The sequence below is a fragment of the Erinaceus europaeus genome, chromosome 11 (genome assembly GCF_950295315.1).
Source record: "Erinaceus europaeus chromosome 11, mEriEur2.1, whole genome shotgun sequence".
In the NCBI taxonomy this organism is placed as follows: Eukaryota; Metazoa; Chordata; class Mammalia; order Eulipotyphla; family Erinaceidae; genus Erinaceus; species Erinaceus europaeus.
In genome coordinates this window covers 70,104,846-70,176,934 of record NC_080172.1, presented here as the reverse complement: position 1 = coordinate 70,176,934, position 72,089 = coordinate 70,104,846, and the positions used below count along the sequence as shown (strand labels likewise).

At 42.9% G+C, this 72,089-nt stretch overlaps 1 protein-coding gene across 1 annotated transcript; it reads left to right on the top strand.

Annotated features, from left to right (window-relative positions):
• Positions 1–24,596: 24,596 nt before the first annotated feature.
• Positions 24,597–49,024, top strand: ACP6 (acid phosphatase 6, lysophosphatidic). The gene is made up of 10 exons (XM_007528673.3): positions 24,597–25,255; positions 33,046–33,171; positions 33,292–33,422; positions 34,220–34,299; positions 39,479–39,566; positions 40,622–40,751; positions 42,236–42,336; positions 44,571–44,666; positions 47,479–47,644; positions 48,825–49,024. Exons 1-10 carry the CDS (start codon positions 25,037–25,039, stop codon positions 48,966–48,968), a joined length of 1,281 nt encoding a protein of 426 aa, XP_007528735.2. The 5' UTR covers positions 24,597–25,036; the 3' UTR covers positions 48,969–49,024.
• The last annotated feature ends 23,065 nt before the right edge of the window (positions 49,025–72,089 follow it).

Sequence of the window (72,089 nt, the reverse complement as noted above, 5' to 3'; positions counted from 1 at the left end):
CCAGCATCACTTACTCACTTCTTCCCTCACAAAAGCTTCCTCTGATGGCTGGTATCCCGTGTCTGAGAATACAAGGTCCTGCTAAGCTGATGAGGAGAGTAGTGCTCTGGTAAACAAACAAAATAAATAATAATAATTTTAAAAGTTGTGTAGATGATGGGAGAGAGGCACTTAAGGGGCACCCCATCACCCTGTGATGGTCTGTGGATAAGAGTAAAAAACTGGCAAGGGCCATGAGGTGACTCACCTGGTAGAGTGCACATTACCATGTTCAAGCCCCAGCCATCAGGTATGAGCACCTGTAGCGCAAGCTTCACAAGTGATACAGTATCTTTCTTTCACTCTGTCTCTTTCACGCTGTCATTCTTTATGTTTCTCACTCTCTATTGAGAAGAAAATGGAAATTAGTTGCTCAGATAACCTCATCAATGTGTTCTGGAACCTCACTCAACTCTCTAGAGCCCTGCCCCACTAGGGAAAGACAGAAATAAGCTGGGGTGTGGATCCACCTGTCAATGTCCATGTCCAGCAGAGAAGAATTATGAAAGCCAGAACTCCCACCTTCTGCAACCCCAAAAAAACTTTGGTCCATACTCCTAGAGGAGCAGATGTTAGGGGAAGATGACCAAAGGGCTCTGAACTCCAACTCCATCAGGACCCAGAGAGAGAAAAGGAAAAAAGGACATTTGGAAGTAGTAATAGGTATAATTGTGACTTAGAAAGGAAGAGAAGGGGAGTCGGGCTGTAGCGCAGCGGGTTAAGCGCAGGTGGCGCAAAGCACAAGGACTGGCATAAGGATCCTGGTTCGAACCCCGGCTCCCCACCTGCAGGGGAGTCGCTTCACAGGCGGTGAAGCAGGTCTGCAGGTGTCTATCTTTCTCTCCTCCTCTCTGTCTTCCCCTCCTCTCTCCATTTCTCTCTGTCCTATCCAACAACGACAACAATAATAATAACTACAACAATAAAACAACAAGGGCAACAAAAGGGAATAAATAAAATAAATATAAAAAATTTTAAAAAAAAGAAAGGAAGAGAAGGCAGGACCATAGGAAAAAATGGGCAAATATATATATACAGATAGTTACAGAAATAATAGTCAACTCATATTTGCAGCCTTGAAAGAACTACTGTAGCTTCCAGTGGAGGGAGTGGGGATAAAGAACTCTGCTGGTAGGAACATTGGCGGAATTATACCCATTATTTTATAATTTTTTAAATCAGCATTAAATCACTAATAAAAAAATTTAAGAGGGAAATTGGCTACTGAGAGTGGTAGAATCATCCAGGCATGGAACCTCAGCAAGAAATCCTGGTGGCAAAGGGAAAAAAATGAGTAAGGGGTTTGGACAGTAGCACAGAGGGTTAAGCGCACATGGCACGAAGCGCAAAGACCAGCGTAAGGATCCTGGTTCAAGCCCCTGGCTCCCCACCTGCAGGGGGGTTGCTTCACAAGCAGTGAAGCAGGTCTGTAGGTATCTTTCTCTCCCCCTCTCTGTCTTCCCCTCCTCTCTCCATTTCTCTGTCCTTTCCAACAACAATAACAACAATAATAATAACCACAACAATGATAAAACCAGGACAACAAAAGGGAAAATAAATAAATATTTTTTAAATGAGTAAAAGCTGGTTTAATCTACTGGAAAACTACCCAACAACACCACTTTAAAAAGTTCGCCATCTGGTCCACTATCCTAAGAAAATAATTTAGAACACATAGAAAGACTTTATTGGGGATGGACTGGTTAAGTGCATGTGTCACCAGAGCAAGGACCCAGGTTAAAACCCCTGTCCCCACCTCTAGGGGTAAGCTTCACAGGCAGTGAAACACTGCTGCAGGTCTCTCTCTCTCTCTCTCACCCCCTTCCCTCTCAATTTCTCTCTGTTCTATTGAAAAAAGTAGAGAAATAGGGAGTTGGGCGGTAGCGCAGCAGGTTAAGTGCACATGGCGCAAAGTGCAAGGACTGGCGTGAGGATCCTGGTTCGAGCTCCCGGCACCCCACCTGCAGGGGAGTCACTTCATAGGTGGTGAAGCATGTCTGCAGGTGTCTTTCTCTCCACCTCTGTCTCCCCCTCCCCTCTCCATTTCTCTCTGTCCTATCCAACAACGACATCAACAACAACAACAATAACTACAACAATGTGAGCTCAGACCTACAGAGATGCAGAGGTTGCATAGGCCTCTGTGCTGAACATGGACCCCAAATCAAATTGATGGGGCTATAGTTAACAATAAATACTTATATACTTTTTTCCATATTTGGGAGCTACTCTCTTCCCTGATCCAGCTTCCTAGTCCTTTTTCCAAATATGACACCACCTCCCCAGACAGTAGTTTAGGTTGTCTGCATATTAGATGTTAGGCACAAGCAAAAACTAGATGGGTCATGGACCCCTTGGGATATACCTAGAATAGACCTACTAGCTTTTTCCAAAATGGAGACCCCAAATCTCCATCCGCAATATTCTCGCCTTTAGGTTCATGATTAGTCAACAATTTGCTCTGCTTTCTATCTTAACTCTTTTTCAGCCACCAGATTCCAGATGCTAGCATGATGCCAACCAGACTTCCCAGTGTAGACAACTCCACCAATGTGTCCTGGAGCCCCACCTCCCCAGATCCCTGCCCGACTAGGGAAAGGGAGAGACAGGCTGGGAGTATGGATCCACCTGCCAATGCCCATGTTCAGCAGGGAAGCAATTACAGAAGCCAGACCTTCCACCTTCTGCATCCCATAATGACCCTGGGTCCATACTCCCAGAGGGATAAAGAATAGGAAAGCTATCGGGAGGGAATGGGATATGGAGTTCCAGTGGTGGGAACTGTATGGAGTTGTATCCTTCTTATCCTATGGTCTTGTCAGTATTTAAAGTTTATAAATAAAAGCTTTTAAAAAATTAAGATATAAAACAGAACAAATAATCAGGGACCAAATGGTAAAAACATAGCAGATGAGATTTGGGTTCTCCATTTTGGGAAAAGTTAGGAAATCTGTTTTAGGTATATTCCAAGGGGCCCATGACTTTTCTAATTCTTGTTTACGGCAGACAGCTAACATGCAGGTGAGCTAAAGGTATTGTCTGTGAAGGTGATGTCAGAGTTGGGAATAAGACTAGAAAGCTGGATCAGGGAAGAGAGTAGCTCCCAAATATGGGGAAAGTATATAAATACCATTAACTATAAACCCCATCAATCTGATATGGGGCCCATATTCAGCACAGGAGGTTATGTAATCTCTGCAACCCTGTAGGTCTGAGCTCTTATTCTGTACTCATAACTAGGAACATTGTAGGCTGTTGGGGTCTGTTTGGCCCCTATCTAGGCCCAGCAGACACTCTGTAAGCCTGGGTCGAGTTTCGCTGATGGTCACTAACTTCCTCAGAGTGACATAGCATTTCCTGTAGGCCATGCCTGAATTCACCTCTGCCCTCCAGCTGATGATGCATAAAGAGCATAGGCCCCACCGACGGTGACGCCACCTCATGCCACCTCATACCACCTCTAACGTCATCTCACCTTACCTTTCCATCCCTGCCTCTACCCCCTGCCTATAAAAAATGGCCTTTTCCTCAATAAAGCGAGTCACTGCCTTGACAGTACTCCCGACTTGGTGTGTTTTCTTTTCTCAAGTCATCAACACTCTCCCTCCCACTCAGCCCCAGAAGGGGGTCCGGCTGGTCCAGATCACCCTCCTCGCGACTACCTGTCGGGGAGAACCCGACAGTAGGCTGCACTCATTATAGGATCAGTCTTCCTTGAGTGGCAGAGTTTGTTGACCCAGTCTCCCTTTGGAGAATGGAGTAATCCCTACCATTCTTGTTCCACATGGAGGGCAAGGTCCTGGAGAGGCCCACAAGTGGGTCCACGATGTTGTTCCTGATGGAAATGACCAGACTTCAGTAATTTTTGTCTGAGCCTGACAGCTAACATGCAGGTGAACTAAAAATATTGTCTGGGAAGATGGTGTCAGAGTTGAGATACAACTTGAAAGCTGGATTAGGTAGGGCACCAAAGTAAAAACCCTGTGGTGAGGGGTAGACATCTGCATGGGATGGGAGTGGGTGGGAGGGATGGGTCACAGTCTTTTGGTGGTGGGAATGGTGTTTATTTAGTAAAATGTAGTCATATAAATCACTAGTTAATTAATACGAGAGGGGGAAAATTAATTGTATGTCTCGAAGTTTTTCAAAACACAAACTGAATCTTTTCAATATATAGGCTGTGTAATTGATATGCAGACTCAAAAGCCTAGACCAAGTAGACCAGAAGCAACCAATAGCAGAGCTATATACAAGATACTGGGTACTGTACAGCAAACCCTAACAAAAGGACTTTTCAAAGTTAACCCAATTACCAAATAATGTGATGATAACATTAACTATCGATTGTCTTTTTGAACCCTAAGACAGCAGGAACCTCACATCTCCACTATAGAGCCTCTACTTCCCCCAGTCCTGGAACCCTTAGATAGGGCCCACTTTCCCATATGCCTCTCCCAATCCATATCAAATAATATTGCATCTGCTGATCACAACCTAACCAACACAACGATTGCCACCTCAACATGCTTCACCTCAGACTGTGTCCAGAGACTTCACGTGTGGAATGACAACCCTTCAGCTTCATTACTCGGGTGAGACCTTTCCTTTCATAGTATACTCTAATTCCATCTCAGGTGGTTCACTTTCTAACAAAGTCCCAAAACCTAGATATACACTTCTGTGAGAGAGAGCATATGTTCACATGTATCCATAAACTACTGCAAAATATATACCTGAAAGCAGAAGTACACTAGAGTTTGCAGTGAGTACCCCCCTAACACTTCCTCTCCACTATTCCAAGCTTTGGGTCCATGATTGCTCAACAATTTGTTTGACTTCGTATGTTAACTATCTTTTCAGTCACCAGGTTCTAGATGTCATCAGGATGCCAGTCAGGCTTCCCTGGACTGAAGACCCCACCAATGTGTCCTGGAGCTCCGCATCCCCAGAGACCCATCCTACTAGGGAAAGAGAGAGGCAGACTGGGAGTATGGACTGACCAGTCAATGCCCATGTTCAGCGGGGAAGCAATTACAGAAGCCAGACCTTCTACCTTCTGCAACCCTCAATGACCCTGGGTCCATGCTCCCAGAGGATAGAGAATGGGAAAGCTATCAGGGGAGGGGGTGGGATATGGAGATTGGGTGGTGGGAATTGTGTGGAATTGTACCACTCCTACCCTATGGTTTTGTTAATTAATCCATTTAATTAATCCTTTCAATTAATCCTTTCTTAAATAAAAAAATAAAAATTAAAAAGGAAAAAGAAAGCTGGATTAGGGCAGAGAGTAGCTCCCAAACATGAGGAAGGTATATAGATACCATTAACTACTTATCTCATTGATCTGACCTATGGGTCACATAATATTCTTATTTAGCACAGGAGCCTGTGTGACCTCTGAGTCCCTGTCTGCCTGTCCATGGTCACAGCTAGGAATATTCTAGGCTGCACTCATTTAGGACTAGTGTTCTTCAAGTGGCAGAATAGGCTGACCCAGCCTCCCTTCAGAGAGTGGGTCCATATCTTTGCTGTTCTACAGTGAAGGCAAGGTCCTGGAGCATCCCACAACAGGGATTATGATGACCAGTGATGGTGGAGAGAGGGATCTATTAGAGGAATAGGCCTATCATATATATGTGGGAATCCCAGGATTCCTGACTAGAGCCTCAGATGATGGGGTTGGCTGGTACTGACCAAAAAGGCTATCATTAAAAAGTGAGCCAGTTTCTTGCCCTTATACAGTTTTGTAGTCCTTCCTTTATCTAATGAGGATAGACTTTCTATCCGTTGTTACCTCACTGAGTGTCATTTGTTATATCCAGACTGGTATTTGGTTGATGGGATCTGACCTCAAGTTGGGAATGGAGTAAACCTAGGGTTTAAGTGGGATATAAGCTAACCTTAAGTTTTACTGCATTTTACTTGTGTTTTTTAAAAATTTTAAATTACATTTATTTATTTATTTATTTTTAAATTTCTTTATTGGAGGATTAATGTTTTACATTTGATAGTAAATACAATAGTTTGTACATGTATAACATTTCCGAGTCTTCCATATAATAATACAAACTCCACTAGGTCCTCAGTCATCCTTCTTGGATCTGTATTCTCCCCACCCCAGAGTCTTTTACTTTGGTTCAATACACCAATTCCAGTTCAGGTTCTACTTGTGTTTTCTGAATTTGTTATTGAACTTCTGCCTGAGAGTGAGATCATCCAATATTCATCCTTCTGTTTCTGACTTATTTCACTTAACATGATTTCTTCAAGCTCCATCCAAGATAGGCTGAAAACGGTGAAGTCACCATTTTTTATAGCTGAGTAGTATCCATTATATATATATATATATACCACAACTTGCTCAGCCACTCATTTGTTGTTGGATACCTGGGTTGCTTCCAGGTTTTGGCTAGTACAAATTGTGCTGCCAAGAACATATGTGTACACAGATCTTTTTGGATGGGTGTGTTGGGTTCCTTAGGATATATCCCCAGGAGAGGAATTGCAGAATCATAGTGTAGGTCCACTTCCAGCCTTCTGAGAGTTCTCCAGATTGTTCTCCACGGAGGTTGGACCAATTGACATTCCCACCAGCAGTGTAGGAGGGTTCCTTTGACCCCACAACCTCTCGAGCATTTGCTGCTGTTACTTTTTCTGATGTATGACATTCTCACAGGAGTGAAGTGATACCTCATTGTTGTCTTTATTTCTCTGACAATCAGAGACTTGGAACATTTTTTCATGTGTTGCTCGGCCTTTTGGATCTCTTCTGTGGTGAATATTCTGTCCATGTCCTCCCCCCATTTTTGGATGGGGTTGTTTGTTGTCTTGTTGTTGAGTTTGGCAAGCTCTTTATATATGTTAGTTATTAAACTCTTGTCTAATGTATGCCATGTAAAGATCTTCTCCCATTCTGTGAGGGGTCTCTGGTTTGGGTAGTGGTTTCTTTTGCTGTGAAGAAGCTTTTTAATTTGATATATTTCCATAGGTTTATGCTTGCCTTAGTCTTCTTGTAATTGGATTCATTTAACTGAAGACGTCTTTAAAATTTATGCAGAAAAGAGTTCTGCCAATATTTTCCTCTAAATATATGATAGTTTGTGGTCTAACATTCAAGTCCTTGATCCACTTGGAATTTACTTTTGTATTTTGTGAAATATAGTGGTTCAGTTTCATTCTTCTGCATGTTTCAACCCATTTTTTCCAACACCATTTGTTGAAGATACTCTGCTTTCCCCCATTTAATAGTCTGGGTACATTTGTCAAAGATTAGATGACCATAGGTGTGGGTGCATACTTCTGGGCTGTCAATTCTATTCCACTGGTCAGTGTGTCTGCTGTGCAGATGTCCCCTCAGGCTAGTGCCACTTCCCACAAGTTAATATGGTATCCTCAAGTGCCTTTTTCAACCAGTCCTGTCCTAACACGTCACTCCTGGTTGTTGCCCTATAAAATCCTCCTACTTCCGCCCTATCACTCTCTCGCCCATTTTTTTTTTTTTTTTAAGCTCGGTGGCGGAGGGGTGGTATGCATAGCTCCACGTGGCCCAAACCACTGCACTCGGACCCAACCCTGAGGGGCCCGTGAATAAAGGATTGTGTTCCCTTTGCGCTTGGATTCTCTCTCCTCTGCGTCCCGCCGCCACAAAGCGACATGTGTCTATTCATGTTCCAGTACCAAGCAGTTTTGATGACAGTGGCCTTATAATACAATTTAGGATCTAGGAGTGTGATGCCTCCGGTTCTGTTCTTTCTTCTCCAGATGGTTTTGGCAATTCTAGGTCTTTTCTGGTTCCAGATAAACATTTGTAGCATTTGTCCTATTCTCCTAAAAAATGTACTTGGGATCTTGATAGGGATAGCATTAAATTTGTAGATGGTTCTGGGTAATATATTCATTTTGATGATGTTAATTCTTCCAACCCATGAACATGGAATATCTTTCCACTTCTTTGTGTCTTTTTCAATTTCTTTGAGTAGTGACTCATACTTTTCAGTATACAAGTCTTTCACTTCCTTGGTTAGATTTACTCCTAGATATTTTATTGTTTTTGTTGCTATAGTAAAAGGAATTGATTTCTGGATTTCAATTTCTTCTAACTTAGTGTTTGCATAGAGGAATGCCACTGACTTTTGAATGTTAATTTTGTAGCCTGACACCTTACTGTATTGCCGGATGATATCCAAAAGCTTCTTGCTGGATTCTTTAGGTTTTTCTATGTATATTATCATGTTATCTGCAAATAGGAAGAGTTTGACTTCTTCTCTTCCAATCTATATGCCTTTAATTCCTTGCTCCTGCCTGATTGCTATGGCAAGAACTTCCAACACTATGATGAATAGTAATGATGATAGTGAGCAGCCCTATCTAGTATCTGACCTGAGGGGAAATGCTTCCAGTTTTTCATCACTGAGTACGACGTTGACTGTAGGTTTGCTATATATAGAGTCTACTAACTTCAGGAAATTTCCATCTATTCACGTTTTGTACTGTTTTGATCATATAGGGATGTTGTATTTTGTTAAAGGTTTACCTTGCATCTATTGATATGACCATGTGGTTTCTGATCTTGCTTTTGTTGATGTGGTAGATCACGTTGTTTGATTTACATATATTAAACCAACCTTGCATGCCTGGGGTAAACCCCACTTGGTCATGATGAACAATCTTTTTAATATACTGCTGTATCCGGTAGACTAGAATTTTGTTCAATATCTTGGCATCTATGTTCATCAGAGATACTTGTCTGTAGTTTTCTTTTTTGGTTGTGTCCCTGTCTGCTTTTGGTATCAAAGTGATGTTGGCTTCATAGAAGCTGGAAGGGAGTATTCCAGTGTCTTCAATTTTCTCGAAAACTTTTAAAAGTAGAGGTATTAGTTCTTCTTTGAAGGTTTTATAGAATTCATTTGTAAAACCATCTGGTCCAAGACTTTTATTTTTGGGAAGATTACTGATAACTGTTTCAATTTCATTAGCTATGATGGGCCTATTCATGTTATCTACTTCCTCTTTACTTAGTTTTAGAAGTTGGTAGGTATCTAGGAAATCGCCCATTTCTTCCAAGTTCTCTAGCTTGGTGGCATATAGTTGTTCATAGAAGCCTCACATGATATGTTGAATTTCTGCAGTGTCTGTTGTGATATCTCCTCTTTCATTTATGATTCGATTTATTTGGGTCCTCTCCCTTTTTTGTTTTGTGAGTCTCGCTAAAGATTTGTCAATTTTGGTCACTCTTTCAAAGAATCAACATTTACTTTTATTGGTCTTTTGTATAGTTTTCTTTTTTAAAAAAATATTTACTTATTTATTCCCTTTTGCTGCCCTTGTTGTTTCTTTTTATTGTTGTAGTTACTGTTGTTGTCATCGTCATTGGATAGGACAGAGAGAAATGGAGAGAGGAGAAGAGAGGGTGAGAGAGAGACACCTGCAGACCTGCTTCACCGCTTGTAAAGCAACTCCCCTGCAGGTGGGGAGCCGGGAGCTCGATATGCGGTCCTTATGCCGGTCCTTGTGCTTTACGCCACTTGAGCTTAACCCGCTGCACTATCACCCGACTCCCATGGTTTTTTATTTTCAATGTTATTGATTTCTGCCCTAACTTTAGTTATTTCTGTCCTTCTGGTTGCTTTAGGGTTCCTTTGTTCTTCTTCTAGGTCTTTAAGATGTGCAGTCAGGTTGTTTACTTGTGCTTTTCCTTGTATCCTAATGTGTGCTTGTATGGCTATGAACTTCCCTTTCAGTACTGCCTTAGTTGTGTCCCAAATATTTTGATAGCCTGTGTCTTCATTTTCATTGAACTCTCGAAACATTTTGATTTCTTCTTTTATTTCCTCTTTTGACCCAGTAGTTGTTAAGTAGTGTACTGCTGAGCTTCCACATTTTGGGACTATTACTAATCTTTTGTTGATTGTTTAGTGTTAGTTTCATTCCACTGTGGTCTGAGAAGATGCTTGGGATGATTTCAATGCTCTTGAATTTGCTGATGCTATCTTTTTAACATATGGCCTAACATATGGTCTATCCTTGAGAATGACCCATGTGGATTTGAGTAGAATGTGTATTCCAGTTTCTTGGGATGAATGACTCTGAAAATGTCCAATAGTTCTAGTTTATCTATCTCTTCATTTAGCTCCCTTATGTCTTTATTGATTTTCTGCCTGGATGATCTGTCAAGTTGAGAGAGTGGGGTGTTGAAGTCCCCTACTATGACTGTGTTGGTGATAATATATTGCTGTAGCTCTTTCAGTAGATGTTTGATGTATGATGACTTCTCATTGGGTGCATAGATGTTAATAATTGTTAAGTTCTCTTGATTGACTGATCCTCTGAGCATTAAGTTGTGTCCATCCCTCTTTTCAAAATTTATTTTTTAAAAAAATCTATCGTGTCAGATATGAGAATAGCTATTCCTGCCCTTTTTGTGGGTCACTGGCTTATATGACAGTTTTCTATCCTTTCACTTTGAGTCTGTGTTAGTCTTGTTGAGTTAGATGGATTTCCCGTAGACAGCATATTGTTGGATAGTGTTTTCTGATCCATCTTCCTATTCTGTGCCTTTTAATAGGTGAATTGAGGCCATTGACATTTATTGATATCAAAGATTGAAGATACTTTAATGCCATTCTTGTAGATTTTTAGAGTGTTCTGATGTATGGCATATTCATCGTGGTCTGTTTATAGGAGAGCTTTCAGAACTTCTTTCAGGGCAGGCTTGGTGATAGTTGCTTCTTTCAACTGTTGCCTGTCTGAGAAGGTTTTGATGCCTCCATCTGGTCTGAATGACAGTCTAGCAGGATACAGTAGTTTTGGTTGAAAGCCTTTCTCATTGAGCACTAGATAGATATCTTGCCATTCTCTTCTGGCCTGTAGTGTTTGTGTGGAAAAGTCTGCTGCTAATCTTATGGGTCTTCCTCTGTAGGTGACTCTTTGTTTTTCTTTTGCAGCCTTCAGGATCCTTTCTTTATCCTTATTCCTTTCCATTCTAAATAGGATGTGTCTTGGTGTCTTTAAGTATGGGTTAATTCTGTTTGGGACCCTCTGGGCTTCTTGAACTTTTATGTCTTTGATGGTTTCTAGACTACAGAAGTTTTCAGCTATTATGGCCTGAAGAATGCTTTCTTCCTCTCCCTTTCTTCTTCTGGTAAGCCAATAATGTGTATATTCTTTATTTTGCCACCATCCCATAGGTCTCTGTTGTTGTTTTCAGTGTATCTTAATCTCTTTTTGAGATCTCTTACTTCTTTTTTAGTTGTCTCTTAATTCATCCTCGATCTTGCTAATTCCATCTTCAGCCTCATTGATTCTATTCTCTCTCCCCTCTACTGTTTTCTGGAGATCATCTATTTTGTTACCCTGTTCTGATACTGTTTTAGCCTGTTCAACTAGCTGTGTTCTTAACTCAGCTATTTCAGCTTTCAGCTCTCTAATAACCTTGAGATAATTGGTGTTTTGTTCCAGAGTCTCATTTGTTGTTTCTGCATTTCGGAAATTACTTTTATATATTTATTGGGTAGAGACAGGCAGAAATTAAGAGGGGATGGAAAGCAAAAGACAGAGAGACACCTGCAACACTGCTTGACCACTTGCAAAGCTTTTTCCTTGCAGGTGGGGACTGGGGGTTCAAACCTGGGTCCTTGTACATTGTAACATGTGCACTCAACCAGGTGTGCCACTATCTCGCCCCACTGAATTTTATTTGTTTGATGATCATAATAGAGGTTATCATAGGGAACAATGATTGTCCTTTAGTTGATATATATCCTTTTGCCAGTATATCTCTTGGGCAATTGTATACAGTATTTCTTCTAAAGATTACCAAGCGGGTGACATTAATGCTGTTGCTGTCAGATTAGGGGATACCTCTTACTTTCTTTTGTGTAGTTAATTGAGTAGGTAAAGTAATTGATGGAAATGAAGTAGTGGGTATTTGGAGGAAAGTGTCTAAGCCTAAACAGTAAATACTTCATTAGTCATTTTATGGTGTCTTCTTTAGGTCTTTCTACTTGCTTACTGAACTTACTATTACTCTAATCAGAACAGACTATTTAGCACTTTGACTTTGAGGTATATAGTTTCCCCTAACTTTCATTTTCTTCCTGCTTAAATATTCACCTCCTTGCATCAGAAGTAAGGATAATTTTGAATTTGGGGAGAGATAAACTCCAATTAAAAAAACTTTTTTTAAAGGTCCAAATTAGATTCTGTCTCAAGTAACTGGTCCCAGACAGGGTCTTTAGAAACAGATGCTAAATTGGACATTGGGAGTAAATAGTCAGTATCTATGAGAAGAAAGTAGAAGGAAGAGGATCCAGTAGAGGAAGAGACTCAGGCCTGAAGGAAACTTAGCCAGCCCCCCTGGGGACCCTAACTAGAGCAAGCCTGGCTTGTGAGCATGTCCCAACTGAGTCAGAATGGCTTGGTCTTCACACTTTCATCTTTCTCACTCACTGTGTGAAGACTGCATGAGAAAATGCTGGAAAAGCTGAGACCACTCTGGACCCGGAAATAGAGGTGAACTGTAGGTGTCATTTTTTCTACCTGAGCTCACATGAGTCCTTCCTAGGAAGCTGTATACTTCTCTATCCACTATTGTCTTCCTGTGTCAGGTTCTTACACTCTAATTTCCTTCTTTCCTTCCTTCTTCTTTCTTTTTTTTTACATTCATTTGTTTATTTGCCACCAGATTTATCACTGCGGCTCAGTGCCTGCATTACTCCAGTGCTCCTTGTGGCCATTTTTCCTATAAATTCTTTGATAGAGAAGAAAGATGGGGGTGGGGGGGTGAGAAAGAAAGAGGGAGAGAGACAGAGAGAAGGACAGATGCCTGATGCACTGATCCATACCTTGTGAGGCTTCCCCTGTAGATGATCTTGGGCTTGAACTCAACTTCTTACACATGGTAATGTGTGTGCTCTACCAGGTAAAGCACCACCCAGCCCCTACACTCCAAATTCATATGCTTATTTATAAAATAAACATGAATAACAACAATATCTTGTTCTCTTGCCTCCAAGATTACCACTGGGGATTGGTGACTGCACAATGAATCCACCACTCCCGGTGGCCATTTCTTTCTTTTCCCCCCTTCCTTTATTTGACAGAACAGAGAGAAATTGGAAGGGGAGGGGAAGAAATAGAGAAAAAGAGAGAGAGACACCTGCAGCACTGCTTCACTACTTATGAAACTTCCCCCTGGCAGGATGGGACTGGGGGCTAGAACTCTAGTCCTTGAGCATAGTAGCATGTGCACTAAACTGTATTTCAGTGTCTGGCCCCTAACACAGTGTTTTTTTAATGCTCTGATATAGGGCTAATATGACTTCCCTAATTTATGGGAAGTAGTGAGTCAAAGAAAATACTGAGTGGTAGTTTTTAAAAGCTGTGCATAGTCTTTCCTGACATTGCTCTCACTACATCTCAGTAAGACTGCTTTCATCTAAGATAGTTGAAATGTGAAAGAGGTAATGTTATCACTTCCTTTCCTCATACATCTTTCTTCCCCAAGAGCAACTCTTCTGTGCATGCTCTAATGTTATTGACAGTTATTGCTCTAATGTTGGCAAAAGTCCCTTTCCTCACTGTGATATCCACCCCAGCCTCACCTTTAATTATTTCCTTCTCTCTTTTCTACAAGTAAAATGTCAACTGGGTAAAGCTGAAAAGTTATTTATATATTATATACACATGTCCTAATGACTAATGACAACACAAACACATTTCCAAAGTGATCCCCAGATATAACACCAAAAGCCAGACAACAGAAGGAAAAAAAATGGACTTTGTCAAAATTTTTTTTAAATGTTTGTGTATGAAAGGACATCATCAACAGAGTGAAGAAATACCCCTAGAGAATGGGAGAAAATACTTGCAAATCTATTAAGAGGTTGATATCAGGATATACAAAGAGTTCCCACAACTCATGAACAGAGGTTGGGCACTGGAAAACTCAAATAGGCACACATGTTAATATGCACAAAGACCTGATTCAAGCCCCTGGTCCCTATTTGCAGGAGGGAAGCTTCACAAGCAGTGAAGCAGTGCTGCAAGTCTCTCTCTCTTTCTCTCTGTCCTTTTCTACTTCTCTGTTTCCTCTCAATATCTCTCTGTCTTATCAAATAAAAGGGGGGGAAAGATGGCCACTTGAAGACATTAGATTAGTAGTGCAGACACCAAACTCCAGTGATAACTCTGGTAGCAATAAAAATAAAAGATTAGGAGAGCAGGAGTTGGGTGGTAGCACAGGGGGATAAGCGCACGTGGCACAAAACGCAAGGACCTGTGTAAGGATCCAGATTCGAGCCCCCGGCTCCCCACCTGCAGGGGAGCCGCTTCACAGGCGGTGAAGCAGGTCTGCAGGTGTCTCTCTTTCTCTCCCCCTCTGTCTTCCCCTCCTCTCTCCATTTCTCTCTGTCCTATCCAACAATGACGACATCAATAACTACAACAATAAAACAACAAGGGCAACAAAAGGGAATAAATAAATAAATATAAAAAAAAAAGATTAGGAGAGCAGCAGCAGCTGTTTCCTCTCCTCTCCCGGGTCAACTAGGAATACCAAAAGAGACCACCTGGGACTGCAGCAAGACAGGACTAGAACGACTTCAGGAACCCACCAAATCACCGGTAGAAGGAAATGCCTGTACAGTTGTATACTCTGCTGTGTTTTGATTCTTCATGGATTCTCCTCTACTGTCTGGAGTCCATCATCTCATTTCAATCTGAGGGACTGCCCTTAGCATTTGTGTCAGGGTAGGTCTGCTAGCAATAAATTTTGGTTTTATTTCTCTAAAAAAAAAAAGATAAAAGATTAGATTAAAAATATATTTTTAAAAAACTTAAGAACAGAACCAATTCTATAGAGCTTTTTTCAATAAAAAATTTCTCCAGGGGGGCCAGGTAGTGGCACACCTGGTTGAATGCACATGTTGCAATGGGCAAGGACGCAGGTTCGAGCCCCCAGCCCCACCTGCAGGGGGAAAGCTTTGTGAGTGGTGAAGCAGGGTTGCAGGTGTTTTTCTGTATCTTTCCCTATCTGTCTCCCCCTTCCTCTCGATTTCTGACAGTCTCTATCCAACAAATAAATAAAGACAATAAAAAAAATTTTTTTTTAATTCTCTAGGGAGTTGGGGGGTAGTGCAGCGGGTTAAGTACACGTGGTACAAAGAGCAAGGACCGGCTTAAGGATCTGGGTTCCAGCCCTGGCTCCCCACCTGCAGGGGAGTCACCTTCACAGGAGGTGAAGCAGGTCTGCAGGTGTCTGTCTCTCTTCCTCTGTATATCCCCCCTTCTCTCTCAATTTCTGTCTCTATCCAATAACAAATAAATAAATAAAGATTAAAAACTCCAAAAGAGATACCTAAGTGTACAATAAACACAAGAAAGGATGCTTGCCATCACTAACCACTGAAGAAATGTCAACCAAAGCCACAGGAAAAATTCCACTTCACACTTAATAGGATGATTATTGTTTTAAAAAAGAGGAGGAGGACTTCCAGAGGCACGGCTATGGAGTAGCAGCAGCAGTATTTCACTCTCCCCAGTCAAGTAGGAAAAGCAACGAAAATCACCTGAAAACGCAACAAAAGTGAGTACAGACACGTGTGGCTCATGAACAGAAAAGGAACAAGGATGAAATTTCCAGGACTAATAGGCTGCACCAGGTAGGCACCAAACTGGGAGAGTGACAACTGAGGCACAACACTTCTGGGTCTCAGTCAAAAAACAACTCCAAAAGAAAAGGAAAGAAGAGAAAAGAGAAGAAAAGAAGAAAGAAGAGAAAAGGAAGGAAGGAAGGAGAAAACCACCTAAGCCAGGTGAGTACAGACATGTGTGATTTGCGGACAGAAAAGAGTTGAGAAGCGAGATTCCCAGGACTAAAAACCAGTGCCTAGGGCATCCAGGCACCAGACTGGGAGACTGGTGGCTGAGCTGCAACACTTCCGGGGCTGAGTCTAAGCAACAAAGGACTGATAAAAAGAAAAATCAGGGGAGTCAGGAGATAGCGCAGCGAGTTAAGCACAGGTAGCACAAAGCGCAAGGACCTGCGTAAGGATCCCGGTTTGAGCTTCTGGCTCAACACCTGCAGGGGAGTCGCTTAACAAGTGGTGAAGCAGGTCTGCAGGTGTCTGTCTTTCTCTCCCCTTCTCTGTCTTCTCCTCCTCCATTTCTCTCTGTCCTATCCAACAATGATGACATCAATAACTATAACAAGGGCAACAAACGGGAATAAATAAATAAATATTTAAAAAAAAAAAACACCTAAAAATTCACCAATTTCCAAACTGTGACTTCTTGGGTTTCCAATGCTATTGTCCCACAGAAGCTGGAACAGAAGCAGGGAGACCCTATTTTGACATCAGGGACACTGACCCAGCCTGGTGACTTAGGACAAAATCTCCCCTCGCCCATTAAGATATATAAACAGAGAAATTGAGCACCTTAGCCACAGTGCCTCCTGCTGGCACAACAACAAAAGAATACTAAATGCAGAAACTGAGAATTACATAGACAGTAATGACAGAAAACCCAAACAACCAGACAGACACAGATTCTGTAATTGCTTCTCTGCTGGACATGGGCATTGGCAGATTGATCCATACCCTCAGAAAACTGGCAAATTTTTAAACTTGGTCAGTTCAAGTTGCAGAAGAGGAGGAACTTGAACTTAACTTGAAGTTATCATGGAAATTATAGTAATTCTTATCTGGGACTAATGTTTAATTCCTGACTGCCATTGTGTCACTTAAAAAGTGAGTACTTTTACTACCTCTGAGGGACAACCTTTGCCTTTTCTAGGAGCAAGAGAAAATAGCCCCTTGTTGTAGGTTTAAAGAGATTCTGGGAATCAAAAATGAATTTGTTCTGAAATTCCATGGTATTAATTGTGATCAATCAATGTAAACTTTATATGTAGAGAAACATGATAAAGGGCCACAAACTTTGATAACTTTTTCTTTTTTTATATTTACTTCTTCTTCTTCTAGCGTTTGCCCTTCTTCCGTAGCCAGTTAATGGCTTTGAAAGTGACTGGGATCCATGTGGATTCAGTCGGCTAGGAAGGATCGTCAGTTTCCCCAATGAATGGGGTACTCACGGGATGCACCACGGGAAGGTCGATCCAATGCATCCCATATATTTACTTATTTATTCCCTTTGATTGCCCTTGTTGTTTTATTGTTTAGTTATTATTCTTTTTGTTATTGTTGTCATCATTGTTAGATAGGACAGAGAGAAATAGAGAGAGGAAGGGAAGACAGAGAGGTGGAGAGAAAGACAGACACCTGCAGACCTGCTTCACCGTCTGTGAAGCGACTCCCATGCAGGAGGGGAGCCAGGGGCTTGAACCGAGATCCTTACACCAGACCTTGAGCTTTGCTCCACCTGTGCTTAACCTGCTGCGCTACCACCCGACTCCCAAACTTTGATAACTTTGAGGAGACTGCTGGTAGTGGGGTCATTATCTGCAGAGATAATTTTTAAGCTTACAACAAATTGGGGTTCATTTGTGTGTTTTAATATTTCTCATTTGTCTTTTGCTCCATAGTTCATCTTTTTTAAGTGGAGACTCCAGGCATATTAGTACTAATAGTCTTCTGTTCACATTACATTAGTTGGAAAATCTTGCTAACTGTTCACATTACATTAGTTGGAATTATTTTTGTATTAGAAGCTATACTTAGGTTGTTGGCAATGTCTTCTTTTTCTTGAGGGTTCTAGAAGTAGCGAAAAGAGCTTTCTAAATAAGCTCACCAACACTAGATTCAAAATTTGCCTGAAGCATATCTATGGTATGTTTTGAAATGGGAAATATATATATTTCCAGAACTCAATAATCACATCAACAGAAACACCAGCACTGAAGGACTTTAACACAACATGGAATAACAGAGCAATGGACCACTGAGAGTGATATTGTGAATCACTGTTCCATGGGCAACAGGGAGCCAATAAAGATGTTCAAACAAGGGAATGACAAAGATGTATAGATTATTGACACAGACACATCCTTTTAGAGTTGTAAGAGCAGCGGAGAATACTAAGCATACCTCTCTCTGCCAAAAGGCCAGCAACTTCAGCATAAGTTACTCCAATGCACAGAGGAGGCTGATTAATGAGGGGAGGAAAGATGGCTGACAAGCATGGAAGGCATCCTTTGCTTTCCCTCACCACCCACCTGCCCTTTACAATTTTTTTTTAAGTAAAAGCAATTCTCTGAGCCTCCTGTGAGGAATTGCCTTGTAGGAGTTGTTTGTATGGAGGGTGGAGAGTTTTGTTTATATCTGGATTGAGGAATGAGAGTGGAATTACTATTGCTGGTGTAAATGCCAGGGGCAAGCTAGGAGTCAGCAAGTCAAATTTGAGGACAAAGAAAACAGAGTGGGAGATAGTGCGGGAGGTCACAAAAGAAACTGAAGACTGGGGAGATACCATAATGGTGATATAAAAGGACTCTCAGGTCTGAAGCACCAAAGGTCCCAAGTTCAATCCCCAGCTCCACCATAAGCAAGAGCTGAGCAGTGCCCTAGAAACACACATACACACACACACACACATACACACCACCACCACCACCACCACCAACAACAACAACAACCAATATTATCTGTACTTCTAACCCAGGAATGCTGAGACAATTCTCTGATGTTTCCAATTATTTAGGTTAACAAATACTTCCTCCTCTTCCTCCTGCTTAATTGACTTCAGCCAAGTTTTCTGACATTTGGAACAGAATGCGTTCCAAAATAATACGAAGAAGAAGGAGAAGGAGAAGGAGAAGGAGAAGGAGAAGAAGAAGAAAGAAGAAGAAAGAAGAAGAAAGAAGAAGAAGAAGAAGAAGAAGAAGAAGAAGAAGAAGAAGAAGAAGAAGAAGAAGAAGAAGAAGAAGAAGAAGAAGAAGAAGAAGAAGAAAAAAGCTAGGGATCCATCATTTGGAACTAAAGTGATGACAGGAAGGAACTCACTAGTGAAAGGGGAAAAGACATGTACCCCCTGTACTAAGTAGCACACAAGTAACAACTCCCCTCCACAATGTAAGCTTAATTCCTTGTATCTGTGGGTCATAGTGTAGGTTCATATGTCAGCCGGACATGGGATCCAATTCAAAATTGCTCAGGCTTGGCCACTTAGTATCTGTGCATTCTTGGCTGAGTAGCGCACTTCTTTCTTCTCTAATTTCCATTTCTTTCCCTGTGAAATGGTGACAGAAGTGACCACTTACTTGAGTCATTATGAAAATCAAACAGTAAGAAAACAAGAAAACAAATGACCCCATCCAAAAATGGAAAGAGGACATGGATAGAATAGTCACCACAGAAGAGATCCAGAAGGCTGAGAAAAACATGAAAAAATGCTCCAAGTCTTTGATTGTCAGATAAATGCAAATAAAGACAACAATGAGATATCACTTCACTCCTGTGAGAATGTCACACATCAGAAAAGGTAACAGCAACAAATGCTGGAGAGGGTGTGGGTCAAAGGATCCCTCCTGCACTGCTGGTGGGAATGTCAATTGGTCCAACCTCTGTGGAGAACAGTCTGGAGAACTCTCAGAAGGCTAGAAATGGACCTACCCTATGACCCTGCAATTCCCCTCCTGGGGATAGATCCTAAGGAACCCAACACATCCATCCAAAAGGATCTGTGTACACATATGTTCTTGGCAGCACAATTTGTAATAGCCAAAACCTGGAAGCAACCCAGGTGTCCAACAACAGATGAGGGGCTGAGCAAGTTGTGGTATATATATACAATGGAATACTATTCAGCTATTAAGAATGGTGATTTCGCCATTTTCAGCCTATCTTAGATGGAACTTGAAGAAATCATGTTAAGTGAAATTAAGTCAGAAACAGAAGGATGAATATGGGATGATCTCACTCTCAGGCAGAAGTTGAAAAACAAGATCAGAAAAGAAAACACAAGTAGAACCTGAACTGGAGTTGGCATGTTGCACCAAAGTAAAAGACTCTGGGGTGGGTGGGTGGGTGGGTGGGAGAATACAGGTCCAAAAAGGATGACAGAGGACCTAGTGGGGGTTTTATTGTTATGTGGAAAACTGAGAAATGTTATGCATGTACAAACTATTGTATTTACTGTTGAATGTACAACATTAATCACCCAGGGAGTCGGGCGGTAGCACAGCAGGTTAAGCGCATGTGGCGCAAAGCACAAAGACTGGCATAAGGACCCCGGTTTGAGACCCGACTCCCCACCTTCAGGGGAGTTGCTTCACAAGCAGTGAAGCAGGTCTGCAGGTGTCTATCTTTCTCTCCCCCTCTCTGTCTTCCCCTCCTCTCTCCATTTCTCTCTGTCTTATCCAACAACAATGATATCAATAACAACAATAATAACTACAACAATAAAAACAAGGGCAACAAAAGGGAATAAATATTTTAAAAAATCTAAAAATATATTTTAAAATTAATCCCCCAATAAAGAAATTTAAAAAAGAAAATCAAACAGCATTTGCATATCAAAAGATTGAACATAGTGCTAGCTAGACATAAGATAAACTCAACAGTAAACAGTGGTAAATCACCGCACATTTCTAAACTACATATATGTATAAGTTACAACAATACATTTCTTTTTATTACTGATGCTTTTTTCTCTTGCCCAGACATGCTGGAAGTAAAACAAAGGAGATAATTTAAGCTTCTGTTCTTCTCCTCTCTTTATCTGCTTCTTGCCCATCTTTTAACTTATTTTGATTTTTTTTTTTTTAAATTGTGCTAACATTGGCTTTCACTACAGAAGATGTTCCAGGAGTGCCTTTCCACATCTGGAAGAGGTGACTTTTGGTGGAAGGCTGACCTTAACTGTGAAGATACCACTGTTCTGTTCGAGGCCGCCCCTCCAGCTTTCTAGTTATCACACCTTCTCCTACCTCCTTAGAGACAATACCTTGTCAGTTATCCTATGTCTCTTTTTTAAAAATATTTATTTATTTATTTATTCCCTTTTGTTGCCCTTGTTTTATAGTTGTAGTTATTATTGTTGTTGTTATTGATGTTGTCATTGTTAGATAGGACAGAGAGGAATGGAGAGAGGAGGCAAAGACAGAGAGGGGAAGAGAAAGACACCTACAGACCTGCTTCACCGCTTGTGAAGCGACTCCCCTGCAGGTGGGAAGCCAGGGGCTGGAACCGGGATCTTTAAACCGGTCCTTGGCTTTGTGCCACTGCACTTAACCCGCTGCGCTACCGCCCAACTCCTTCCTCCTCCTGCCCCTCCTCTCCTTCTTCTTCTTTTAATATTTTAATTATTTATTCATGAGGAAGATAGGAGGAGAGAGAAAGAACCAGACATCACTCTGGTACATGTGCAGCCAGGGATTGAACTCAGGACCTCATGCTTGAAAGTCCAATGCCTCATCCACTGTGTCACTTCCTGGACCACCCTGTGTCTCTTCTTAATCTTGCCTCTCCACTGGCAGTTGTCTCTCATTTCATAAAAACTCCTGCTGTACTAAAACAAATCCCACCTTGACTCATTCCCAGCAGTTCTCAGAGTGGATCTGAGGAGAGTCACCCAGGCTGCCTGTTGAAAATGTTCTGGGCTCCACAAACATCAGTCAATGCATCTTGGTGCCCTGGAACCTGCATTCTAAAGGGCCATCTCTCCCCAGTGGTTCCAACTGACCACATAGCTGGAGAAAAACTCTTCTCTAGCAGGCTCTCAGGGGGCCCAGCAAACCTTTGATACCTGCTGGCACTCACGTGGAGTGGCTCCAACCAGGAGGTAAGCCTCTGGCCTTCCCACTACTGGTTCTAGTGACCACGTACAAAGAAAGGAAGCGCCAGGAGAGATCCTAGTATGAACCTCTCTTTATTTGGGGTATAAAACACAAGGTTTTATAGCAAACAGAACAAAGGACATTTTTCACATATGTCAGAAATTACAGGTTTCTTAAAGGTCAGCTTTAAGAAAGTGGGGAGGGGTAGGAATGACAAGAATTGATGTGATACCAAAAGGTCAGAACAATTAGTTTCCATGATGTGGGCATGTTAATTATCCAAAGGTATTAAGAAAAAACATAGTGGCTAAACCAGTAGGGAGAGATGAAAGAGAGAGACAAAGCTTGACGTAAATCATAGATATCAAAGGCAAGGAAACAGGTATGGGGGTCTCACTGCCAAGTCACTGGCAGGGGTGTATGATAGAGTGTGTTCTCCTATATGATCAAAAGGTGAACTTACAGTGAATGTGTGAACTTTGAATGACTATAGTGACTTTGAATGAACCTTCAAGCAGGCAGCCATGTGGCCTGCTAACAGGGGAAACTAAGTGTGAGAGGCTTGTAGACTTTTTGTGGGCTTGAGAGATTAACAAGGGGAAACTGAGTCATGGAAGACTTTTCCCTCATAGTTCATCCCTATACGGGAAAGGCCAAATGAACGTCTAAGTTCATTTTTTTCCCACCTGTTCTTACTCTCCTAAGCACTTCACTTGATCTAGGCCACTTTTTAAAATTCTGACTTATGTAGAGAGATACTATAGCAACATAGCTTCCACCATTGCCTTAACACCTCCCATGTGGTGCCAGGGATCGAACCTGGGGTCATATGCATTGCGGCAATGCAGGCACCCTACCCAGTGACCTATCGCTCTGGCCCTATTGTAGTTCTGTTTTTAAAAAGCCAAGATATGCAAGCAGTCCAACTGCCCAACTACAGATGAGCAGATAAAGAACAGAATACTACTCAGCTAGAAGAAAAAGTGAAAGTATACTTGTTACCACATAGGTAGAAGTGGTATGGGACTATGCTAAGAAAAGCAAATGGCCAATTACTTCACTTCTTTGTAGTATACAGAGAAGCAAAGCAAAGGAACAAAGTTAAATGAAGCAAACCCTTATAATCTGACTGCAGAAGTGAGGTATCCAAAGGTAAGAAAGTGGGGTGGGTTATACAGGTAGAGGAAGGCCAGTGGACTGTGGAGGAGGGGATCAGCACTTTAGTGGTAAAAGTGGTGAGGTAACATGTTTTGAAGAGGTATGAAACTGCACCCTTAAAACATAAACTAGGGGAGTCGGGTGGTAGCGCAGCGGGTTAAGCACAGGTGGCACCAAGCGCAAGGACAAGCGTAAGGATCCCGGTTGGAGCCCCCAGATTCCCACCTGCAGGGGAGTCGCTTCACAGGTGGTGAAGCAAGTCTGCAGGTGTCTGTCTTTCTCTCCCTCTCTCTGTCTCCCCCTCCTCTCTCCACTTCTTTCTGTCCTATGCAACAACAATAACTACAACAATAAAACAAGGGCAACAAAAGGGAATAAATAGATAAATATTAAAAAAAAAAACATAAACTAGGACCAGGCAGTGTCCCACCCCAGTGGAGCACACACATTACCATGCGCAAGGACTTGGGTTCAAGTCCCCAGTTCCCAACCTGTAGGGAGGAACTTCAAAAGCATTGAGGTAATGCTCCAGGCTTCTCTCCACATCTAGCTAGCTACCTCTCCCTTCCTTCCCATTTTCTCTGTAAAAGATGAAAACAAAAAGAAAAAAGAGGGGGAAAGTGTCCTCTGGGAGAGGTGGAGTTTTACAGGATTCAAACTCCAGTGATAGCCCTGGTGAAAAGTAAAAAGAGAGAGAGAGAGATAAAACAAAGACCATCTTGTAACCAATTCTATCTTGACTAGAAAGTAATTAAGCTGATAAAGCAAATAAATAAAGGCATAAAATACTTCTTCCCCCAAAAAGAGGACATTTAGAATCTTGCTTGGTGAACAAGTTTAGACCTGGGTCAGGATTAATACTGCATAAGTGCACTGTCTTTACATCTAGTCTAATTTGATCCACAGATAAAATAGAAAACAATAAATGACTTCTTTAGGCAACTGTTCAGCCCCTCCTCACAAATGTCCCCCCCTATCATCTTACCTGTTCTTTGAGGTGGACACAGAGAACTCCTTTGTGTCCTCTTTCAAAGATCTGGGAAACAGGCTTGGGGTAGCTGTATCTTCAAGATTAAACCATACCAACTGGATGGCATTCCCTATAAATTAATCATGGGGAGGGGGCGCAGTCAACACCTGGATTTTCCTACCCTAAGTATTCAAGATGCAGTAAACACAATAATGAATTTAAAGTTCTAGATGTTTGAGACGAGTTATACCTCATAGCACACGAAGAATAAATTTAAAATACCTACTGTTCCTCTGGCAAATACAACTCAGTGAGCAATTATTTTGACTCTTTTAGATTCAGCGACTCCCACCCTCCACCTCACATTCACTTCCATGACTCAAAGGAAAGATTTTAGACGCCCTAGACTCAGCATACTCTCCTTCACGTTCCCCACAGAACAGCCTGGCAAACTTGATAGCTGACTCACTCCCAATACAATGACCACTAACTCTCCTGCGTTAAGAAACAAACAAACAAACAAACAAACAAACAGCTGCAGCTGAACGCCCTCAAGTTCACAAGCACCCGCAGGAAACTAGCTCCCGGCTAGGATACCCGTTGCGCGAGGCCTTATGGGAGTTGTAGTTCTCACAACTCAGAGCCTATGGCTAGACATCCCCGCAGGACTCGCTTTCCCTTGGTCCTCTGCGCGAATCGACTTGGGACAGGTCCCTGCGCGCTTTTGAGAAGGTTACAGAAAAGTGGGGTTCAGTTGCCTTCGTGGGGCGAGTCACTGCCGCCGAATAATTCAAAGCTGCCTCCTGACTTTTCCGGAGTCTTGAAAGCCACAGAGGGCGAGAGAGAAGGAACTGAGCTTCCTAGGCCGGGTCTGCAGTTGGAGCGGACACGTCGGGCCGGAGCTACAGTTCCCGGGGAGTCCTGGCCGCCCCCTCGGCAGCTCCGGCGCCCATTACTCCAGCTCCCCCGAGCCTGGCGCTGCGACGGCCCCAGGCAGTTGTGGGGCGCGGGCGAGGGGGCCAAAGGTGCGCCCCCCAGGTTTCCGGGAACTTGGCCGCGGCCGCTGAGTCCCAGCGCCCTCAGGATCTCGGTCACCCGGCAGCCCCGCCGCGTACGGCCGCTGAGCGGCCGCCACCATGACGCCCCCAGCGCGGGGCGTGCGCACCTGGGCCGGGCTGGGCGTCCTCACCTCAATGGCCTACTGCTTCCACCGGCGGCGGGCGGCCCTGTCCGAGCCGCTGGAGGCGGACGAGCATCCTCCGGTCGACCGGAGCCTGCTGGAGTTGAAAATGGTGCAGGTGGTCTTCCGACACGGAGCGCGGAGCCCCCTCAGGCAGCTCCCGCAGAAGGAGCAGGTGAGGGGTCGGCCGACCGGGGCGGGCCGGCGGGCGAGCTCCACGTGGCCGGGTGGAGCTCAGACCCAAACTCTGCGGTGTCACCCTCACGGCAGCATCGGGACTGGCTCACCATGAAGGGTCACTGGCAGCAGCCGCACCCCCCAGCTCCGGCCCCGGCCCCAGCCAAGGTGCCGTCTTGGCGACCCCGGACCCCTCGGGAATTGCCAGCCCCCGAGGGCTGTGAGCAGAGCAGTGTAGTACGGCACACGGGGGCTGCAGATTCTGAGCGGCTCGGTGTGGGGCAGGGACCGAGGCTGCATTTCTAACAGGCTGGGCTGAACGCCAGTGCGTAGTGCACTTCTGGGACTAGTTTGCAAGTTATGGGACAGTTGTAGGGACCTTTGTGGCTGGAACGTCCCTTAGTGGAAATACTAATGAGTAAAAGTTGGGAACAGATTTAACAGCAGTTTCCTCTTAAAACTTGCCCGGAGACCACTTGAGGTCCCTCTAAGATTGTTTGCTTGTTTGTTTTGGTAACAAGTGCTCTAGCTTGGGGTTCTCCTTTTCTGTACTGGGTTTCTGGAAGGGATTTGAGGTCGGAAAAAAGATCGCAAATTCTAAAAAAGTACCATTGTTTAAAAGTAGATTTTTACAGGGGCCAGGCGGTAGTGCAGCAAGTTAAGCGCACATGGCACAAAGCACAAGGACTCGCGTAAGGATCCCAGTTTGAGCCCCCACCTACAGGGGGGTTGCTTCACAAGCATAAAGCAACTCTATGGGTGTCTCTCTTTCTCTCCCCCTCTCTGTATTCCCTTCCTCTCTCCTTTTCTCTCTGTCCTATCCAACAACAATGACAATAATAATGACAACAATAATGATAACAAGGGCAACAAAGGGGGGAAATGGCCTCCATGAGCAGTGGATTCATAGTGCAGGCACCGAGTCCCAGCAATAACCCTGGAGACAAAAAAAAAAGTAGATTTTTTAATTATTATTATTTAAGAAAGGAGACATTAACAAAACCGTAGGATAGGAGGGATACAACTCCACACAATTCCTGCCACCCAATCTCCATATCCATCCCCTCCCCAATAGCTTTCCCATTCTCTATCCCTCTGAGAGCATGGACCCAGGATCATTGTGGGTTGCAGAAGGTAGAAGGTCTGGCTTCTGTAATTGCTTCCCTGCTGAACATGGACGTTGACTGGTGGGTCCATACTCCTTTTACTGAGACTTCTGCTGTGGCTACACTAATTATTGACCTGGCCTGTCTTTCTAAAAGCTGTACTCTGGAAGTACAGCTCCAGTAGAACTCGGGAACTTGACTGGCCATATTCTTCTCATCAGTAGATTAGATTCAGTCATCTTTTAAAAGATAAATTTGACCATGTCTTCAGAGCTTTGCTCCAGAGAGTGGTAAAATGCCTCCCAACTTGGATAGGTTCTTCAGTTTTTATAAGACAAAGTTCAACATAGCTCAGCTTTGTTGTTACGTGAGGCATTGGGTAATATAACTATTTGCTTAATAATGTAGATAAGATGGGAGTGTGTTCATTGCTTAATACCTTCCCAGAACACTGCTGAGAGGGTTGTGGAAATTATTGCACAGTAGCACACCAGAATTTAATGCCTCAGGAGACAGAGGCCATGGATTTAAATCCCAGCACCACCATATTCCAGTGCTGAGCAGTGTTCTAGTCTGTCACTTCCATGAAAAATAGGAAAAATAAATAAAGTCCTTAAAAGAAAAAAACAAGCACAGCTATTAAAAGTAGTATTCACATGCCCATTAATTTCTTTATAGTGGTGGTGGCTCTTAACCTTGATTGAACATTGGATTCAACTGGAAAGTTGTTTTTGGTTTTGTTTCTTTATTTTAATTTGCCTTTTTTCCCCTTTTGTTGTCATTGTTGTTTTTTTATTGTTGTTGTTGTAGTTACTATTGTTGTTGATGTCGTTGTTGTTAAGACAGAGAGGAGGGGGAAGACAGAGAGGGGGAGTGAAAGACAGACACCTCCAGACCTGCTTCACCACCTGTGAAGCGACTCCCCTGCAGGTGAGGAGCCAGGGGCATGAACCGGGATCCTTATGCCAGTCCTTGCGCTTAGTTCGCAAAACCTGCTGCACTGTCGCCCGACCCCCTGGAAAATTGTATTTAATACTGATGCCTGGGTCTCCCTCCCAGCAATTCTGATTGAATTGCCCCAGAGCACCCAGACATGGTAAAGTATGAAGCTGTAGAATTATCTGGACTGGGCAATGTTAAATGTTGAGGCCCCACCCTAGGAAATTTGGATGTGCTTAGCCCAGGATGAGACTCAGGCTTTCATAACCTAAGAACAGTTTCCCAGTGTGCAACAGCCAAGACTTGAAACCAACGTGTAGATTCTAAAATTTCCACCTGCTAAGTTTTTGTTTACTTCTCTGTAATTTTTTTCTTTTGCAAGGAATGTAGCATTTGAATCCCAGTATAGTTTCGTCTTCACAGAAGTGTGCTTTGCGGAGATGCTATCCTTCTGTGTTGAGGGAACTGTGAGAAACAGTCCCACAGAACTCATTGCTGTGACTGCTGAGAAGAGTGCATTATATTACCCTATCCTGTTTATGAGGACCCTTGGGAAGAATTTGTCTGTTAGCATTAGAAATGGTGTACTTCTCCTGAACAGCTGGCTGGCTTTTATCTTTAAGCTTGTCTAGCTGATCAAGTTGCTCCTTTAACATAAAAGCCACAAATCTAGTGCTGAGTCTTTCTTGGTAAATGGCTCACCTACAATAAGTATGTGCATCTTCATGGTATGTGGGCTTTGTTTTGTTATAGAGAGGAGGGAGGGAGGGGGAAAGAGAGGGGCAGGACAGCACCAAAAGCTTCCTTCAATCCAGTGGGGGCTGCGCTTGAATTTGGATTGTGTGCCTGGCAAAGCAACATTCTATACAAGTGAGTAATTTTGCTGGGCTAGTGATACGCATTTTTATGTCACATTACTGCTGCATCTATTTTTGGATTTTGGCTCCTATGCTCATTTGCTTTTGTGTTTTCTTGCCTACTTTGGACTGGTCAGCTAATAATTGTATTTTAGACGTTGCTGTCATCTACTTTAATTTATTCTTGAAGGTAAGATATTAATAAATTAGTAGGAAAAAAATAAAGCTAGTCTTTGCCACTAATGCATAAGTGGAAGAACAGGAATGAGACAGAGTGAATTTGTACATGTGGGCATTATGTATTGAACTGGTGTTACTGTCTGTTCTTGAAAAATCTGTAAACATGGGAATCGGTGGTGGCGCAGTGGGTTAAGCGCACATGGCGCAAAGCGCATGGACCGGCATCAGGATCCTGGTTCCAGTCCTCAGCTCCCCACCTGCAGGGAATTCACTTCACAGGCAGTGAAAGTAGGTCTGCAGGTGTCTTGTCTTTCTCTCCCCCTCTGTCTTCCCCTCCTTTCTCGATTTCTTTCTGTCCTATCCAACGACAACGACAATAATAAACAAGGGCAACAAAAGGGGAAAAATCTTTTTTAGTCTGTAAATATGTCTCTTGGACTTGGCATGACGTAGAGTTTGAAAAGTTATCTCCCACCAAAAGGCCATTATTGGGGAATCTTGGGCTGAATGGGCACTATGAATGTGTCAGGCACTGTGCTCAACACCAGACAGACTAGGATAGGTACTCAGTTGAGGCTCTAAAGGAGTTTACAGTGTGGAGAGGGAGAAAGACAAGATAGATTTCCATTATAGGGTTGTGGCAGAGCACTGAGAACACAGAGGACTTGTCTAAAGCTTTAAAATGTCCAAAACCTGATTCACCCCGACCTATTCCATCTTGATTTTCATTTCAGTCAAGGAGTACCTCCACTACCCTTGTCACTGTTGGTACCAGGGTTCAAATCAAAGTATGTATATATGTATTGCCACCAGGGTTAGCTCTGGGGCTTGGTGCCTACAGAAAGCTCCACCTTTCCTGGCATCTGTTTTTTATCCCTTTTATTTCTTTTTCTGATAGAAACAGAGAGAAATAGAAGTGAGGAGAAAGAAGGAGAGACACCTATAGTACTGCTGCCCCACTTGTAAAGCTTCCTCCCTGCAGGTGGGGTCCAGGACCTTGAACCTGGATCGTTGCACATGGTAGTATGTGTGTGCTACCAGGTGCACTACTGTCCCAAAGTGATCTTTAAATTTTTTTTAAATTATCTTTATTTATTGGATAGAGACAACCAGAAATTGAGAGGGAAGGGGATGATAGAGAAGAAGAAGAGAGAGAGAGAGACAGATACCTGTAACCTTGCTTCACCACTTGTGAAGCTTTCCCCCTGCAGGTGTGGACCAGAAGCTCGAACCCAGGTCCTTGCACATTGTAACATGCACTCAACCAGGTGCTAATAAAGGATGTTTTATTATTTGTTTGTTTGTTTGTTTACCAGAGTACTGTTCAGCTCTGGTTTATGGTGGTGTGGGGGATTGAACCTGGACTTTAGAACCTCAGGCATAAGCATCTCTCTGCATAACCATTTTGCTATCTACCCCTGCTCATAATTTTTTTTAGGTCTATATTCTTCTTTGTCTACCCACCAACATAGATCTCAACTAAAGCTCTTGCCTACTTGTCTTCCAAGTCTGATTCATGTCACACACCCACCCTGTCTATTGTGACTGCCTTAGATGAGGTCTTGTACTCTCTTCTACATTACTGTAAACATTTTGAAATTGTTTTTTCTTTCTAGTCTTCCCATTCTAATTGTGAGCTATACTGTAGGTTTTTAAGCTGTTTTGTAGTGCCAGATGCTAAGTAGCTGGAGTTCTGCAGTCCCACTACAGATTCAAATAAAAAGCACACTAGGAAAAACAACTTAACTTCTTAGAAGACCATCTTAACGTGGCTAAAGCCCCAGAGGCCCCAGAGACCCCAGGTTCAATCTTTAGCTTCACTTTACCAAAGCTGAACATTACTCTCTCTTCTTCCTCTTATTCTGTCTTTCATAAATGAATAAGCATATAAATAAATATATAATTTAAAAAGTAAGATATCACCTGATATTTGCTAATGTAAAATTTTTTAGTTAACACTGTGAAAAGTACTTCCAGGTTCAGGCAAGACTTCCACAACTTTCCTCTGCACATTGTTAGCCAGCTCTGTTGTGCTCAGATTTTCTACCTGTTCTTGGAAGTCTGAATACCATACTCTCAAGTCTAGTCTTTGCTCATATCAATGTTATCCGTTTCAAATGTTCTTTCCATGAAACTTCTGGAATCTAACCAGAAGAGAAAAATCTGTCTTGCCTTTGAGCTACTGTGACCCTTGTCTGTTTTCTCACAGCAAACAGCATTGTTTATGTCCTTTATATTTTCACTTTACACTTTCATATGGAAGCCCAGACAGGGGCCATGTCACCTCAATCTTGGTATTTTCTGCAAGATTAAGATACATCAGATTGCCCACCTGTTGATTGTACCTACTGTGGCAGGCTCATTTCATAGGTATCCAGAATGCAAAGGCTAGATGAGTTTCTGCTTTCAGGAGCTCAGGCAACTCAGAGTAATAAAGTTGCTACCACAGGGAGCTATCAGGTTGCCATGAAAGCTTAGGGCCATGGATTAGGACTCCTGCAAACATTTAAACTGAGACTTGTAGAGTGAGCAGAAGTCTTGCCAGTCAAAGGGGAAAAGAACACCCCATGTAAGAGAAACATGATGAAAGGTGTGGGGATGGTGCTATAAGGAGCAAAGTTATGCAGTTAGGGTGAGTGCGGGTCAGGGAGGAATGGTGAAAGGGATGCTGGAGAGGAAGCAGGGGCTTTAGCAGCTGAGAACTCTTGGCAGGTCTTAGGCAGGGAGGTGATAAAATCAGAACTTGAGGGAGTCGGGCAGTAGTGCAGCAGGTTAAGCGCACATGGCGCCAAGTGCAAGGACTGGAGCAAGGATCCTAGTTCGAGCCCCCGGCTCCCCACCTGCAGGGGAGTTGCTTCACAAGCAATGAAACAGGTCTGTAGGTGTCTATCCTTCTCTCCCCCTCTCTTCCCCTCCTCTCTCCATTTCTGTCTGTACTATCCAACAACAATGACATCATCAACAACAACAATAGTAACTACAACAATAAAACAAGGGCAACAAATAAATAATTATTAAAAAAAAGAATCAGAACTTGAAAAGGAAGGAAGGAAGGAACTGTGATTAAGAAAAAAAAAGGGGGGTGGGCAAAACTATTCAATAGGGAAAAGAAGGCCTATTCAATAAATAGTGCTAAGAAAACTGGACATCCACCTATAGAAAAATAAGACCACCACTTAACACACACCAAAATTAACTAAAAATTAACCAAAGATCTGGATATTAGACCTGAAACTATAAAACACATTAAAGAAAACATCCATGCCACACTTCAGGACCTTATCATCAAAGATGTATCTGGAGACCCCTGAACAAGAGAAACTGAAACATGATTAAATAAATGGGATTATATACTACAAATCATAAATAAAATTAGAGGACCGATTCAATGGAATACTACTCTACAATTATAAAAAAGGTAACATTGCGTCTTTTGGGACAAAATGGATGGAACTGGGGGTGATTATGCTTAGTGAAGTCGAGAGAGAAAGACAACTAGCTCGATGGTCTCATTCACATGGATATAGGAAATTGAAACACATGAACTTGCAAAAAAGTGACCAAACAAATTGTCACTGAGACTTTGTGAGAACTTTGGCAGTTGTCATGAAGAGGCCTGGGGGTCATGGAAACATGTAGTAGTGTGTGTGGTGTGGAACTATACACCCCTGTAATCTTATAATCTTGTAAACAAACTATTGTTAGGTCACTAGTAAAATAGTAATAAAAAGAAATGGCAGGAAGGGGGTCTCTATTCTAAACACTAATCTTCTCATCTCAGTTGCTGCAGCACCAGTAGGGAAGAGTCTGGGGATTTAGAGACATTGAGCAGGTGGGACTGAGAGTTGTGGTTTTTTTTTAAATTAGTGATTTAATAATAATTGACAAGATTGTGGGATAAGAGGGGTACGGTTCTCTATAATGCCCACCACCAGAGTTCCGTATCCCATCCCTTCCGTTGGAAGCTTCTCTATTCTTTATCGCTCTGGGGTTATAGACCAAAGATCTTTATGAGGTTACACATGTGGTAGGTATTCAGGTGAGAAAATTGCCACTGAAGGGTGGAATGTCCATTCATGGGGAAGTAAGTGTCCACTGGAGAGGGACCTCACATTGAACCTTGGAGAGAAATTGGAAGGGCAGGTGGAATCAGGAGTCTACTACTTCAATAAAACTTTGAAAGAAAAACCAGCAGTATTTAATGTTTTATAATAATTTACTATTGTTGTTGTAATATAATTGTACAAATACTTCAAAATTAAAGTAAAAAGGAGAGGCTTCTTGGAGGATGGCTATTTGAGGAATTGGATGAGAGGAAAGGTAGTATGTGATAGTTACAGGAGGTCTTTGTGGGGGCAAAGGAACCTCGGGCTAATTCATTAAGAATTCTTATGAATATATTATTGCTGAGTTTCTGGTATGTCATTCATTCCTTAACCAGCCACCTGCTAGCTAGGTGTTCCTCTTGCTTGTTATCTTTAGCCCCTTACGAGTGAGTATTAGTGTAAGAATAATAGGACTTTGTTTCAGGTTACCTGGAATAATAAATGGTGGTCTTTTCTCCCAGTATTGCAGCAAGAGTTAAAGTTCCTTTCCCAAGTCAGTGTCAGTGTGACTCCAGCTGCTGTGTCAGTGCCTCTGAATAGTGGATATTGTTAAGTTTGAAGAACCTGTGTGTTTTGTTTTTGTTTTTATGATCCCAACAGGTAGACTGGAGTTCCCAGCTGTTAGAGGTCCCACCTCATACTCAGTTTGACTATACAGTTGTCAGTCTATCTGGTGACCCAAAACCACATTCATCTGATGCTCTGTTGCAGAAGACCACACTGAAGGTGAGCACTGCTTCTTGATCCAGGGAGTCCACTGGAAAGCCGAGATGGTTGCCCTTTGCCAAGGCAAAGGCTTCAGCAGGCTGTGAGGGGGTCTTCATCTCTCCTTCTCCCCCTCCTCAGGGGGGCATGTTTGCTGGGCAGCTGACCAAGGTGGGCATGCAGCAGATGTTTGTCCTGGGAGAGAGGCTGAGGAGAAACTATGTGGTGGACACACCCCTCCTTTCACCAACCTACAACCCACAGGAAGTCTTGTGAGTCTTCAAGGGGATGATAGGGCCAGGTGGTGGCACAACCTATATTGAGCACACACATTACCTTGAGTGAGGACCCAGGTTCAAGCCCTTGGTCTCCAACTGCATAGCACAAGCTTCACAAGTGGTGAAGCAGTATAGCAAGTGTCTCTCTGTCCTAACAAATAAAGACAAATAATTGTTTTTTTTTCTTAAGGGGATGGGAGGTGTTGTACCAATTTAAGGTCTTGAGCACAAGGAAGCCTGACCACCACCACCACCACCACCCTGCACCCCTATCAGTGGGTCCTACTTTCATCCCAGGTAGTTTTAGGGGCATTTATCCTTATAGAATAGGGTCCTATATCCTGGAAAAGGATGACAGAGGACCTAGTAGGGGTTGTATTGTTATGTGGAAAACTGAGAAATGTTATGCATGTACAAACTATTGTATTTACTGTCGACTGTAAAACATTAATCCCCCAATAAAGAAATTTAAAAAAAAAGAATAGGGTTCTGTAAACATGTGAGGTCACATTCATTCATTCATTCACTTTTGTGTCCCATGGGGCAGCCATTCAGCTCCCTGCCAGTTGAAGAATACTCCCCAGCCCCTTAGCTTCCCCATATGTTTTTGTTGTTTGTTTATTTGATTTTAACCTGGGACTTCAGAGCCTCAGGCATGGAAGTCTTTTGCATAACCATTATGCTGTCTCCCCAGCTCCCCATATGGTCTTGAAAGCCTCCCAGCTGCCCTGTGGAATAATATGATTGAATCTTCCCTTTATAAGTACCTCTAATTTTTTCTCTTTTTCCAGTGTCCGTTCCACTAACATGTACCGGAACCTAGAGTCAACACGGTGTTTGCTGGCTGGGCTTTTCCAACGTCAGAAAGAAGGTTTGAGGGAGTCGGGCGGGTAGCGCAGCGGGTTAAGCACAGGTGGCGCAAAGCACAAGGACCAGCATAAGGATCCTGGTTCGAGCCCCAGGCTCCCCACCTGCAGGGGCATCACTTCACAGGCAGTGAAGCAGGTCTGCAGGTGTCTCTCTTTCTCTCCCCCTCTCCATCTTACCCTCCTCTCTCCATTTCTCTCTGTCCTATCAATCAACAATGACATCAATTATAATTACAACAATAAAACAACAAGGGCAACAAAAGGGAATAAATAAATAAATATTAAAAATTTAAAAAAAGAAAGAAAAAGAGAAAGAAAGAAAGAAAGAAAGAAAGAAAGAAAGAAAGAAAGAAAGAAAGAAAGTAGGTTTGAGGGGCTGGGTGGTGGCACACCTGGTTGAGCACGTTACAGTATACAACGACCAGGTTTCAAGCCCCTAGTCCTCACCTGCAAAGGGAGAGCTTTGCAAGTGGTGAAGCAGTGCTGCAAGTGTCACTATCTCTCTTTCTCTCTATCTCCCCCTTACCTCTCAATTTCTGGCTATCTCTATCCAATAAATAAAGATAACAATTAAAAAAAAAAAAAGGAAGTTTGAGTTTGGAGTTTAAAAACCAACCCGAAACCTGCCCCCCCCCCCACATTGGAGGAAGCTTTGGTGCAGTGGTTTCTCTCTGTCTCTCTCTCTCTGAAAAAGTCAGCTAGAAATGGTGAAGCACCAGTGACAAAAGAAAAAAAAAATCAACCCCTATCCCTAGTGAAGTTTTTCTTTTCACTTCCAAAGTTTCCCTCTTTCTTGGTGCCTGCTACCTTGGTCTCTCAGCTCTGACAGTATGGCTTCTGTGGTATACTAAAGCCTATAGTCTCTTTCCTGCCTAAAACTGCCCCCACCAGCCTGGCCTTCACATTGGCGAAATGCAGATATCTCCACAAGCTTCATAAGACATCTCTACTCAGGTCTTGTGAACAAAACTTGGCACATTTTGCTTAGACACGTACTAAAGAAAGGGGAAAGGGCAAAGAGATGTCTAGCTGGAACCCAAGCCAGCTGCTATTACTCTAATCTTGGCGAATCCACAGCATGACCCAGGGGATACTAACAGTACTCTGTTCAGTCTTTCCTAGTTGAGAAAGTCTGTTGTGTTTGGACTTTGATTGCAGTTAGTGATTTTCAACATTTTTACTGTCAACGATCACGTATCTTTTCCCTCATGTGACATCTTTACCTCCCAGATGAAGCTGCATTTTGTTTTATAATGGATTCAAATTTTCACTTAGTTGCTGAGCGGAATTTTAGATTATCGTGGTTTCACCAGTGTTAATATCCTAAAAAAAAAGGCTTTTGGTATTTTGTTCAGCTTCTTTAGCGGTATCTAAAACATATTTTAAAATTTCACCAAGTATTTTAAAATATGCTGAAGATAGTACCTCACAGGCAGAGGAGATTGACCTTGCCTCGTAATGGGCTTGGTAATGCTTGGTAATTGACTCTGAACACTTGCAGTACCATAGAACAAACAGGGTAGATGCACTGCCCGTTACTTCTTGGGAGCCCCGAGGCTTACAGATAATCCACAATCCTTGCGCCCTCCTAAAGATTTGCTCTGTCTTGGCAACTGTTTCTGTAGTCTCCTGAGGCTCCCATGGTATACCCATGTGTGTGATCCCTTTCCTGCCTGAAATTTTGACTTACTCAACCTCCAAAAGGCAACTATCCTCAGACATAGCACAACTATGATGAGTGTAGGAAAAAATGAAATTTCAGGGAAGAGAGTAGCTCCCAAATATGGGAAAGGTGTATAAATATTGTTGACTGTAAACCCCATCGATCTGATGTGATCTGGGGCCCATATTCAGCTTAGGAGCCTATGTGACCTCTGCATCCCTGTAGATCTGAGCTCACATTCTGTGCTCATCAGTAGGAATGTTTCAAGCTGCCCCAATGCTAGGACCCATCTTCCTCAGGTGGAAGATAGAGTATGTTGTCTAACCTCCCTTTGGAGGAGGAAGCATTCTCTGCCATTGTGGTCCACATTGAGGGCAAGGTCCTATAGGGACCCACAAAGGGGTCTTTTGTGTTGTTCCTGATAGAGATGACTGGTAACAATGGAGAGAGGGATTTATTCAAGGTCTAGACTCATCATTGTCTGTTTGGGAATCTCAGGACTTCCCGAACAGGGCCCCAACTGATGGAGTGGCCTGATAGTGACTAAAGAGTCATCATTAAAGTGTGCCAGTCTCTTGCCATTATCTATGCCCATGTTCAGAGGGGAAGCAATAACAGAAGCCAGACCTTCCACCTTCTGCACCCCATAATGACCCTGGGTCCATACTCCCAGAGGGTTAAAGAATAGGAAAGCTATCGGGAGGGTGTCCGGCTAGCTTCGCGGGCGGGAGAGACGACTAGGGACTCATGGCTGAGTGGTACGCAGTTCAGTCTTTATTCATGTGGAACGCAGCTCAATCTAAGCTATCTCTAATCACAATCTTGTCCTTATACATCCTGAGGCGGAAGAGTCAGGTCCAAAGAGGATGTACGTAGGATAGGGGGTGGGGAGAAGGAAAAAGTGTGCAAAACAGTGAGGATTAAACCAATGCCCTGGAGGCAGGGCGGTGCTTAGTTAACAGTGGTTATATAAATAGAATACAGTGTTAAACGGGGGATTAAACTAATGAAACAGAAGGGGTCTTAGAAGCAGAATTTAGAAGCACACCAACAGGAGGGGATGAGATAATGGAGTTCTGGTGGTGGGAATTGTGTGGAGTTGTAACCCTCTTATCCTGTGTTTTTTGCTGCTGTTTCCTTTTTATAAAGAAAAAGAAAAAGAATGTTTCAGATAGAGACTGTCCTGGGTTTTCAGCGAGGAAGGAAGTGGTAGCACTGCCAATGTCTGGGTGTGATGGATTCAGAGAAGCTCCATCCTGGGACTCCAGTCTGACATCTGTCATAGCTACTTCCCTATCTTGCCTAATATCAAGAAATCTGAATAAACCAAAGAGCCCCAGAAGGCACTACTCTATTGAAAGTAGTACAACTTTGGGGTAGGGTTCAGGAGTAAAGTGCTAGAAAAGTCTGTATGCAAACTACAGAGAACTAGGCCGTGGTTAGGAAGCTAGAGTTTATTTGCACCGATTGATCAGATGTTCATTCAGTATATATCTGAGTGCCGGTTCAGTTGTGCCTTATGTATCATAAACTTAGGTTCACTACCCAGACACTGATATAAGGAACCTGATAGGAGTTATCAGGTATTATCTTAGAGGTTTAAGTCATAATTACTTTACATATAACTTGCTTAATCTCTGTGAGGCAGAGTTACAGGTGAGAGAACTAAGACACAGTGGCTAAGTGACTTTTCCTAGGGACACATAGCTGGTAAATTGTTGAGCTGGACTTGTAGCTTTTGTAGTCTGACTTCACGTTTCATGTTCTTCTCCTTTCTACTGCTTCTCAGAGGACAGATATCCTGGAGAGGCCTCTGACAACTTGGTCTGTTTTCACAAGTGGTCTTCTAGAACTAGAAGATTCTTCAGAGGGGTCTCAGGAGCTGCAAAAAAAGGAGATGGGACATGGATGTGCTTTGAATCCCCACCTCAAAGCTACCACTACCTTTCCTTCTATCATCTTATCTCATAGTGTGGGGAGGAAGTTGGCATGTTTCAGCAACAGCTGGAAATAACTGCTATTAGCACCATCTCTTCAGTTTACAGTAAAGCAGCTTGAGCCCCAGAGAAGAGAAGTGACTTTCCAAGGCTGCCCTGCTGGTTACTCAGATTCGTCACTAAACTCTTCTGACTTTCAGTCTGATTTTTTTTTTTCTTCCTAACAGACCAACAGAATATATTTAAATTCTGATATTAAACAAAGTTGCTCTAGCCTACTTTAAAATAAATTTTATTTACTGGATAGAGACAGAAGTTGAGAGGGAATTGGGGGGAGGGTGAGAAAGAGAGATCCTACAGCACTGCTTCACCTCTTGTGAAGCTTAAGCCCCCTGCAGGTGGGTCCTGGGGGCTTGAACACTTGTCCTTGCACATGATAACTATAACACAATAGGCTACTTTTAATATCCTGGGACTCTGTCTGCAATTTGCTATGAGAATAATAGTTTTTTGTGGTCTTAGAGTCACCTAATCACTCCATGGATTAAGCTCAGTGAACTCCAGAGAGCAGGTTAGGCTTGGATTTTGTGGGAGGAGGAGCTGCCACAGGCCTTGCCATCTCTGGTGGAGAGGAAATCTTGGATAGATGTTTGAGTGCCTTCTCAACATCTCGGCACTGACAGGGGAGAGCAAGGATACTCTGAGCTCCAAGCAGCATCCAACTATTTTTAGGTGTATAGGAAACATTGTGGTCTTTGGTTTCTAGTAGTTCATGTAAAAGCCTGGCTTTGTAAAGAGTGGGCTTGTGGATCTTTTGGCCAGTTTCCTCAGATTGTCATATAAGTTACCATATGGATTGTCATATAAGTTACCAATAGGATTGGCTTTTGGGAAGTAAGAAAGTCACCTTATTCTGATCAAGTCAGAACAGGCCCATTCTTTGCTAGAATGCTCAAGTGGTGGTAGGCTCTTGAGACAGACTTTTTTTTTTTTTCCGAGTGAGTCAGGGAAGAGCCAATGTGATCAAAGTCTGTCCCTACTCTAGTCTGTATGTGGCTCAGTAGGAGAGGTTGTGCTGGACAGATCAAGGCTACAACTTGCTTTCTTTCTCCACTGCTCAGATCCTAGGCGTGCTCCTGTTAGCAAGGCCAGAGCATGAGGGTATTGTCCTGACGGAGAAAGCTGGCTAACCTCCTTCTGCAGCAGTTTCCCCTGTTAAACAGAAAAGAAGGAAGTCGGGCGGCAGTGCAGCGGGTTAAGCGCAGGTGGCGCAAAGTGTAAGGACCTGCGTAAGGGTCCCGGTTCCAGCCCCCGGCTCCCCACCTGCAGGGGAGTCGCTTCACAGGTGGTGAAGCAGGTCTGCAGGTGTCTATCTTTCTCTTCCCCTCCTCTCTCCATTTCTCTCTGTCCTATCCAACAACGACATCAATAACAACAACAACAATAACTACAACAATAAAACAACAAGGGCAACAAAAGGGAATAAATAAATATTAAAAATAAATAAATAAAAACAGAAAAGAAGATGTGGGTGGCAGTGCTGGGAGAATAAACTGAAGTCTCTGCCTGCCTGCCTTTTAGGACCCATTGTTATCTACACTGATGAAGCAAGCTCTGAGGTCTTGTTCCCCAACTACAAAAACTGCTGGAACCTGAGGGAAAAAACCAGGTAACTGACTCTGGGTTGTTGCTCATCAGTGGGAGATGGACAGCTTTTTACCACCTTTGCTGGTAAGACTCTAAACAAAGGGCCTACCCACACCTGCTGTATAGGTGCCTGAGAGGTAGGAGGAATTGTACTGCACTCAGATCTGGTATTAGAGGTCCCAGCAATGACGAAGCTCTTGCTTGCAGTGAAGGTGCAAGGAGATTGGGGAAAGGCACATACTGGTTTGGAGAGATGGACTATATAACAAAGCCCCATGAGTGGGTGGGGCTTTGCCATCTACACAGCATTACCCTCTCAACAATTCTGAGGTCACTGGCAGGACACAGGAAGAAATCATTAGTACAAATAAGGGTGATAGAGTCAGCTACTGCATTGCAAATTGGGGTGCACAGACAGATACCGATTCCCTTTCTTTTAGCAGCGTGCTGGACAGATTAGTTTGGGCCAATGGCAATTTGCAATTTGCAAGCATTTTGTGCTGTGCTATGACTGTGTGTTCCACAGATGAAACAGAATGTTTTCAAGCAAACACAGGTAGAATCTGTACTGCAGTTGGTGTACTGCACCAAAGTAAAAGACTCTGGGGTGGGGGTGGGGAGCAGAGTGCAGGTCCTGGAAAAGGATGACAAAGGACCTAGTGGGGGTTGTATTGTTATGTGGAAAACTGAGAAATGTTTTGCATGACAAATTATTGTATTTACTGTTGACTAGAAAACATTAAAGAGTGGGGGGAGAATGTTTTCAAGCAGACCTGGGCCATGCTGGCACCATTTTTGGTATAAATGGAAGAAAATTTGAATTAGATTTAGAGAATCCAAGTTTTTATGCAGCCTTGGTACTTGCTGACTTATTTTTACAAGTCATTTGGTCTCCTAGAGCCCTAGTTTTATTTTCTCTGAAGCAGAAATAATACCGGCTAACCCTAATGAGTGGTTGAGGATTAAATGATATCCTAAATGATGAATGAGATTCGTTTTTGTAAGCTGTTAGCTGCTGTACAGTACAAGGGGTTACTTTTTTCTTTTCTTTTCTTTCTCTTTCCTTTCTTTTGTCAGAGGCCGGAGGCAAGCTGCCTCTCTGCAGCCAGGCATCTCAGAGGACTTGAAGAAAGTGAAGGAAGGAGTGGGTATCGCCAGCGATGGAATAGACTTCTTCAACCTCTTAGATAATGTGGCTGCTGAGCAGGTGGGATAAATGTCCTCCTTGGGCCAGGGGAACAGGGAAGCTGGGGGAGGCACCTGGATAGACAGGCTCCCGAGTTAGAATGGGGTGGGGGAAATGGGAGCAAGGCCTCCCGGTCTGAAGGCAGTTGTGGTAGGACTTGGAGATGGAATGAATGTGGGAGCTGGATAAGAGGACAAAACAAAGGAGGACTTTTCTCTTGGTCAGGAGACCAGGCATTTACCTCTAAACCAGAGTTTCTTGAAGTGTTTCCAGAATGCCCAGCATCTGGGTGTCAATTAAGGGTGGTAAGGAGAGGGGGGTGGGTGATGGGGAGGGAGAGATTATTATCTAAACATTTTGGAATTCCTGTCTCCCTACTCTTGAGAGAGTCTATACATTACAGCTTATTAAAGTTGCTAGGAAACCTGTAGTAGTAGTGAAAGCTGGTTGGGGAGATAGCGGTGTAGCTATGCAGAAAAAGACATTTGTGCCTCAGGCACAGAGGTTCCAGGTTTGACTCCTAGTACCATCAGAATCCAGTTTTAGTAGTCCACTGGTAAAGCAAACATTCTCTCTGTGAGTAGGTGCCATTATCCCTGACAGAGTCCAAACCCTGGCTTTGTGAGCAAACAAGCAAAAAACCTGGTTAAGTTAGAGTTATTTCTCCCAAATTTATGTAGTCAGGATTTTTTTAAAAACACTGATGACCAGGGAGTTGGGTGGTAGCGCAGCGGGTTAAGTGCACGTGGCACAAAGCGCAAGGACCAGGGAAAGGATCACAATTCAAGCCCCCCGCTCCCCACCTGCAGGGGAGTTGCTTCACAGGCAGTGAAACAGGTCTGCAGGTGTGTATCTTTCTCTCCCCCTATCTTCCCCATCTCTATCCATTTCTCTGTGCCCTATCCAACAACGATGACATCAATAACAACAACAACTACAACAGTAAAACAACAAAGGCAACAAAAGGGAATAAATAAATAAATATTAAAAAATTAAATTAAAAACATTGATGACCACAGAGTGCTTCTCTAGACTCAGAAGTTGGTTACCCCACAGTAGTAATGCCTGGCTCCTCTTTCCTTCTGCAAAAATCACAGTGTACCCAGAAGGCAGAAGTGCACCTTGTAGCTATGTGCAAAATAGGTTCAAGGTAATAAAACAGGAGTTTATGTGGCATGATTTTTAGAAAGAATTTGAGGTAAAATGAAGACCAAGTAGAAATTTTAATTCATCTTTTACATAATTTGAAAAATGCAATAAAAAAATTTTTTTGAAATATAGGAGGAGTTATCTGAAAGAAAGAAACTATTTTTTTTCCCCTGGGTTTTATGATCTCCAAGAAAGAATAGCTTCAGAAGGGCCTTCGGGACACAGATTTTTTAAAAAAAACTGTTAAGGCCCTCCCCGGGAGAAGACAAGCTCCCGAAGGCTCCGGGGACAGATCACTGCCAGGCTCAGTGGGTGAGGAACATTTCTTTCTCACGCTCAACCTGTGGCCCTTTCAGGTACACAGCCTCCTGAGCTGCTCCACACTGAAGCGATTTGCACGGATGATTGAACAGAGAGCTGTGGACACAGCTTTGTACATCATGCAAAAGGAAGACAGGTGAGGGGGCTCTTCTGCTGCTGGCATACAGTCACGCTTGGCCAGGCCTACCAATGGGGAAGGCCCGCTCACATCTGCCAGCCAGCATGTCTCTGTGTGCTAGCACAGCCCCATCCTGCTGGCTCAGTGGACTCACCCCTAGGCTCCTACACTTCTGGAATTGGGATTAGGGACCTAGTGCTACCATTCACTTTTACACGGAATCAGGAATCATCAAGTTGCTCTCAATTGCTGGCTTTCCTTTTGCTTTAAGTTTCAAAGGATTTGAGGGTTTCATAGGTAGTTGATGGGGAAAAGAATTTTTTACTCACTTTATTCATCATGTTACATTTTATGAACTGTTTTCACATTCTCTCTGTGAGTAGGTGTTGTTATCCCTGACAGTTCAAATCTTGACTTTGTGAATGAAGACAATGGAATTTAGGAATGCAGGCTGCTTGGCTTAGGCCTCAGCTAGCAGAGCCAGGGCTTGGACCCAACTCTTTTGACACTTACCCTTACATTTTCTCTGCAGTACTGGCACTTAGGGCTGTTTTCAAAAGACCTGTATCCTGACTACCAGAGTGGAGAATTTCTCCCTTACCAACTTTCAGAGAAATAAATTGCCATTAGGCCATCCAGATTGTACTCAGAATAGGTAACTTAACAGAGGAAGATGAGAATATATAAAGAGATAAAAGTTTCTAATAGTTCAAGAACATGCATTATCTGCTGCATAAGAATAAGAGCCTCTGAGTGCTTTTCTCCCACTCAGAGTCCCCCACTGTGTCCTTTCATGGACTCTCGTGGGGGCATCCAGAAGGCTCCAGCCATGCCACTCAGGTGGCTGCCATTCCCTGTGACTTGCCACCTTCCCTCAGCTGTTCCCAAAGTGGCCCTGCCTGGCCTGACTGCTCAGCTGCACCAGCACACTTGTGCACACACACACACACGCACAGCTCCATGGGGTAAATATTTTAGGCTTTGTAATCCATGTATTCTGTGTTGCAAGTACTCTTCTCTGCCCCTGTAGCATGAAAGCAGTTGTAGATGATATGCAAAGAATTGGGTCTGGCTGTGTTCCAATAAAACTTTATTTACCAAAATAGGCAGACGGTTGGATTTGGCCCTCAGCCATCGTTTGCTTTCTGCTGCTGTAAAGCATATTAAACAAGACCTGATCCATCCTCCTTTCCATTTCAATCAGACCTGCTTTCATGAAACCAATGTTTCTTCAAGGACCAATGGTTACAGTCTCACAATGTGGCCCAGCTTGGCTGGCCCTGGAAAGTGTCTGTTGAATACAGTCTTAGTTGCCTACTTCTCATCCTGGGCTTCAGTATCCCTTGATTTATAAAGATGGCCATTTACCTAGTCACAATGAGTAAGGACTAGTGTAAGTTAATCTTGGTGACCCCATTGGATTCTGGAAGTTCTAGGGGAAGGTTTTGTTTTGTTGTTTGATGTTTTGCTTTTTTTTTTTTTTTTTCATTTTTGTAAAAAGTGGTAGGTACCCAGACAAAGCTTTCTTGCCACTTTATTGACCCCCATCTTCCTTCTTTCCTTACTGAAGTAGACACACCTTGAGTTGCAGTAGCCACCTTGTGAGCCTGGCCTGAGTAGCCTGAAAAGAGTAGTGTGGGAGCCACAGCACCAAACCTGTGAGCTCTGCTGCTGAGCTTGTTAGATCAGTTTGGTTGGTTTGTTTGTTTTTACCAGAGCACTGCTCAGTTCTGGCTTAAGGTGGTGTGGGGATGGGATTGAACCTGGGACTTGAGCCTCGGCAGGAGAGTCTCTTTGCACAACCATTATGCTGTATGCCCCTGCCCTTAGATCAAACAAATAAGCGCCCTTTTGGTCTACACACCATAGAAGGTAGGCAGGTGCACTTTAGAATGTTGTGCCTCTGAATCAGTTTTCTAGGGGTCTCTGGGATTTCTGGAAATCCGACCCAGCTTGGTCCTTCGTTCCTAATAATTAGTTCTTTGTGATTTCTCCCTCAGTCCCGCCTGTCTCAGTAGTCTTCGTGGCAGGTCTATATTTTGAGGATTTTATTGTTGAGAATCTTTATGCACAGAGACCTCTCTAACTGAATGCAGTGCTGCTTCTATCCTTCCTGCCTGTCACATCTCTCACGCATTACTTGTCTTTGTCTTAACTTTGTCTGATTTGCTTGTGAAGTCCTGGGGACAAAACCAGCCTGCACTCTGTGCCGAGTACCCGACATGTGCTCATATATTGTTTGTTCACTACAGGGAAGCTCTGCAGATGGCAGTGGGCCCGCTCCTTCACATCCTGGAGAGCAACTTGCTGAAGGCCAGCGACCCTACCACCCCTCCTGGCAAGACCAGGTACCTGACATAGCAGCTTGACTTTGTGCACGTAAGGGCAGTGGAGGAACTCTGGACACAGGCCGGGAACCAGCTCACCTAAGGGCAGTGGAGGAACTCGACACAGGCAGGGAACCAACTTTTAGAGGGCAAGAGTCAGGCGTTCAGTGGATGTCTAAGAGACCACAAGTCCCGAAGACAGTCACACTTTTGTCTTCATTCCTGCTCCACTCATCATACCAGTTTCTGATATCTTTATTTTAGTTAAAAAGAATACTAAATTTATTTTGGCACTTTAAAACATGTTAGTTTAAAAAAGGCTGTGGCATTTTTAAATGTTGGAAGTGCAGCCCAGGACGTATGCAGCAGGGAATGCACCAGTCTTGCATGTTTGAGGTTCTAAGTTTGATCCTCAGACTCATGTTCTGGTTCTATTTCTCTCTCTCCCTTTCTCTTTCTCTCTCACTGTCTCTTTCTTTCATAAGTAAATCTTTCTTGAGGAAATATAAAAATGTCCCCTTGTGTCAACAAAAACCCTATAAATCAACATTTCTTCAATAAAGTGATATCAAGGGTGGAGGGTAGGTAGCATAATGGTTATACAAACAGACTCTCATGCCTGAGGCGCCAAAGTCCGAGGTTCAGTCCCCCACACCATCATAAGCCAGAGCTGAACAGTGCTCTGGTAAAAATAAATAAATAAATAAATAATATTGAAATTGGAAGGTACAGGACTGGGCTGTGGCATACCTGACTGATTACCATGTGCAAGGGCCCAGGTTCAATCAAGCTGGTCCCCACCTGTAGAGGGAAGCTCTGAAGTAGTGCTACAGGTCCCCCCCTTATCTTTTCTTTTCTCAATTTCTCTGTCTTGTAAAATTAAATTAAAAATATTTTTTAAAAAGTTGGAAGTGTCAACCTCCATTTCTACTTTTGGAGACCCTGGGGCCACAAGTTAAGACCCACAGATTTGGAATATTATGTGTCGCAAGCACTTGCTAAACAAAGTGTGGCCTGTAAGTGAACAGAAAGATTGCTCTCCTATCGTCTAGGAGTTGAGTTCCCACACTCCAGCCTGACTTACTGTATCAGAATCTGCTTTTTATCAAGCTTTTCAGGTAATGCATACCTTCCCTCATGTTGGAGAAGCACCAGTTGTCACTACTTTCTAGAGGGAGAGAGAAAGTTTGTACATAAGTGGAAACTCATGATGAGTGTGGGAAAGGTAGGGGGCAATGAGCTAAATTAGAATCATTCAGGAACTTTAGTCCAAGGTTTATACTAGCAAATCAAGGTTGGAAGATAGTTCAGGTGGTAGGGTACATGTCTTGCCATGTGCACAGTCTAGCCTCCAGCCCCAGCACCGTGTGAGAGTACCACAGCACCAGAGGAACTGGTGTCTCACTCCACAGCCTCCCTGTCTGTCTTTGTCTCTGTTTTATTTGAAATTAAAAAACAAAACAAAACAAAAAGAATGCAAATGTAGGCCAAGGTGGAGTAGAGAAATAGCTCACTGAGTAGCAAGAGATAGCTCACATTATGCCTGCCTTGCCTTGTGCGCAGCCCAAGTTTGATCCCCTGCACCATGTAGGAGTGCCAGAGTATTGAAGGAAGCTCCAGTGCTGTGATGCTGTGGTTTCTCTCACTGTCTCTCTGTATGGAGATTATCAACCCAGGAGCAGTGAGATCATTCATGCAGTTTATAGTAACACATTCACGTGGATGTCTCTCCTTGACCTCCACAGTTCCTGTAATGACAATACATTTCTTACCGGCCAGTTCAGCTTGCCATTCATTCTTCCCCATGCTCTCCACCAACCTTATATCCATAAAACACTACAAGATTCAGTGTTAATCTTCTAAGTTGGAGGGGAAGTGTCGACAGATAAAGTGCTTGAACTGTCCTAAGGGTTAGGACGGGTCAGGCAGATGTAGATTAAAATGCCACCTTTATTACTTAAGTCCCTTCCGCCAAGGAGGATTAAGTAATAAAGGAGGAAAGGCTTCTATACTAAACTCATCACACAGTAAGAAAGAAGAATGTTTGCTATAAGTAAGAAGAACCTACAGAGAGAAAAGAGGTTAGGCTTAAGCCACACATGCTGTTTATTTCTTTATTGCAATGCCAGAGGATGAATCCAGAGCCGGATACTGCTGAGAGGCCTTCCTGGCCCTATTTATTTGTTTGTTTGTTTGTTTGTTTATTAGAGGCAGAAAAGAAATGAGGAAGCAGAGGTGAAACACTACTATAGCACTCCACCACACATGGAGCCCCATCCCCACCCACCCCCAGCACCAGGGCCTCACGCAACAAGGCGTGTGCTTAGCCAGGGAACCATCTCCTGGTTCCCACATGCCGTTTCTTCTTTTGATTAATATTTGCGTTTTATGAAATTCAGTGAACAAAAGGCTGAAGACTAAATGAGCTGGGAGATTTGTTCTTTCTTGTTTTTCTTTTTCTTTTTTTTTCTTTTTTTACCAGAGCACTGGCTTATGGTGGCATGGGGAATTGAATCTAGGACTTTGAAGCCTCGGGCATGAGAGTCTCTTTGCATAAACATTATGCTATTTACCCCAGCCCACCATTTCTTTTTTAAACTTACCAGGAGATGAGTAGGTAGTCAGGAGGCATCCAGGAGAGCTAGTGGGGTTCTTTCCTCATGACAACATGGATAAGGGTTCTCCCCACAATCTACTTCCAAAGAGGTTGATGCCAGACTCAGCGGACTTTGAGATGTCACCTAGTTTCTGAGGCAAGAGTTTTCCTTTCCCAATAGGGGAAGGTGGTTTCCTCCTGAGGTAAAGAATTGTGGGGGTTGTTCCCTCCCTGCAGGAAGATGTACCTCTATGCAACTCATGATGTGACCCTCATACCTCTCCTAATGAGCCTGGGGATTTTTGACAACAAATGGCCCCCATTTGCTGTTGACCTGACTATGGAACTCTACCAGCACCAGAAATCTAAGGAGTGGTTTGTGCAGCTCTATTACCATGGCGAGGTAAGACCTCTAAGGTACCCAGCCCCATCCACCTAGTCTAGGACCAAGTCTCCCTCCTCAGGCCCAGGGGAGCCTCTGCTGGGACAGTCAGCTCTCTAAGTCTTACAGGGCAACTCTGGGACAAGGTTGCAGAAATAAAGAACTTGACAGATGATGACAAGCTTGGGCCTTGGCCCTTACCCCAATTCTGTAACAGGTTCCTGTTAGGAACAAGACTGCCTTTCTCTTCTCTTGAACATGTCTGTCAGAAAGTAACATCCTGACTGGGAGACGTGTTTTGAAAACCAATGACAATGATCTATGCTTGTCTTAGCTGCTTCAGGGCAGAAGCCAGAACCCTCCCCAAAGATTAGACTTAGACCTCTCAGCTCTCAGGTCTAATTTAGTAGTGTCTCCTCAGTTAGCTCAAAAAAGCTTCTTGAGGGAGTCGGGCTATAGCGCAGTGGGTTAAGCGCAGGTGATGCAAAGCACAAGGACTGGCATAAGGATCCCGGTTCGAACCCCGGCTCCCCACCTGCAGGGGAGTCGCTTCACAGGCGGTGAAGCAGGTCTGCAGGTATCTTTCTCTCCTCTTCTCTGTCTTCCCCTCCTCTCTCCATTTCTCTCTGTCCTATCCAACAATGACAACAACAATAATAACTACAACAATAAAACAACAAGGGCAACAAAAGGGAATAAATAAAATAAATTTTTTTAAAAATCAAAAAAAAAAAAGCTTCTTGAGTGACTTACCAAACAGGACACAGTTTTTTTTTTAATTTTCCCTTTTGTTGCCCTTGTAGTTATTATTGTTGTTGATGTCGTCATTGTTAGATAGGACAGAGAGAAATGGAGAGAGGAGGGGAAGACAGAGAGGGAGAGAGAAAGATAGACACCTGCAGACCTGCTTCACCTCCTGTGAAGCGACTCCCCTGCAGGTGGGGAGCCAGGGGCTTGAACCGAGATCCTTACACCGGTCCTTGAGCTTTGAATCATGTGTGTTTAACCCGCTGCGCTACCACCCAACTCCTGACACAGTTCTTTTTATTCTGGAAACTGGCCATTGCTGGGTCTCCCTTTCCCTAAGTTGTGTACATAAACATATTACTTGGGTCAAAGCCTCTCGAACCTCTGGAAGCAGCTGGAAACAGCAGGAGAATGAGGTTTTCAGAAGCCCTGCTGAGTCATGTCTCTTTCTCAGGAGCAGGTGCCAAGAGGTTGCCCTGAGCTGCTCTGTCCACTGGACAAGTTCTTGAACGCCATGTCAGTTTATACTGTAAGCCCAGAAAAGTACCACACACTCTGCTCCCAAGCACAAACAATGGAACTTGGAAATGGAGAATGACTGCTTTATACAAACCATGTGTTGATTTTTTTTCAATAAAATTCTGTTGCATAGTGCCTCCAGCTATTGTGTTTGGGGAGAGGGAACATGTACTTTTAGCAAAAAGGCAAGGATATTCCTTTTCTGTAGGTAAATTAAGGTTTCTTCTTGAAAAGAAGTGAGATGTAATGTTGAGACCAAAGGGATATGCTGTGGCTTGATCGTGGTCAGCAGCATCTGGTTCTAACACAAGCAGGGGACGTTATAGTCCTATAGTATTTCAGTTTGGGATGTCAGTTTTATTTTTTTTCCTACTTTCATTTCACAAGCATATATTGAGCACCTGCTAAGTAATAATCATTGTAAAAGTGAGGTGTTTCTGCCATCAAGTTTTAGTCCAGTAGGAAAGGCAAATATGGAACTCTAGTGATCTTTTTTGAAGAAGAGGTGGAGGAGAGAGGGACATGGACTCTCTTCTGAGGAGATGGATCCTGAATTGAGTAGAAACAGGTGAGTTGGAGTTAACGAGGTAAATAGGGAGAGAAGGGTGTTGTGTAAGTATAGAAGGGGCTATCTGGCTAGTCCATCATTGTGTTGCTCTAGTCAAGCACGAGGTTTGGCACAAAGAGGACCTCAGCAAAGATACTCTGAATTGATTCTAGATTCCACAGCTTCCCTCCAGGCTCTGCGTGGCACCAAGGACCTTCTGTGCACTCTTTCCTCTCACCACTAGGAGGGAGCATGGAGTAGGAAAACACCTAGCCTTTTGCTAGGTTCAGATTCTGGCTCCAGTAAGTATATTTCTGTGACCCATAGACAAATATGGCTGAGCCTTTTCTTTCCCTCAGGCAAAATGGAGAAAACTGTACTGTATATTACAGTTAGTTATCTGTACCTGACTGGGGCTGTGAGAATTAACTAAGCAAAGGTAAGGGTCTTTTTCACAGGGGGTTGGGTGGTAGCACAGTGGGTTAAGTGCATGTGGCACAAAGCACAAGGATCGGCAAAAGGATCTTGGTTCGAGCCCCCGGCTCCCCACCTACAGGGGAGTTGCTTCACAGGTGATGAAGCAGGTCTGTCTTTCTCTCCCCCTCTCTGTCTTCCCTCCTCCATTTCTCTCCCCCTCCTCTCTCCATTTCAACAATGACAACATCAATAACAATAATAACTACAGCAATAAGGGCAACAAAAGGGAAAATAAATAAATTAATATTTTAAAAAATAAAAGAATTCCCAGACAGGCTCTCACCCTCAGCTGAAGAGTAGGGGGCCTCCCAAGATAGAGTGCTCGTTCCTCCTTCCTCTCTGTCCACATGTGGCTAGGTTGGCATGGACAGGTTAACTTCACTGGGGAGTCACCTGGCAGATGCCCTGAGATTGTCATAACTTCCCCCCCCCACTTTAGTGGGGAGTTAATGGTTTACAGCACAGTTGTTCACATATAGGTGAAACCTTTCATCTCCCCATAACAGGTGTCTGCAAGACACTCTCCCAGAGCCTACGCCCTTTTCCACCATCATTCATCGTGAGCCCAGTGCCCCTCCACCTACCCATTTCTCCCCTTCCACAGAGTCCTTTGCTTGGGTGTAATACTTCACCAAGGCTTCCATAAAAGGCTCTTGGCTCTGATAGGTGCTAGGGTAAAATAAATGTCACAATGCAGCGCTGGTCACTGCTATGTCTCCTTTAGCCATTAAAAAATAGCAAGGAAATCAAAACTCTGGATGGCTTATCTGGAGAGAGGGTAGAGGTGTGTTACCACCTCACCCCAGTTCTCAGAATACCAGGATCCGACCTGTGGGTCTCTTTGATGGTTGCAAGAAACTCAGATCTTTGCAAGCAGCACCCCTTCTCCTCAGCTGTAATCCTTTCCACCCACCTATCTACAAAGGAGGGTTGGAGGAGTTAAGAATGAATATTCTGTATTATGCACCAGGGAGATACCCTTCTGTAGCTTTGGGGTCAGGCTTCAGTTGGTGATGTGTTGTTTGGCTGCTTGAGTACTATGAGTCCCTTCTGTAGCTTCCTAGGGAGGCCTCTGAGGAGATGGTTGTGGTTCTGTTCAGACCCTGCCCTCTAGTGGCCAAGAGTACTGTCCTCCTATTCCCACTGCGTATTCCCTGCTAATCTTGGAGCCTTATTCCTCGGTAGGCAGAACTGGAAAACATTCCCCAAAAAGTTAAAAAAATAAAAAAGCTAGTCATATTTGGGGATTTCTTAAGCAAGCAAAAATGGAACTACCAGGAGTCAGGTGGTAGTGCAGCGGTTAAGCACAGGTGGCGCAAAGCACAAGGACCGTTGTAAGGATCCGGCTTCAAGCCCCCAGCTCCCCACCTACAGGGGAGTCGCTTCACAAGCAGTGAAGCAGGTCTGCAGGTGTCTGTCTTTCTCTCCCCTTCTCTGTCTTCCCCTTCACTCTCCATTTCTGTCCTATCCAACAATGACGACATCAATAACAATAAAACAAGGGCAACAAAAAGGGAAAATGAATAAATATTTTTTAAAAAAATTTTAATGGAACTATCTTATGATTCAGCAATACTACTCTTAGGCATTTATCCAAAGCATGTTCAAACACAAATTTGAAGGGACATATGCACCCCTATGTTCATGGCTGCATTATTCATAATGGCCAAAGAGTGGAAGCAGCCTAAATGCCCATCAACAGATGACTGGATGAAGAAGTTATGAGCTATATACTCCATGAAATCCACTCTGTAATAATGATAAAAAGATAATATTGTATCCTTTGGGACAAAAATGGGTGGGACTGGAAGTGACTATGCTTAGTGAAATAAGTAAAGAGATGAAAGACAACTACCAGATGGTTTCACTCATATGTGGAATCTGGAGAACTGAAACACATGAACTTGCCAAGAAGGGGGAGGAAGAGAAAAAGGAGCAAGCAAACTGCTTCTAAGACTTGTGAGAATAGGGAGTCGGGCGGTAGTGCAGCGGTTAAGTGCAGCGGTTAAGGACTGGCGCAAGGATCCTGGTTTGAGCCCCTGGCTCCCCACCTGCAGGGGAGTCGTTTCACAAGCGTTCAGCAGATCTGCAGGTGTCTATCTTTCTCTCCCCCTCTCTGTCTTCCCCTCCTCTTTCCATTTCTCTCTGTCCTATCCAACAACAATGACATCAATAACAACAACAACAATAGAAACAAGAATTGCAACAAAAGGGAAAATAAATATAAAAATTTTTTTTTAAGACTTGTGAGAATTATGGTAGTTATCTTTAGGAGATGAGAAGGTGGGGGACACAGAACTTTGGTGGTACGTTTAATCACACACAAAATGCTAGTCTCCCTAGGACTCCTCTCCACTTACTCTTTGAAATGTGACTTCAGTGAAGGAATCTGGGCTGTGGCTGGCAGGTAGTGTGATCTATAGTTAGCATTTCTGAAGAGGAGAGCCAAATCAATGTCTTAGAACTTGAGAGAGCACTGGTCCTAGACTCATGAGCTGGGAGTTCAAGTCCTTCCTCTGAATGATCTGTGTGTCCTAGGCAAGTGCTGCTTTTTAACTCCCTGTTACAGGCCTACATACTTAGATTTGTAAAATGAGACAGACATAATGCCTCCCTCACATAATTAGTCTAGGAAGCACATAGACTTGATTATCAAGCTCTTTCTGCTTTGAAAAGCGTTCAACACAAGGCATTGCTCATGTCACTTCGAGGGAAGCCTCCTAGTGGCTCCTTCTGATAGTCCCAGTCTCTGATGCTTGCCATTGGGACTGTCTTGGTGACTGGAGGTTTGACTATCTGGGTGCTTAAGCCACTTGTAGGATAGTGTAGAAACCACCTAGTTTGAAGTAAAAAACTGGAGAATTGAATTCCAACTTTACCACTTTCCTGGACACTGTGACCCTGGATAATTCACCAGACACTGTGGAGCCTCTCTTTATCTGTGTGTTGAAGAGTGTGATGCTATTTTCAAGTAAGAGGGACGATGCCCAAGAGTATACAGCAAAATACTATATGCAAGAGTCTGGAATGTAAGTTGTTGTCCAAATACAAAGTATGAATCTACATCTTTGTGTGTTTGGGGCTTTGAATAAATTAGAATTCAGTGGTTCACTGTATGCCCAGAAATATGGTCCTTGTAGTGAAGATGTTTTTTGAGAAGGCAAAGATGCATTTTGAAATCAAAAGGATGGGGGCAGGTGGTGACTCATGTGGTATAGTACATATGCTACCATGCATGAGGACCTGGGTTCAAGCCCCTAGTCCTCACCTGCAGAGGGGAAGCTGCATGAGCAATACTTCAGGTATTTTTCCTTTCTATCTCCCCCTACCAGAGAGAGAGAGAGTTTGTGTGTGTGTGTGTGTGTGTGTGTGTGTGTGTGTGTGTGTGTGTATGTGTCACCCTCTATCAAAAAGAAAGAGGACTGGGTAGATAGAATAATGATTATGTAAAAAGACTTTTATGCCAAAGGCTCTGAGGTCCCAGGTTCAATCCTCAGCATCAACATAGGCCAGAGCTGAGCAGTGCTCTGATCAGTCTATATCTATATACCTATCTATATTTTTCCCTCTGTATCTCTCTCATTAAATAAACAAACACTAAAAAAAAAACTTAAGGAAAAAAAATGACCACTGGACATGGTAGAGTCATGCTGGCACAGAACCCTAGAGGTGATCCTAGTGGGGAGTGGGAGGGAAAAAAAAAAAAAAAGAGAATAACCTAGACAGACTAGTAAGGGAAGCATGTACTGAGCTCAGGGCCCATGCTGGGAGGCTGTTTAGATATAGGGAAGTGGGGCATCTTTTTGCCAGAGGCAGGGTCTCCACAGAGGAAAGACTGAATTCTGGAGAGATTAAAAGTCTCTGAGGTAAAGATGGAAGGAAATGGCCTGCACTGAATCACTGCAAAGGACAGTATTCATCAGAGAATTAATTTGGAAGGAAATAGAGTGTGAAATAGCAGCAAGGCTTTCAACTCTAGGCACCGTGGCCTTAGAAACCCAGTCAGTGCTTCCGAGGCTTGCCAAGGCCTGGCCTGGGAACTACCTCCAGAAGAGCAGCTGAGGGATGCCCAGAGACCACAAATTGCTGAGCTTGGGAGGAACTGATTGAGTGTGTAATTAAGGGGAGGGTTGTATAACACTTGGGTAAGTAGAACTTGATGGGGTCAAACCAGCAGGGCTTCTGGGAGATGAAAGAGCAGTCCCTGGAGCTGTTAGTAACTGAAGCCAGATGATAAAGTCATACAGAGCTTACCTGGGCCTTGTGGAGAGAGAAAGGAAGGGGAGAAGCCAGGAGGGGGGAAGAATGATTGCTCCCAAGATCAAAGTGTCCCCTGATGCTTAATACCTTTATGGTGCAGCTCCAGGAGTGAACTAGAGCTGAATTATAGAGCACTCTGGAAACTAATGAATGGAGAAAGAGTCTGTGACTTGGCCAAGACCAAATTGCACAGTGGGCCTTAATGAATTCAGAATCCTGATTGTGGGCTGGGAGATAGCTCACCCAGCAGAGCTCCCCATTAGCATGCACAAGCATCCTGGCATCACTGAGAGCACCATGCACAGCACCAAGGGGTAGCAGTGCTGCAATGTCCACCTCTGCCCCTGCCGCTACCTGTGAAAGGAAAAAAAAAAAAAATCCAAGGGCTGTAGAATTGTGCAGGATCCTGATTGTGCCTCCAGGGTATATCTCCTTAGATCACATTGGATGGGAGCAACTAGAAGGAAGTTGCTCAGAGACTAAAGAGGGCACCTTTGACCACACGTAGGGGCCAGGGAAGGAGATCACTTATGATGTATTTATGAACAAAATGGATGTGTGAAGACCAGATACTGGACAATTCGGCATCTTCAGAACTGGTTCAGTTACTGTAGCCCCAGTAGTATAAAGAGCCCGTAGTGACACTAGTATAAAGTGTACTAGTATAAAGTGACACTAGTATAAAGCCCGTAGTGACACTAGTATAAAGAGCCCGTAGTGCTCACTAGTATAAAGAGCCCGTAGTGACAGGCCAGTCCCCTGCCCCTTCTCAGACCTCATCCCCTCCCATGCTTCTGTTTGCTCTCCCTACTTGGATCTTACAACTGTGGGCCCTTGTCATTCAGACCTCAGCTTAAATGTGACTGTCTCTCATGTTGGCTGGGCATGAGAGAGAGCGTAATGGTTATGCAAAAAGACTTTCATGTCTGAGGCTCCAAAGTCCCAGATTCAATCCCCTATACCACTATAAGCTGGAGCTGAGCAGTGCTGCTCTATGGAAATATATATATACATATATATATATATTTTTTTATGTCATTACATCTAACTTGGTGTTTGTTTTTGCAGAGACCTTGTAAACACACAGATTCTGGAACCAAGCTGTCTTGGTCAGTCCTACAGCAAGTGACAACTCCTCTGTGCCTCGATAGACTTAATCTATAAAATGGGAGTAGTAATAGTACTTACCTTATAAAATTTGGGCAAGAATAAACATGTAAAGTGGTCAGAGCTCAGAACAATACTTGGCATACAGGAAATGTTCGATAAATATTAGCTACTATATAGAGAGAGCTATACCCAAACTACATCTATGGCTATAGATACAGTACACACAGTGCATACTTTATATACTAAATATGGCTATATGCACCCATCTGATTATGCTTACTTTTTAAAGATATATTTATTTATTTATTGGATAGAGATAGAGAAATTGAGAGAGGAGGGGAGATAGAGAGGGAAAGAGACAGAGAGACACCTACAGCCCTACTTCACCACTTGTGAAGCTTTCTTTTCCCCTGCAGGTGGGCACCAGGAGCTTGAACCTGGGTCCTTGCACACTGTAACATTTGCACTTAACCAGGTGTGTCACTGCCTGGGCCCCTATATAAGCTCTGTATGTATATATAATATATATTATGAATAAGAGCATGTATTGTATATACATATGATCCTTTCTCCCCTCTAATCTATGATCAGTAGTAGCTACTATACATAACTCTCTATGGAATATATATATACACATATACATGTTATGTACATATATATGCATATATACACCATGGACTGTAATATATACCATATTTGATATATGTGCGTATAGATATTATTCTTACTCTTCTGCAGTCAGCCAGAACTTTAGGGTTTCTTCACTGCCATATGTTTCATTGTGATTTGTCAAAGGGCATAAATTATGGTGATGTTGTATACAATACAACAAATCCTAACAAAGGGATTTTTCAAAGTTAACCCAATTGCCAAATAATGTGATTATAGCAATAACTATCTATTGTCTTCTTAAACCCTAAGATAGCAGGAATCTCCCACTTCCTCTATAGAACCTATATTTCCTCCAGTCCTGGAACCTCTAGGGTGGGGCTCACTTACCGGCATGCTTCTCTCAATTCATACTAAATGATATTGCATCCACCAGTCCCAACCTAATCAATGCAACGAGTATCACCTCAGCATGCTTCACTTCAGATTGTGTTCAGAGACGTCAGGCATGGAATGTCAACCCTTCACCCTTATTACTCAGGTGAGACCTTTCCTTTCATAGTATTCTCTTAATTCCATTCCAGGTGGTTCATTTCCTAACAAAGTCCCAAAACCTAGATATAGACCAGGTCCCATAAGATAGGGCATGTGTTCACATGTGTCCAAAAATTAAGGCAAAATATATACCTGAAAGCAAAAGTACACAGTAGTCTGCAGAGTCAGTATAAAGTTCCTAAAGAAATAGTATCTAATTAAACTTAGATACCCTCCTCACCTACTTCCTATTACAGTTCCCTCACTCACTCTCAAGCTATCCTTATCAGAGCAAGGACTGCAAAAGCTGAATAAGGGCAAGAGTCAGGCGGTAGCACAGCTGGTTAAGCGCACGTGGTGCAAAGCACAAGGACTGGCATAAGGGTTTCGGTTCGAGCCCCCGGCTCCCCACCTGCAGGGGAGTCGCTACACAGGCAGTGAAGCAGGTCTGCAAGTATCTGTCTTTTTCTCCCCCTCTCTGTCTCCCCCTCCTCTCTCCATTTCTCTCTGTCCTATCCAACAACAATGACAACAACAACAATAATAACTACAATAATAAAATAAGGGCAACAAAGGGAAAATAAATAAATATAAAAAAAAGAAAAAAAGCTGAATAAGGGCAAGAGACTGGCATACTTTAACGATAACTCTTTAGTCACTATCAGGCCACCCCATCAGCTGGGACCCTATTCTGGGAGTCCTGAGATTCCCGAACAGACATGATGGGCCTAGACCTCAAATGAATCCCTCTTGCCTTGTTACCAGTCATCTCTATGAGGAACAACACAATAGACCCCTTTGTAGGCCCCCCATAGATCCTTGCCCTCAACTTGGATCAACAACGGTAGAGAATGTCCCATCCTCCAAAGGGAGGATGGACAACATACTTTATGCTACATCTGAGGAAGATGGGTTGATATTGGGGCAGCTTGGAATGTTCCTACTCATGACCACAGAATGTGAACTCAGATCTACAGGTCACATAGGCTCCTCAGACCAAATCAAATAGATGGAGTTTGCAGTCAACAATATTTATACACCTTTCCCATTTTAGGGAGCTACTCTCTTCCCTGATCCAGCTTTCTGGTCCTTTTCCAGGGATCACATCATCTCTGCAGGTAATAACTTGGATCCACCTGCATATCATTTCAGGCTCAGGGAAATAAAAAAAAAACTAGTATAGCCACAGGCCCTTTGGAATATAACTAAAATATGCCCACTAGCTATCTACAAAATGGAGACCCCCCCCTCCAACTCTTCATCTGCACTATTCCAGCCTTTAGGTCCATGATTGTTCAACAATTTGTTTGGCTTTGTATGTTAACTATCTTTTCAGCCACCAGGTTCCAGATGCTAGCATGATGCCAAACAGACTTCCCTGGACAGACAACCCCACCAATGTGTCCTGGAGCTCTGCTTCCCCAGAACCCCAGCCCACTAGGGAAAGAGAAAGGCAGGCTGGGAGTACGGGTTGAGCTATCAACATCCATGTTCAGCAGGGAAGCAATTACAGAAGTCAGACCTTCCACCTTCTGCATCCCACAATGACCTTGGGTCCATACTCCCAGAGAAATAAAGAATAGGAAAGCTGGATTCAACTTCCGGAGGCAGAGTTACAAGCAACAGATCGCTTTCTCTCCTCTCCTCTCCTCTCCCGGATCAACTAGGAATACCAAAGGAGATCACCGGGGACCAAAACAAGACAGGACTAGAATGACCACAGGAAACCACTAAATCACCGGTGAGTACAAACATGTGTGGCTGGTGACAGAGAGGAGAGAGGAGCCTAAGGAGAGATTAAGTGACAGCTAACAGTTCAGCAGTTTATCAGTTGAGACACCACCTCCAGTCTGCTCCACCAACAAGGGGACAGCTTAAGGGAGGATAGGACTCCCCAGAGACTCACCAAGTGCAATTCTGAGTCTCCATTGCTACTACCCTCAGAATCTGGAGCAGCAGGGAGGAGGCCCTGTGCTGATAGCAGGGGACAGAGAACTAACCACGAAACTCAGGAGAAAACCTATACCTCAGTGGCATAGCTGAGGGGCTGTGAAAGTCTCTTTGCATAACCACTGGATTATCTCTGCCACACCCTGCTTTATCTCTTGGTCAGGAGTCAGTGATTAAGCTAAGAAGCCTACTGATAGTTTAAAAGCCCTCAGGCTCCCATAGCCTACAGGGAAGAAAAAAAAAGAGGCTTTTAAACCACTGAGCTCCAACTCAGGGATTGAAACAACTGTTAACATCCACCACTGTGAACCCTTTAATTAATTTACTTAGACACAAGTCAATCCAGGCAATAGTGATCAATAATTTGAAAAGTACTGATAAAGGGAACTCATAACATGATATGTAAAATGGTTAAAACAACAAGAAAAAATATTGGAGAATCGAACCAGGACAAGAGTCCAGCTAAAAGTCCTCCAGAGGGTGAAGCACAAAATAACGAGTTCAACATCCAAATATTAGCTAAGGAAATAACAGGAGTGAGTAAAGAATTTGAAAAAAATTGTAATCAGAAATGCAGGAACAACAAATGAGAATATGGAAGAAAATACTAATTATCTCATGGTTATTAGAGAGCTGAAAGCTGAAATCGCTGAGCTAAAAAGGCAACTAGTTGAACAAGCTAAAACAGTATCAGAGCAGGGCAACATAATAGATGAACTCCAGAAAACAGTAGAGGGCAGAGAGAATAGAATCTATGAGGCTGAAGACAGAATTAGCAAGATTGAGGATGAATTAGAGACAACTAAAAAAGAAGAGATCTCAAAAAGAGATTAAGAGATGCTGAAAACAACAGAGTCCTATGGGATGACTTCAAAAGAAACAATATACGCATTATTGGCATACCAGAGGAAGAAAGAGAAGGAGAGGAAGAAAGCATTTTCCAGGCCATAATAGCTGAAAACTTCTCTAGTCTAGACAACATCAAAGACATAAAGATTCAAGAAGCCGGGGGTCGGGCGGTGGCGTGTCGTTTTCGCCGGGCTGGCTTCACGGGTGGGTAACAGACGACCAGGAACTCATGGCTGGGTTGTAGGCAGTATCTCTTTATTCATGCAGGACACAGCACAATCTAAGATGAGCTAAGCTAAACTCAAGGTAAAGTACTCTAAAACTCACAATGCTGTCTTTATATATACTTGCCAAGTAGGGTGGAAACAGGATGTGACATAGAGAGGGTGGAGAGAAAAGTGACTGGTGAAAATCAGAGTGTGACAAAGAAGGGGCAGAGCAGCCGAGAATCCTATCACTGAACCACGGTGCCCTGGAGGGAGGGTGGAACTTGTTAACAGTGGTTATGTAAATAGAATAGTGTTAAGCAGGGGGGATTTAAACCAAATGAAACAGAAGGGGTCTCATGCATACCAACAATATCCATTCATATATACATAAACACAAGGCAGTGGTAGAATATACCAACAGTGGCGCAGTGGGTTAAGCGCATGTGGCGCAAAGCGCAGGGACCGGCATAAGGATCCCAGTTCGAGCCCCCGGCTCCCCACCTGCAGGGGAGTCGCTTCAGAGGCGGTGAAGCAGGTCTGCAGGTGTCTATCTTTCTCTCCCCTTCTCTGTCTTCCCCTTCTCTCTCCATTTCTCTCTGTCCTATCCAACAACGAATTGCGTCAACAAGGGCAATAATAATAACCACAACGAAGCTACAACAAGGACAACAAAAGGGGGATAAAAAAATGGCCTCCAGGAGCAGTGGATTCATGGTGCAGGCACCGAGTCCAGCAATAACCCTGGAGGAGGGAAAAAAAAAAAAAATGACAGCAATAACAACCACCATAGTAACTACAACAATAAAAAAAAAAAAAAGATTCAAGAAGCCCAGAGGGTCCCAAACAGAATTAACCCAGACCTAAAGACACCAAGACATATCATACTTAGAATGGAAAGGAATAAGGATAAAGAAAGGATCCTGAAGGCTGCAAGAGAAAAACAAAGAGTCACCTACAAAGGAAAACCCATAAGATTAGCAGCAAACTTCTCCATACAAACACTACAGGCCAGAAGAGAATGGCAAGATATCTGTCAAGTGCTCAATGAGAAAGGCTTTCAGCCAAGAATACTGTATCCTGCTAGACTGTCATTCAGACTAGATGGAGGCATCAAAACCTTCTCAGACAAGCAACAGTTGAAGTAATCAACTATCACCAACACTGCCCTGAAAGAAGTTCTGAAAAGTCTCCTATAAACAATCTGACCACCACAAATAGCACATATATCAAAACACTCTAAAACTTTACAAGAATGGCGTTAAAATATCTTCAATCTTTGATATCAATAAATGTCAATGGCCTGAATTCACCTAGTAAAAGACACAGAGTAGGAAGATGGATCAGAAAACACAACCCAACAATATACTGTCTACAGGAAACCCACCTAACTCAACAAGACAAATACAGACTTTAAGTGAAAGGATGGAAAACTATCATAAAAGTCAATGGTCCACAAAAAAGGGCAGGAACAGCTATTCTCATATCTGACATGATAGACTTTAAAATAGATAAGATTAAAAAAGATAGGAATGGACACTAGTTAATGCTCAGAGGATCAGTCAATCAAGAGGACTTAACAATTATTAACATCTATGCACCAAATGAGAAGCCTTCTAAATACATCAAACTTCTACTGAAAGAACTACAGCAATATATTAACACAATCATAGTATGGGACTTCAACACCCCACTCTCTCAACTTGACAGATCATCCAGGCAGAAAATCAATAAAGACATAAGGGAGCTAAATGAAGAGATAGATAAACTAGAACTATTGGACATTTTCAGAGTCATTCATCCCAAGAAACTGGAATACACATTTTACTCAAATCCACATGGGTCATTCTCAAGGATAGACCATATGTTAGGCCACAAAGACAGCATCAGCCAATTCAAGAGCATTGAAATCATCCCAAGCATCTTCTCAGACCACAGTGGAATTAAACTAACACTTAACAATCAACAAAAGATTAGTAACAGTCCCAAAATGTGGAAGCTCAACAGTACACTTCTTAACAACTTCTGAGTCAAAGGAAATCAAGGAAAAAATCAAAATGTTTCGAGAGTTCAATGAAAATGAAGACACAAGCTATCAAAATATTTGGGACACAGCTAAAGCAGTCCTAAGAGGGAAGTTCATAGCTATATAAGCACACATTAGGAAACAAGAAAAAGCACAAATAAACAGCCTGATTGCACATCTTAAAGACCTAGAAGAAGAACAACAAAGGAACCCTAAAGCAGCGAGAAGGTCAGAAATCACTAAAGTTAGGGCAGAAATAAATAACATTGAGAATAGGAAAACCATACAAAAAATCAATGAAAGTAAATGTTGGTTCTTCGAAAGAGTGAACAAAATTGACAAACCTTTAGCCAGACTCACAAAACAAAAAAGGGAGAAGACCCAAATAAATCGGATAGTAAATGAAAGAGGAGATATCACAACAGACACCACAGAAATTCAACATATCATGCGAGGCTTCTATGAACAACTATATGCCACCAAGCTAGAGAACCTGGAAGAAATGGACGATGTCCTACATACCTACCAGCTTCCAAAACTAAGTAAAGAGGAAGTGGATAACATGAACAGGCCCATCACAGCTAATGAAATTGAAACAGTTATCAAAAATCTCCCCAAAAATAAAAGTCCTGGACCAGATGGTTTTACAAATGAATTCTACAAAACCTTCAAAGAAGAACTAATACCTCTACTTTTAAAAGTCTTCCAGAAGATTGAAGACACTGGAATTCTCCCTGCCAGCTTCTATGAAGCCAACATCACCCTGATACCAAAAGCAGACAGGGACACAACCAAAAAAGAAAACTACAGACCAATATCTCTGATGAACATAGATGCGAAAATATTGAACAAAATTCTAGCCAACCAGGTACAACAGTGTATCAAAAAGATTGTTCATCATGACCAAGTGGGGTTTATCCCAGGCATGCAAAGTTGGTTTAATATACGTAAATCAATCAATGTGATCCACCACATCAACAAAAGCAAGACCAAAAACCACATGGTCATATCAATAGATGCAGAGAAAGCCTTTGACAAAGCACAACATCCCTTTATGATCAAAACACTACAAAAAATGGGAATAGATGGAAAACTCCTGAAGATAATGGAGTCTATATATAGCAAACCTACAGCCAACATCATACTCAATGGTGAAAAACTGGAAGCATTTCCACTCAGATCAGGTACTAGACAGGGCTGCCCACTATCACCATTACTATTCAACATAGTGTTGGAAGTTCTTGCCATAGCAATCAGGCAGGAGCAAGGAATTAAAGGGATACAGTTTGGAAGAGAAAAAGTCAAACTCTCCTTATTTGCAGATGACATGATAGTATACATGGAAAATCCTAAGGAATCCAGCAAGAAGCTTTTGGATATCATCAGGCAATACAGTAATGTGTCAGGCTATAAAATTAACATTCAAAAGTCAGTGGCATTCCTCTATACAAACACTAAGTTAGAAGAAACTGAAATCCAGAAATCAATTCCTTTTACTATAGCAACAAAAACAATAAAATATCTAGGAGTAAATCTAACCAAGGAAGTGAAAGACTTGTATACTGAAAATTATGAGTCACTACTCAAAGAAATTGAAAAAGACACAAAGAAGTGGAAAGATATTCCATGTTCATGGGTTGGAAGAATTAACATAATCAAAATGAATATATTACCCAGAGCCATCTACAAATTTAATGCTATCCCCATCAAGATCCCAAGCACATTTTTTAGGAGAATAGAACAAATGCTACAAATGTTTATCTGGAACCAGAAAAGACCTAGAATTGCCAAAACAATCTTGAGAAAAAAGAACAGAACTGGAGGCATCACACTCCCAGATCTCAAACTATATTATAGGGCCATTGTCATCAAAACTGCTTGGTACTGGAACATGAATAGACACACTGACCAGTGGAATAGAATTGAGAGCCCAGAAATGAGGCCCCACACCTATGGGCATCTAATCTTTGACAAAGGGGCCCAGACTATTACATGGGGAAAGCAGAGTCTCTTCAACAAATGGTGTTGGAAACAATGGGTTGAAACATGCAGAAGAATGAAACTGAATCACTGTATTTCACCAAATACAAAAGTAAATTCCAAGTGGATCAAGGACTTGGATGTTAGACCACAAACTATCAAATACTTAGAGGAAAATATTGGCAGAACTCTTTTCCGCATAAATTTTAAAGACATTTTCAATGAAACGAATCCAATTACAAAGAAGATTAAGGCAAGTATAAACCTATGGGACTACATCAAATTAAAAAGCTTCTTCACAGCAAAAGAAACCACTACCCAAACCAAGAGACCCCTCACAGAATGGGAGAAGATCTTTACATGCCATACATCAGATAAGAGTTTAACAACCAACATATATAAAGAGCTTTCCAGACTCAACAACAAGACAACAAATAACCCCATCCAAAAATGGGGGGAGGACTTGGACAGAATATTCACCGCAGAAGAGATCCAAAAGGCTGAGAAACACATGAAAAAAAATGCTCCAAGTCTCTGATTGTCAGAGAAATGCAAATAAAGACAACAATGAGATACCACTTCACTCCTGTGAGAATGTCATACATCAGAAAAGGTAACAGCAGCAAATGCTGGAGAGGGTGTGGGCTCAAAGGAACCCTCCTACACTGCTGGTGGGAATGTCAATTGTTCCAACCTCTGTGGAGAACAGTCTGGAGAACTCTCAGAAGGCTAGAAATGGACCTACCCTATGATCCTGCAATTCCTCTCCTGGGGATCGATCCTAAGGAACCCAACACATCCATCCAAAAAGATCTGTGTACACATATGTTCTTGGCAGCACAATTTGTAATAGCCATAACCTGGAAGCAGGCCAGGTGTCCAACAACAGATGAGTGGCTGAGCAAGTTGTGGTATATATACACAATGGAATACTACTCAGCTGTAAAAAATGGTGACTTCTCCATTTTCAGCCGATCTTGGATGGACCTTGGAAAAATCATGTTGAGTGAAATAAGTCAGAAACAGAAGGATGAATATGGGATGATCTCACTCTCAGGCAGAAGTTGAAAAACAAGATCAGAAAAGAAAACACAAGTAGAACCTGAAATGGAATTGGCGTATTGCACCAAAGTAAAAGACTCTGGGGTGGGTGGGTGGGGAGAATACAGGTCTATGAAGGATGATAAATGACATAGTGGGGGTTGTATTGTTAAATGGGAAACTGGGGAATATTATGCATGTACAAACTATTGTATTTACTGTTGAATGTAAAACATTTATCCCCCAATTAAAAAAAAAAGAAAAAAAAAGAAACAGACACACACACAAAAAGAAAAAGATCTCAGCATCAGTTGACAGAAATGAAACAAATGAAGAAAAAAAAGAAATGAAACAAATGGACTGTTTTGTAAACATATATGAAGACATTATTAAATGTTTACTGCTTACACTAAAAAAAAAAAGAATAGGAAAGCTATCGGGAGGTGATGGGATACGGAGTTCTGGTGGTGGAAACTGTGCGAAGCTGTACCCCTCTTATCCTATGGTTTTGTCAATGTTTCATATATATATATATATAATCTGTGGTTCTCTGGCTTGCATCCTTCACTCCCTGTGAGCTATGGAGTCAGAGGAAGGCCCCACTGTTTTTCATGTGGTCAGGGTGAGGGTTTGGTCCTCTAATTGGATGATTCTGAACTTGGAAGAAGGTTGAGAGATATACTTGAGAGCATGATTACCTCAGTATCACCCTAATAAATACTAACCAACTTCACCTGGGGCTGGCTAGTCTTTGAGACTCCAGGGGAATCTTTTCTCCTGGAAAAATCTCCTCTTTTCTGCTGCTTCTTTCTCTAAGGCTTTTCTGTGCTACTTTTCAGTGCCCAGGAGAAGAGCAAGAAGGCTCCCTGGGCCTCCCTTTTCAAAGAAGAAATACAATTTCCAGTCCCAGCTGGAGTCTTTCCATTGGCAGGCTTCATATCTCATGGGCTTTTGGGTTGACTCACTGAGTAACCATTTCCGAACTCTTAGCATAGCAAGCTCTGGGATGAATTTCATTATAAGTAATGTTCTTATAGCTCAGCTTGTACTAGGTATGTGCATATATGTCATTCCATGTTGGCCAGAAAAGCTGTGGCAGCCAAATGTCAAGTGATTGGCTGAGAGAAATCAATGACCTAGAGAAAGACAGGGATAGGGTTCAGACTCCCTCTGACCTTGGAATTAGTTTGGTCTTCTCCCCAAATGTCCTCTGGGGTGTGTCATTCCTTGTGCCTTGTCTTCTTCATCATATGCAGTGTCTTCTTCCTTTCACTCTTTGGAGTCTTCTTTTCTCCAAAAACTTATCACTGCCACACATGCTCTGGCTTCTTTCCTGTGTCTTGTGGTTGTGGTCCTCCTGCTAAGGATGGTGTGAGGGCTCCTATACCCTTCATTGGTTCTTAGCATCATAACCTACTCAACTGGTTCCTTCTTTTTGGTTTTAAAATAATTTTTTTCATTATTTTGAATGTTTCTTTGGGCCAGGTTGTGGCACACCCTGTTGAGTGCATGTTACAATGCACAAGGACACAGGTAAAAGCCCCAGTCCCCACCTATGGGGGTAAGCTTCACTAGTGGTGAAGCAGTGCTACAGGTGTCTTTCATTCTTTCTTTCTTTTTTTAATTTTTTATTTATAAAAAGGAAACATTGACAAAACCCTAGGATAAGAGGGGTACAGCTTTGCACAATTCCCACCACCAGAACTCTGTATCCCATCCCCTCCCCTGATAGCTTTCCTATTCTTTATTCCTCTGGGAGTATGGACCCAAGGTCATTGTGGGATGCAGAAGGTGGAAGGTGTGGCTTCTGTAATTGCTTCCCTGCTGAACATGGTTGTTGACAGGTCGATCCATATTCCCAGCCTGCCTCTCTCTTTCCCCAGTGGGGAAGGGCTCTAGGGAGGCAGAGCTCCAGGACACATTGGTGGGGTTGTCTGTCCAGGGAAGTCTGTTTGGCATCATGCTAGCATCTGGAACCTGGTGGCTGAAAAGAGAGTTAACATACAAAGCCAAACAAATTGTTGACCAATCATGGACCTAAAGGCTGGAATAGTGCAGATGAAGAGTTGGGGGGCGGGTCTCCATTCTGTAGATAGCTAGTAGGCATATTTTAGTTATATTCCAAAGGGCCTGTGGCTATACTAGTTTGTTTTGTTTTATTTTGTTTTTTTCTTTTTCTTTTTGCCCCTGAACCTGAAATCTGATATGCCAGTAGATCCAAGTTACTGTCTGGGGAGATGATGCCATGGTTGGGAAAAGGACCGGAAAGCTGGATCAGGGAAGAGAGTAGCTCCCTAAAATGGAAAAGGTGTATTAATATTGTTGACTGTAAACCCCATCGATTTGATATGATCTGGGGCCCATATTCAGCTTAGGAGCCTATGTGACCTCTGCATCCCTGTAGATCTGAGCTTGCATTCTGTGGTCATGAATAGGAACATTCCATGCTGCCCCAGTATCAACCCATCTTCCTCAGGTACAGCAGGATGTATCCTGCTGTCAGAGGATGTCACTCTTTCTTTCTCCCTCTTTATCTCCCCTTCCATTCTAAATTTTCTATCTTATTAAAACAAAAGGTAAAATATGTATTGGCCACTGGGAGTGCTGGATTCATCATGCAGGTGCTGAGCCTCGGTGATAACCCTGGTGGCACAAAATAGGATAAAAAAAGAAATGATGCCTTTAAATATTTCTTACTTTTGCTTTGCTTCGTGCTATTATCCTACTTCTCTTGCTCAATGTTACCAAACCTACTGAGTTCAGTACTCCCTGTCTCTTTCATACTCAAATCCTTTCTTTTTTTTTTTTAGAGAATTAAAAAAAATATTTTATTTATTTATTCCCTTTTGTTGCCCTCTTTGTAGTTATTGTTGTTGTTGTCATTGTTGGATAGGACAAAGAGAAATGGAGAGAAGAGGAGAAGTCAGAGGGGGAAAGAAAGATAGAACCTGCAGACCTGCAACTCCCCTACAGGTGGGGAGCCAGGGGCTCGTACCAGGATCCTTACTCTGGTCCTTGCACTTTGTGCCACATGAGCTTAACCAGCTGTGCCCAACTCCCTCAAATCCTTTCTTAATGATATCACCTTCCTTGATTCCTTAGTAGCATTTGACTCTTGCCTACCTCCTGTTTCTTGAAAGTTACTCTCCCAATTCATTCAGAATTTGTGTGACTTTGGGCACTCATAGCTACCCCAGTGATTATGTCTCTAGCCTCTGCTCCCCCAGCTTAACTGAGACTTATCTGGATAACTGTTGGTTCATCAGTTATGTGACAGAGCTGGGCTAGGTCATTTCTAAGTTTTATTCTAATGCTATGATTTCAGTTTACTTTGCTAGCATTCCCCTCCTCTTTGTGCCAGTCTTTCCACTTGGTTCTCCTCTTAAGCCCATGAAGAGCTAACTTATGCTCATCTCCTTGGAGTAATTCACATCTTCATAGTCCAAATCTCTCACTCCCCTCCACTTATTTTCAACTGTTTACTCAGAAGCCTCTTCATCACTTCCTAGTTAGTATTTCTACAGCCAAGTTTTCCCAAGTATTGTAATTTTAAAAATTAGAGAAATTAAATTACTCTGAAAGTTCTAGTTTCAGAGAACAGGTACTATACAGGTAGTACAATGAATAAAGGATTGGACTCTCAAACATCTACTACTAAGAAAAGTATGCTTGCAAGTAATGTGGTCCACAAATTCCATGTATACTGCATTAGTCAAAAGAAAAAATTAAATGGTCTAAAAGAAGTTAAGAAAAAAATTGAGGGGGGCTGGGCAGTAGTGCAGCGAGTTAAGCGTACATGATGAAAAGCACAAGGACCAGCATAGGGATCCTGGTTTGAGCCCTGGGCTCCCCATGTGCAGGGCAGTCGCTTCACAAGCAGTGAATCAGGTCTGCAGTTGTCTATCTTTCTCTTCTTCTCTATGTCTTCCCCTCTTCTCTCGACTTCTCTCTGTCCTATTCAACAACAACAAAAAAGAAAAAACAAGGACAACAAAATGGGAAAAATGGCCTCCAGGAACAGTGGATTTGTAGTGCAGGCACTGAGCCCCAGAAATAACCCTGGAGGCAAAAAAAACAAAAAACAGTTGGGGGAAAAAATTAAACCAGGGACTCAAACATATGTATAACCAACCCCTATGTTCACAGTAGCATTATTCATAATAGCTATTGGCAGAGGAGTGGACAAGATATATATGTATATGCACATGGTGAGGTATTACTCAGCTTCTAAAAGGAAGACAATTCTGACAAATGCTGCAACATATATGTACCTTAAGGACATTATGCTAAGTGAAATAAACCCTTTACAAATGCACAAGTACTATTCTGATTCCTCTTGCATAAGGTGCCTAGTATAGTCAAATTCATAGAGACAGACAGAAAGAATAGTGGTTGCTAGGCGCTGAGAAGAAGCTGGACGGAGACTTACTGTTTATTTGGCAAAGTTTGTCTTACCAGGTAAAAAGAGCCCTGGAGATGGATGGTGGATAGTTGCACAACAATATAAATGTACTGAATGCCATGGATTTTTATATACTTAGGATGGTTTTTTGTTTGCTTTTGTTTTTTACTATACTGAGACCATGGAGATAGCATACTATAGGACACTTTCATGTCTGGGACTCTGAGGTCTCAGGTTTGAGTCCCTGGTACCACCATAAGTCCAAGCTGAGCAGTGTTCTGAAAGGGGGTAGGGAGAGGCAGGGTGAGGAGAGGAGAGAGGGAGGGAGAGGGAAAAGGAGAAGAGATGGGTTTGGGGGGGAGAGAGATTATCTCTGAATTTAAAGACTTGACTCTGGACCTTTTCATCATTTGTATGAAAATCCTAACTCTTTGCTTTTGATACTAAAGTTAGAGCAAATAACCAAGAATAATCAAATGAGTTTCTAAGGACTTTAAGATTCTGAAACAGGAGCTAGACAGTGGCACACCCAGTAGAACACACATATTACCATACTCAAGATGGGGTTCAAGTCCCTGGTCCCTGCCTGTGGGAGGAAGCTTCATGAGTGATAGTGAAGTATAGCAAGTGTCTCCCCTTCTCTTTGTCTCTCCTCTCTCCCTTTCTCTGTTATACGTTTAACAAAAAGAAAAGAAAAGAAAAGAAAAGGAAGCAAGGACCACTACTCCTGGTACAGGTACTGAATCCCAGCAACAATCATGGTGGCAAAATAAAAACAAACAAACAAGTTGAAACAATATATTAAAATCAATACTGAAATTAAATAGTAGTAGCTATGGTGGACTGCTTTGTTATCTAGGTATGAGCCTAGCCCCTACTGAATTAAAAGAAGCTTTAGTATTGTAGTTCTTTTCCTTTCTGTCTCTCTTAAAGAAAATGAAATTAGAGAGTTGGGCAGTAGCGCAGCGGGTTAAGCACAGGTGGTGCAAAGTGCAAGGACTGGCTTAAGGATCCCAGTTCGAGCCCCCAGCTTCCCACCTGCAGGGGAGTCACCTCACAGGCGGTGAAGCAGGTGTCCATCTTTCTCTCCTCTCTCCATTTCTCTCTGTCCTATCCAACAATGACTACAACAGTAAAAAAGGAATAAATAAATATTAAAAAAAGGAAATGAAATTAAATAGGAGTAACTGTAAGAATCTGAATACAGGATAAAAAAAAGCAAAGTTGTATGAGATTAAGGACAATAACATATGAAAGTCATCCTGGGGTTTTCTTTATTGAAATGTATTTCACATAAACATTGTGTAATTTTAAGATGTATAAGATGCTGATTTGGTACATTTACATTTTACAATGTGAAGCTCTTGTAATAATTAGACCTTTATTACATCAGATAATTATAATTTCTTTATAGTGGCTGGTATAATTAAGATCTATTGTCTAGGGGTTGGATGGTGGTGCACCTGGTTGAGTGCACACATTACAGTACACAGGGACCCAGGTTCAAGTCCCTGGTCCCCAGCTGCAAAGGGAAAGGTTCACAAGTGGTGAAGCAATGCTGCAAATGTCTCTATTTTCTTCCGCTTCCCTCTCAATTTCTCTTTGCCTCTATCCAAAATAAAATGTAAAAAATAATCAATTAAAATATCTAGTGTCGGGGAGTCGGGCGGTAGCTCAGAGGATTAAGCGCACATGGCGCCAAACGCAAGGACCGGCTTAAGGATCCCTGTTCGAGCCCCCGGCTCCCCACCTGCAGGGGAGTCGCTTCACAGGTGGTGAAGCAGATCTGGCTTCCTCTCATTTGGAGGTCTAGATCAAGGGCTGGGAGTTGGTTCTGTCTTTCAATAGTTTCTTGGTTCCAAAATCCTGACTCCTCCTAACCCTTCTCTCCAAGTCTTGGGGGCTCTTTTTTCACAACTTCCTTCACTTCAGCCTCTTTGGTCTCTCTCTCTCTCTCTCTTTTAAAGGTTTATATATGCTTTTATTAGTGCTTTAATATTGATTTACAAAATCGTAAGATAATATGGGTATAATTCACTTCACACCACCAGCGTTCTGTGTCCCATTCCCTCCACTGGAAACTGCAGTAGTTCTCTCAAGGTTATTGATTGTTGCTATGCTTCCAAGAGATTGTGGTTTAGTCTTTGCCTTTTCGCAGTCTACTCCCTTCTCCCCGCCCCCTATCCTACGTACTTCCTGAGTTCCTGCCACTGGAGGAGAAGGATGCAGGACAGATCTGTGTGGTGATTAGTTTAGGAGTCTCTCGCTGCCAAGGAAGGAGAAAGACAGGAGAGCACATGTTTGCCCACTTGTGAATAAAGATAAAACTGCGTTCTCAGCTCAGCCATGTGTCTCTGGTCGTCTCTGTTACCCGCCCGTGGAGCCAGCCTGACGAAAACAACAATTGATACAGGCTAATTCTGTATTCATAACTCCCAACCCTTGACCTAGACCTCCTAATGAAAGGAAGCCAATCTATTTCATGCTGTAACTTCTAATATTTAGAAAATCTTGGCATACAAAAAAAAAAAAAAAAAAAAAAACCAACAGGCTTTAGTCGATCAATCGACTGAAAGATAGATTCCCCATTTTTTCAGTGATCCTGCCTTCACTCCCTTTCTAGTTCACCCCTACACCTATTACAACTTCCAAGTGCCTTGTTCTTTTCCTCTTCTCTCTCAGATGAACAAAAATGTGCCTGGCTTTCCCTGGTGTTTTTCAGATTCACTTCTTTTCCCTTGATGGTATTAAAACAAGATTCCTGGTGACAAACACTTTGATTCCAGGTGGGATGGGGGTACAGAGCCCTCTGGTTTACTTCCCCTATCATTTACCCCTCTGGGAGTATGGAAAAAAATTCTTTTTGAGGAACAGAAGGTGGAAGGTCTGCTTTCTGTAACTGCTTCTCTGTTGGACATGTGTTGGCAGGTTGATCCATACTCCCAGCCTGTTTCTATCTTTCCCTGGTGGAGTAGGGCTCTGGAGAGGTGAGGTTCTAGGATGCCTTGGTGAAGTCTCATGCTCAAGGAAGGCATAGCCTTTATTCTCTGTCGCCATGGCCAGCAGTTTCACCTCCTCTTCCCTGGGTGACTTGTATATGCTCTCCAATCAGCTCTTTCAGCCTTGGGCTCTCCTCCACTTCATTTCATTCTGCATGCCCCTGCCAGACTCATTTTGTAAAGTACCTGTCATGTAATTCCCCTGATCAA

What these genes read in the sequence shown, in the direction of transcription:
- ACP6 (XM_007528673.3), top strand. Translation starts at nt 25,037, where the DNA reads ATGACGCCCCCAGCGCGGGGCGTGCGCACCTGGGCCGGGCTGGGCGTC. An exon ending in TACAACCCACAGGAAGTCTT is followed by an intron (nt 33,423 to 34,219) that starts GTGAGTCTTCAA and finishes CTCTTTTTCCAG; the next exon opens with TGTCCGTTCCACTAACATGT. An exon ending in ATAATGTGGCTGCTGAGCAG is followed by an intron (nt 40,752 to 42,235) that starts GTGGGATAAATG and finishes TGGCCCTTTCAG; the next exon opens with GTACACAGCCTCCTGAGCTG.